At 49.2% G+C, this 72,089-nt stretch overlaps 1 protein-coding gene and 1 long non-coding RNA gene across 2 annotated transcripts in view; one reads left to right on the forward strand and one right to left on the reverse strand.

Moving 5' to 3' along the window:
* Positions 1 to 21,571: 21,571 nt before the first annotated feature.
* On the forward strand, positions 21,572 to 29,602 carry LOC146207122 (uncharacterized). The gene is made up of 4 exons (XM_084576267.1): positions 21,572 to 21,602; positions 21,710 to 21,753; positions 26,113 to 28,680; positions 29,153 to 29,602. Exons 1-4 carry the CDS (start codon positions 21,572 to 21,574, stop codon positions 29,384 to 29,386), a joined length of 2,877 nt encoding a protein of 958 aa, XP_084432393.1. The 3' UTR covers positions 29,387 to 29,602.
* A 36,919-nt stretch (positions 29,603 to 66,521) lies between these two features.
* Positions 66,522 to 72,089, reverse strand: part of LOC146207123 (uncharacterized) — a 12,212-nt gene continuing 6,644 nt past the window's right edge. Inside the window, exons 4-5 of the long non-coding RNA XR_014706664.1 lie at positions 70,667 to 70,795; positions 66,522 to 70,558 (exon numbers count right to left, since the gene is read on the reverse strand). This is a non-coding gene — a long non-coding RNA (uncharacterized LOC146207123). The remainder of the gene's footprint in view (positions 70,559 to 70,666; positions 70,796 to 72,089) is intronic.

Raw genomic sequence — 72,089 nt, forward strand, 5'->3', positions numbered from 1 at the left:
CGCGCAAGTGCCTGGGGAAACGTGCACAACGTACATTGAAGAGGTCCTGAAACTCTGCAAAGCGGTGAATCCCCGCATGTCTGAGGAAGACAGAGTTGGTCACCTCTTAAAGGGCATTGCGGACGACGTATATAACTTTGTGATCACAAAAGAAAACTTGGATTCTACCACGGTCGTCATCAAGCACCGTCGTTCGAAGCTTTAAAGCTGCGTCGCATAACCCCGAATTTCGGCAGTTTGAATGTGACCATTGCTGGAAGCGTGGATTCTCACGAGCATTGTCATGAGCCTCTAAATTTAGCCGACATGATTTGCCACATCGCCTGTGATGAACTCTCTCGCCATCAAGATGTTGTGAGCCACAGTGAAACCTCCTGTGACAGCTGCTTCCTGCAGGCAGCTCCAATCCAGCGTCTCCTTCTTGGGGTACTACCTCATAAACTCATCCTGTTCGTGAACCCCGAAACGACTCCTACGGCTCTGCTATACTCCCTCGATTCAACTACAGCGCATCACTTCCTCCGCAACGACACCAGTGGCTGGACTTTGCTGATCGCCTCGATCCTACTTCCGAGGACTATTATTTGGGCCGTGCTCGTGAACCACCAGTATGTTATCGCTGTGGTATGCTCGGCCACATGTCCCTATTCTGCCGCCGCCGGAATCAGGTCCCACGCTACCAGTGCCAGTGGTCGAAACGTCGATCTAATGTGAGTCCAGAAGTCAGTGACCCTACCTTTCCACCCTCTTCGGGCTCCTACCGCTACGCACCACCTCGAAATTCCTCTCCAGCTTCTGACCACAGCCTGCTCCCAACGTTCACCCTCTCCCTTACGCCTCTTGCCGCCACCGTGAAACTAGCGGCCGATGAAGGTGTGGTCGCCAGATCATCGATGTTGCTCATCGTCGTTACCGAAAGTGTCTCCCCGATCTCGAGTCATCTGATTGGTGGATGTGGGGATGACCTGAACCGCGTCGTCAGAAGGGGAGGAAAGTAGCAGTTAGAGTGGAAAAATAAAAAGAGGTGCTCTAGGTGAGGAGCGTGGACAAAATTCGATCACTCTGGGAATCTTTAACTTGCACTGAAAGCGCACAGCACACTTTTACGTGTGCTGGCCGGTGGCGTTTAGTGAAAGGAAGGCCTGTCACTTCTCATTGGGCACTTGTCAGATGTGCATACGTAGTCGGTTCGAATCGCATACTAGCAACCAACTTGACGAGCAGATGGATGCTAAAAGGGAATGAAATGGTTGACTGAGTAAAAAAACGGTTGCGTCCCAATTTTGATACGAAATCACGCGCGAATTTTCTCTGACACCGTTTATATCAATTTGCGCTACGGTGACTGCGACAGACTTTCGCACGCGAACACTTGCAGTAAAAGTCTATCTTTAAAAAATTACTGAGCGGCTTCCCTAAACACCTGGTATACAGAAGCAGGAGCACTCTTAGTGACATTCTGAAACACGAAAATAAAAACACTGAAGAGCTTCTGTTTTGTCGGTGGCGGATAAGGGCTGCTGTCTGCTTGCTAAACAGTGTTAGAAACATGGATGTCGCACGCAGTATGGAGGGAATTCATCACTCTTCAGACAGCGACCTCATCAGGCACTCGCGCATGAGGGGGAGGGGGTGAAGGGTGGCTGTTCCTGGCCCTACGGGGCTGGGACTGGTAGGTCAACGCCGCTTGCGGCGAGGGCTAGCCTGCCACCGAATTTTTATCTGTTGTAGACAGCGACCTCATCAGGCACTAGCGCATGAGGGGGAGGGGGGTGGAGGAAGAGGTGAAGGGTGGCCGTTCCTGGCCCTACGGGGCTGGGAATGGTAGGTCAACGCCGCTTGCGGCGGGGGCTAGCCTGCCACCGAATTTTTATCTGTTGTAGGCCGTCATTGCACCCACCACCGCTTAGGCGGTGGACGACGGCTGTTGCGGTGCGCGCCTTTCTCTCCCGGCCGCTTCTTTTTCTTTCGTCTCTATTTTCTCCTGTCCACACGAGGCAGCGGAGGTGGCTCAGCTACAGAGCCAGTAGCAGGGTGGAGCATTTTCTTTTCCTTCTTCCTACAGCCACAATAACAACGCATGAGGGAGTGTCCCGGAGTTGTTTTCATTTCAGCGTACGGTGAAGGCAGCGGATGTTTGTTCATCTGAGATGCTTGTAATGGAGAGAAGCGTTTATAAAGATGAGGCGGTTGCAGCTGGCACAGCATTGAGGGTTGCAGCGCACCAGAGGTGTCCTCGCCAGTGCCGACTGCGTTCCTATGGCGTAACTGACGGCCTGCAGACATAATTTCAAACGCGTCGCATAAAACGGCGCTTATTCCCAGTTGTGCAGCGGACAGCTGCTTTAGGCAAAAAATGCAATCACTGCTACGTCTCGTATGGCAATATCGATCTGCCTCGAAAGGGAGGCGCAACTGGCGACCTCATTGAGGGGACCAGGTACTGAATGTCGATGCACCGGGTTAGTTAGGGAGGACCCATCTCTGCCTGTGCGTATTCTCCTCGGTAATGTAAGAAATTTACGCCGCGCAAACACTTAACTACAGCGCTCGTGAAAATGGCATGTGGAAGGAAGGAATTGTCTAAAAAGTGATTTTGTGGCTTCAGTCCGGCAGCAAAAGACATTTATCGCCGAGAAAATTTCATTCAACTTCGCCCATCAAGCCCGCGTCGTTCTCAACGAGAATAATCAGCATAGCTTAATTCCGAGATATGACTGGGACGACGCTCGGGCACACACGAGTAACAGCCTCAAAAAGATTGGCGCCCTAGTGGAAGGCTTCCAACGTGCGCCGGCCTCGCAGTGTACACAGGCGCCTACCCGCGGAGCCGACCGGCAACGCGACCGCTTGGCGGCCCGCCTGACCCGCATCCGAGAGACGCCACGGCCGGAGGAGACAACCAGGAAGGCACACCGCCAAACCGCGGGCTCTGCGCGAATAGCAAACGCTGTAACGATGACAGGTTCTTGTCAGCCGCCGTCGAAAGCAGAACAGCAGCGGCGGCCCCGTTATGAACAGGTTCGACAGTCCAGGGGAAGAAGGCAGTTGTGCCACCGTCCGTCCTGGGACAATGCGGGTCTCGCGCCTAGACACAGAGAGGGAAAAATGCCGAACAATGGCACGGGTGTCTATAACAAGGACCACCAGCTTGCCGGCGCCGAAAGCAGCGCGTGAGGCAGCGAATTGCAGACGCTACTCTTTTGGGCCTCTTCTATTGCTCGCTTGTCATCGCGACTCATCTCCGCCTGTGCGCGCAGCTTGATGAACCTCCGGATCGCTCAACCACGACGCTCGGTGGGTCTTGATGTAGCCAAGGAGCAGGGCGTTAATTAACGTCAGACGCGAGGAATCATTTTCCGAGTGCCTAACGTGAAAGCAATCACGGCGTGGTTGTTGGCGTGTATTTGTTGTTGACCGTGCATCATTACATAGGCAAAGAAAGCTAGCCAGAAACGAGCACGCAAGTGCAGTGCCAAGCAAAGTAAAGAGCAAGTGCAAGCACGAAGCGGAGAAAGCCGAGAACACTGCAGAATCTGCACTGGAGAAATGCGTAAGCCTGAGTGTTGCTGATGTGTCAGCGGGATTATTCGAGTGATCGATACTGCTCCTTTCCTTTCCTGTAAACCAATTATAGAATGCCATGAACTTGGATGCGTTCAACAGTACGCTCGTTGCGTTCGACATGGGGCGCGCGATGTACCGTGTGCAGCAGTCCTACGGGGCTGGGACGGTAGGCCAACGCCGCGGGGGCTGTCATTGCACCCGCCACCACTTAGGTGATGGACGACGACTGTTTTTTTTGTTCTTCTCTACTTTCTCTCTTCTGTGCGCATGAGGCAGCGGAGGTGGCTCAGCTACAGAGCCAGTAGCAGGCTCGTGCATTTTCTTTTCCTTCTTCCTACAGCCACAACAACAACTTAGTCTTTCGCACTTCTACACTGCTGATTCTGCAGTGTTTTCAGAATTTTTGAGACTACAGTTGGTTGGTTAGAACTTTTTACAAGCTTTCTAACCTTTCCCAGCAATTTGTGCACGCAAATCACTCCTTTTCGCGCTCGTTCATGTTCAAACATTTCAAATTTCCCGCCATCGAAAGTTAGGACTATATCACCGGAATTCGAGTACCACGTGGCGCCATTTGGACGTCATCATTACCACGCCCGGCTATATTGACGCCTGATTAACTTCATTGGCTCTTATTAATGACCTAATTAACCCAATGGTCCCCAGCGAGATTTTTTTCATCCCCTAATAAAACATTGTTTTTCTTATAACTCGTTTCGTTCGAGCGCAATCGTGCGGATAAACTCGTGACCACACGAACTTGTTGGCATACCCACTTAATGTTTACGCATTAACAAAATCCTAGCGGTGCACTAAAGTCTTCTTAGGTGAAGTAATGAGAAATCATCGAGTTGTGTCACTGTTTAATGCTAGAACCCTACCTAGCGAGGCGTGCTGTTTGAGGATATGAAGTAGGATATCATAGGTCTTAGTGAGGTTAGGAGGCCAATTGAGGCATATACTGAAGGGTGGGCATGTACTGTGTTATCGAGATTTACAGAAGAGACGAGAACTAGGAGTAGGCTTCCTTGTCAATAAGAATATAGCTGGTAATATAGATGCATTCTATAGCATTAATAAGAGGGTGGCAGGCATCGCAATTAAGCTTAATAAGCAGGGTAAACTGAAGGTTGTACAAGTCATGATGGCAAGGCAGTCGAAAGCTTCTGCGAAGATGTAGAGTTAGCAATGGGGAAAATAAAAGCACAGTATAATCTCCCATGCGAGTGCGCGCGTGTATGTACTGATGGACGACTTCAATGCAAGGTAGGCAGAAAGAAAACTGAAGGCCAGGAAGTGTGGACCTATGGCACTGGGTTAAGGAACAGCCGAGGGGAAGTATTAGTTGAGCTTGCTGGACACATTAACTTACGAATCATGAATACCTTCTTCAGCAATCGGAAGAACCGGAAGTGGACAGGGAAAAGCCCTAACAGGGAGACTAAGAATGAAATTGACTTCATATTGTACTCAAACCCTGGAATTGTTCAAGATTTAGAGGTAAGCGGAAAGGTTCTATATAGTGGCCACAGGACGGTAAGGTCTCGATTTAATCTGGATTTAAAGAGGGAAATAAGCAGATTAGTGAGGAAGAAGTTCATTAACAAATTAGCGGTAATGGGGAAAGTGGAATTCAGGCTCTCACTGCAGAATATATTCAGTGCTAACCGAGGAAGCCGACAATAGCCTAGAAGCAATGAGCAATAATTTCAGTGATATCATTACGGATTGCGCGGTAGAAGTAGGCGGCAGAATTGTTTCCAGGTTGCCGGTAAACTAAGGAGACGAAACATTTGATTAAGAAACACCAAAGTATGAACGCCTCCAACACAACAGAGAGAATGGAACTGGCAGACATATCAGAGCTAATCAATAAGCTCTAATATCAACTGGTCTCTTCTGTCTGTCTCAAAAGGTGCTACAGCCGAATCCAGGCAATTCATCGAACTAGTGCTGGACCATTACCTTCAACAATTGATATCATGGCCCACTAGAGGTGACGATACACTATACCTCCTGCTCACATCAACCTCCGATAATGTATCAACTATAAATCTGCTACCAGGGATCAGTGATCATAGCCTTCTTTTCATAATCATATCATTATCAATGGAAAAAAGATCACCATCAAGGAAACTAATCACAGATTATAAAAGAGCTAACTTCGAAATTATCAATAGCAAACTTGCAAAATTTTTCGTTACTTTCGAAAAATCTTATTTATCCCGCACGGTTAATGCTAACTGGGAGTTGTATAAAAACGCATTAGTAAACTTGAAAAATCAATACATTCCTGCTATTCTTGTAAAATCTGACAATAACAATCCCTGGTTTAATAAACGCCTCTAATCCCTTCTGAACCGTAAAAAACGTCTTTATAGGACTGCAAAGGAAAGTAAAAATCTTGAAAAATGGGACCGATACCACTTATGTGTCAAACAATACCTAAATGAACTTGCAGAGGCTAAGAAGAAATTCCAAACCTCTGACTTGCTTTCCATTCTTCGTTCTAACCCAAACAAATTCTGGCGTCTTCTATCGAATAAATCCCGACCCAACCAAATTGAACTGACAAACTCCAGCGGTGACCCTATTGGACCCGAGAGTAGTGCTTCCGTATTAAATGATTATTTCACTTCTATTTTTCACTCCCACCAACATTACTTCTGTCAATCACACGCCCGTCATTGATTCACAACCGATGAAAGAAATAGAGATACATGCGGAGGGCATATCACACCTTATTAGTTCACTTCCGCTTTCAACCGACGAAATAAACAGCAAATTGCTCAAAAACACGGAATCACTCTCGAGCAGCATACTACACAAAAGTTTTTCACAATCCCTCGACACTGGTGACGTGCCGGATGACTGGAAAAAAGCGCGCATAAATACCAATTTTCAAATCAGGTGACCGCTCAAGCCCATTTAACTATCGTCCAATATCCCTTACTAGTGTCCCCTCAAAGCTGCTTGAACGTATCATAGCATCTAACCTCATGGCACACCTTCAGTCAATTAATTACTTTTATCCTCAGCAGCACGGTTTTCGAGAGCTACTTTCATGTGAGACACAACTAGCCGAATTTACTCACGACTTATTACAGTACATGGACGACCATTATCAGATTGATTCCATCTTTTTAGATTTCTCGAAGGCGTTTGACCATGTCTCCCATAATCATTTATTGCTTAAACTATCCAGCATTGGAGTATCACAAAAATTGCTATCGTGGGTAGAACACTTCTTAAAAGGGCGCGTACAATTTACATGTGCTAACAATTATAACTCTTCTCTCTCTAGCGTAACATCAGGTGTTCCTCGGGGTGCCGGCCTGTCTCCTGTATTGTTCCTAATATACATCAATGACCTGCCTTCTAACATCAAATCTAACCTGAGATTATTCGCTGACGACTGCGTCGTATACCGCATCATAATCAACCAAGATGACACATGCGCGCTCCAACATGACCTGAACGTTATCACACTTTGGTGCGACACCTGGCTCATGCCTTTAAATACCGACAAATGCAAGGTCATGAAATTTTCCCGCCTCTATACCCCGACTAATTTTACGTACTATCTGAATTCTTCCCCGGTTACCCACGCAACATCATATCTTGGTCTGCACCATCGCTATCTTGGACAAAACATATCGAAACTATCTGTTCCGAGGCTTCGCGCACCCTGGGCTACATGCGACGTAATTTAAGCTATTAATCACCAGAAGTGAAAAAACTGGCTTATTTAACTTTCATCAGACCAAAATTTGAATACGCGTCAGCTATTTGGAATCCGTCACAAGCTTACCACGCCGCTAGCATCGAAGCCATTCAAAATCGCGCTGCGCGGTTCATCACATCGACATATTCTAAACGATGCACTTCATTAAAGAAATACCTCGAGCTACCGTCCCTCGCATCTCGTTTGTGCCTTCTTCATACATTCTATCATCACCCACGGTCTAGACACGAGCTTCTAACAACGCCTCAAAGAAGATCTTCCCGTCTAAACCACAGCCAGACACGCATTCCTACCCGCACCCTAGCAATGAATAGCTCGTTCTTCCCCCACGCAATAGTCCTATGGAATTCCCTGCCTGAAAATATAGTCACCTGCACAGATAAAACACAGTTCCGCGATAAACTGAAAAATCATACAAGCTAATAAGCGATTCCAGCTGAACGAACGACACTCTGCCTTATTTTCAGCCTTTTATATTTTCTTAATGTTTTCCCCTGCTTGTTCTGTTTTTCTTGTACTTGTATTTGTTTGCTCTGTAATTTGCTTTATCTTTTTTTTTTACATCGTTCACGACATGTTCCCCTGCTTGTTCTTTTTTTCTTGTACTTGTATTTGTTTGGGTTGTATTTGCTTTATCTTTTTTGTAACGTTCATAATATGTTAAAATCTGTAGCCTGCCCCCCCTTATGTAATGCCTTCGGGCCCTTAAGGTGGAATAAATGAAAAAAAAAATGAAAAAAGTTGGCCGACAAAAGTAAGTACAACATCTTAAGAATGGTCGTAGCCTGAAAGCGGTAGAGAGGAAATGAGCGACGAGCAATGTCTACAAGATAATCAAGGGACGGACCTCTATAGTATCCAAGGTAGTCAGGATGAAACTGAGATTATCAATGAGATGTTCTGCCAGTAACGAAGGACGAGGTTAAAAAAGCTATCAAAAAGGGGGGCCGGGTAGGATCAGATAACTAAAGATTTTTTTGAAGGATGGAAGGGATATCGTGTTAGAAAAACTGGCCGCCCTGTATACACAATGCCTGATGACTTCGAAGGTACCGAAATCATAGAAGAACGCTAACATTATCTTAACTCATGAGAAAGGGGACGCAAAAGACTTGAAAAATTAGACCAATCAGCTTGCTCTCCGTTACATACATAAGGTATTTACTAAGGCAATCGCTAATAGGATCAGAACAACCTTAGGCTTTAATCAACCAGAGGATCAAGAAGGTTTCTGGAACGAGTACTCTGCCATAGATTATGCCCATAATATCAACCAGATAATAGAAGAGTACTCGGAATATAACCAGCCCTTATACACGGCATTCATTGACTACAAGAAAGCATTTGGCTCGGCCGAATATTCAGCTGTCATGCAGGCATTGCGACGTCAGAGTGTAGGTGAGCCATATGTGAAAGTACTGGAATATGTCTTAGTGGCTGCACAGCAGCCATAGTTCTGCATAAAGAAAGTCATAAAATTCCACTTAAGAAAGTTGTTAGGCAAGGAAACACGATCGCCATAGTGCTATTTAAAGCTTGCTTAGAGGGTGTATTCAAGGAGATGGAGTGGAAGCAGTTAGGCATCAGGGTCAATGAAGAATATATCTGCAATCTACGATTAGGTGATGACATTGCCTTGTTAAGTAACACGGGGCACCAAATGCAACTGCTGATTAATGATCTAGACAGGAAAAGTAGAAAGCGAGAACTACAGATTAATATGCAGGCGACTATGGTAATGTTGAACAGCCTGGAAAGGAACAGCAGTTTTTATAATAAGTAGCCAAGCACTGGAACTAGTAGGGGAATATGTCTACTTAAGATAGGCATTAACCGCAGATCCGGAACACGAAAGGGAAATAACTAGGAGAATAATGTTGTAATGGAGCGCATTTGGAAGGTACTCACACATTATGACCAGCAGCTTACCGGTATCGCTCAAGAGGAAAGTGTATAACAGTTACATCCTACCGGTACTCACCCGTGAGGCTGAAACATGGATGTTAACGAAAAGGGTTTCACTTAAGTTGAAAGCTACGCAGAGGGCTATCGAACGGAAAATGGTAGGCGTAACGTTAAGATAGGAGACGCGCAGAGTGGGCCAGAGAAATAACTCCAGCTACTCGCATTCTAGTCGAAACAAGAAACGGGCATGGGCAGGACATGTATTGCGAAGAGAGGATAATCGATGGTCTGTAAGAGTAGCCAATTGGATTCCAAAGGAAGGAAAGCGTGGCAGGGGCGGCAGAAAATTAGTTAGATGGATGAGGTTAAGAAGTTCGCAGGGGTCAAGTGGATACAGCTAGCACAGGACTGGGTTAATTGACGGAAACTGGAAGACGCCTTCACCATGCAGTGGGTACAATCCGGCTGACGATTATGATTATGATGATGATGATGCCTTGTGGATTCGCCCTACACTACTCAAGCTAACATCGCCGCACTCGGGCGGATGGCTACGTGTATGGCCTAGTTTGAATGAGGGAGCGGTGCGAAGACGACTATATTTACTGCAAAAGTGCGAGAGTGTGTTGCAGTCTTACTACAGTGGGCACTATAGTCTTACACGAGGCGTGATCGTCTGCGGCAATAGTATGGGCGGAAACAGTAACCAAAAACGGCGGTTAACGTGTCTGGTAAGACGTAAATCCTGTCAAGCCGAGCACTATAAGAACAATAAAAATAATTGAGCAACATCGATATTATTGTATTTACCTTGTCCAACGTCAACAAAGCTCTAGTCAAATGCTAAATTAGCAGCACTAAGTGATCAGTAATAGGTAAGTAAGCAGTACCTGTTCAAATAGGAAAGTTCAGTCGATCCATACGAGCCGTGGAAAATGAATAACTCTCCTCTCAGATGGATTCTTAAAACTACTTGCTTGAAAAACACAGAGCTGTGCATTGATCTCTCTGGATCTTTGTTGTTGTTTTTTTCAAAAGTAGGACTTAATTAAACAGGAGATTAGAATTTGGGTTTGGAAACTTGAGCAAGGATCGCATTCCTTAAGAGACATCACCTTCGTGAGGTAGGGCGTACTTTAATTGATCTACAAGAGCTAGACAGAAGTGTCTATGAAGGGAAATAAGTAACGCTATTCAACAGTTTGCAAGCGAGAGATATAAGTGGGCCTTAATAAGGTATCGAAAATGTTTCCCGATGAACAACCATCTCGACGAGCCCTGAGCGATGAGAGGCAGATTGCGCTTGCGAAGGAACTATTAGAAATTCAGTATGGTGATTCCATGTACAGAGATGCACCTAGAATTCTAGCTTTTTTTTTTCTTTGATTATTCTCGGAAGCTAATTGACAGCTGTGCAAGTCAAAATGGGAGATCAGATGATAGCTGCTTGCTCGATGCTTTTCTTCAATTAGACGATGAGCAGCGTGCTGTAATTTAGAGACATATCCCTTTGCAAGAGATTAAATCTGTGATTTCTGAACAGCAAAATCGGGAATTTCCTGGCCCGAATGGCATTACTAGCGAAATCTATAAGATACTGCCGCCTTGCCTTTGGTGGATGTTTTTCAGGCATCTGATTATGCTGGTTTTCTACCTTCGTATTCCTATTCTGGCACCATTATTATTATCATCGTCATCATCATAATCAGCCAGACTACACCTACTGCAGGGCAAAGGACTCCCAGTATTACTCTCATTTACCTGGTCCGGTGCTATCTACATCCACTCGAGCCTTGCAAACTCCATCCACCTAACTTTCTGCCTCCCCCAGCCCTGCCTTCGAATTCAATTTGTTACCATTAGCGTCCACCGGTTATCTTCCCTTGCATCTCCTGCCCATCTTTTCTTCTTTATTTCGACTATAATGTCCATAACTCGCTTCCTCTCTCTCAACGTTACATCTCCCATTTTGCTTTCCAACTGTCCTTAAGTAGAACCTTTTTTGTTAGCATTCACGTGTCAGCACCATAGGCGAGTAAGATGCAACTGTTATATATTTCCCCTTGAGCGAAAGCTGCTAGTCGAGATCTGCAAGTACTTGCCAAATGCGCTTTGTCATAATCTTATTCGCCTCGTTATTTCCCTTTCGTGTTCCGGATTACTACCTGTAGACATATTCGCCTTCCAACGCTCCTAGCTGATGTTCCTTTCTGAGCCTGTTGATCATTACGTCTTCCGCATACAATTTTCAGACCTGCCTTTCTGCTTTACTACCCAGGTCATTATTCATTTTTTGCTATTCGTCCCCTGAGCTACTTAGCAGGCAAAAACATCAGCGAGTCACATGCTCCCTTAATATTTATCCCTAACTTTTCCTATTCTAAGTCTCCGAATACTGTCTGTAAGCAAGCGGTGAATATTGTCACGGACAACAGGGCTAGACGTGACTAAGACGACGGGACGGAGCTGAACCAGCAGGCAAAGTTCCGCGCACAGCACGCGAGACAACTTCGGCGTCCTTTTCTTCCAGGTGCCACCTAAGAACATCAAGGACACCAGGTGGCATTACTCCCCCTCCTAAAAAAAACGAACGCACAGACTGGGTGGTGGTGGTGGTGGTGAAAAACTTTATATTTGGGAGCCTTAAGGGATTACATTCTAATGACGGGTCGGCTCTTGGCTGCGTGTTGTGGCCGAAAGCTGGTGCTTCACAGCGACACCCAAAGCCCAGTCTGTCAGCCGCTTTTGAACGGCCGGGTCAGAGCTGGACACCGCAGCCTCCCATCGCTCGAGGTCGGAGAGTTGCCAAGTGGCTGGAGGGTGGAATTCCGAGCATTTGATCATAATGTGCTCAAAATCAGCTTTAGGTGCCCCACACAGGGTGCACTGCGGCGAGAACAGTCCTGGATGGATCAAAGATAAGAAAGCGGGGGATGGGAATGTACGGGACTGAAGCTGGCGCCACGTCACCTGTTGTAGCTTAGTCATAGATTTATGAGGAGGAGGGTAGATGGTTCGTTGATCACGGTAATGGAGAGAGATTTCGTGATAGGATACCATGCGCTCGCGAGCATCTCCCCAGGCAGTGGCAGTCCCTGCTCGGCTGACGTATCCTCGAGCAAAAGAGTGAGCTGCTTCGTTGCCTGGGTGACCCGTGTGAGCGGGCACCCATATTAGTTGAATAGGGTGTTCGGGTGGGGAGAGGGAGGCGAGGAACCGGAAGGCTGGGGTAGAGATCCGACCGCGGGCGAAGTTCCGTACGGCGGATTTAGAATCGCTAAAGATGGTTGTGGCTCGGGTGGTAGCTATGGCGAGGGCAACCGCCGCCTCCTCCGCCTCCAGGGAAGTGGCGGCAAAAGTTGTACCGGCCGCGACCAGTTGCAAAGAGTTGGAAACAGCGCTGAGGGCGAACGCTGGGCGGGAGGGGTATGAGGCAGCGTCTACGTAAACGGTCTCTGGCTGGAAGCCATAGTTTTTGTGAAGAGCTTGTGCGCGTGCCTTGCGGCGATCGACATGGTGCTCTGGCGCGCGGGGTGGTGCAGTGGTAAGACGCCCGACTACTGTGCCGGAGTTCCCGGGTTCGAACCCGACCGCGGCGGCTGCGTTTCGATGGAGGCGAAACGAAGAGGCGTCGTGTGCTGTGCGATGTCAGCGCACGTTAAAGATCCCCAGGTGGTCGAAATTACTCCGTAGCCCTCCACTACGGCTCCCCTTTCTCTCTTTCCACTTTCACTCCCACCTTCCTCCCTTCCCTTACGGCGCGGTTCGGGTGTCCACAGAGCAAGTGTGACAGTTACTGCGCCTTTCCCTTCCTGTGAACCAATTTATATATTATAGCGATGGGCGATGCAAGTCAGTACAGAAAACGAATATAAAACGGAGGCGGTGCCCTACACAACTAACCGAGTGCATAGTACACTGCACATTACTGCGTGAAATACGGTTTCATGCGGACAACGTGCACCACCTCGGAGCGTGGTTGCCGACGCGAGGTCTGCACAGTACCCGCTGGAAGGACTTCGTATGTCACTTCTGTGACATGGCGCAGAACCTTGTAAGATCCAAAGTATCGCGACATCAGTTTTTCAGACAAGCCGGGCTGGCGCACCGGTGTCCACACCCAAACTTGCTCTCCTGGTTGTATGTGACGTGTCAATGACGGAGGTTGTAGCGACGCGTATCCTTTCCCTGTTGTTGCTGAATGTGGATGCGGGTAAGTTGACGTGCTTCCTCGGCGCGCTAAGCAAACTGCTCAGCATCTGGGATGAGAGGATTATCCGTGCAGCACGGAAGCATGGCATCTAACATCGTCTGAACGTCGCGTCCATAGAGCAGGCGAAATGGCGTAAAACGCGTAGTCTCTTGGATGGCAGTGTTGTAGGCATATGTGACGTACGGGAGAATCTCGTCCCAAGTCTTGTGCTGGGGAGTACATTGCAATAATGTCGGCGATCGTTTTATTGAGTCTCTCCGTGAGGCCATACGTCTGTGGGTGATAAGCAGTGGTTTTGCGATGGCTCGTGTGACTCAGCTCAAATACGTCGTGCGTAAGTTGTGCCGTAAACGGCGTGCTTCGATCGGTGATTACTTGGGACGGTGCGCCATGGCGCAACACGATTTGCTGCATAAAAAACTGGGCGATCTCAGATGACGTGCCACGCTTCACCCGCCTTGGTTTCAGCATACCGTGTGAGATAGTCGGTCGCGACTATAATCCATTTGTTACCGACCGATGTCAGCGGAAATGGGCCCAGAAGGTCGATGCCGATTTGGTCAGACGGTGTTCGGGGAGGCGCAATAGGTTGGAGCAAACCCGCTGGCTTGAGAGGTGGCGCCTTTCGACGTTGGTACTCACGACAGCCTCTGACGTAGCGATGAACGGCGTCAGCAAGTTTAGGCCAATAATAGGCTTGACGAACTCGGGCGAGTGCGCGTGCGAAGCTCAAGTGGTCAGAGGTGGGCTCATCATGGCAAGCAAAAAGGATATCGGCACGGAGGTCGGCTGGCACTACGAGGAGGAACGCTCGGTCAACAGTGCTAGAGTTCTGTTTGTATAGAACGCCATTCCGGACACAGAAAGCAGACAGGTTCCGAGCAAATTGCCGAGGGATATCAGCAGCGCGACCCTGCAGGTGGTCAACGACAGGTCGAAGGTCCGAGTCAGCTCGCTGTCGGGTCATTATGTCTGAAGCACTCACCAGTCCAAGAAAACCGCTCTCATCGTCCGTGATCTCATCGACTAAACTGACGGGTGCGCGCGACACCGCGTCAGCATCTTCGTGCTTCTGGCCAGATTTATACACAATGGTGTACTCAAATTCTTGGAGGCGAAGACTCCATCGTGCTAGGCGCCCCGATGGGTCGCGGAGGTTAGCCAGCCAGCACAAGGAATGATGATCGGTGACAACTTTAAACTGGCGGCCGTAGAGGTAAGGCCTAAATTTCATGGTTGCCCACACAACCGCAAGGCAGTAATGTAAAGTGCGCAAAAAGACGAGACAAAAAGGAGAAGTGGACAACGACAGCGTTCTGCGCTGTTGTTGTCCACTTCTCCTTTTTGTCTCGTCTTTTTGCGCACTTTACATTACTGTCCATCATGGTTCACCAACTCGCCCAATCAGCCGTTCTTCTACAACCGCAAGGCATTCATTTTCCGTAGTGGAGTAGTTTGTCTCGGCGCGGGAGAGTGTGCGGCTGGCATACGCTATTACCTTTTGACGCCAGCTTGGTGTTGAACGAGTACAGCGCCAAGGCCGATATTGCTGGCGTCGGTGGGGACTTCGGTAGCCAGCGTCTTCATGACAGTGCGCAAGAACAGGGCTTGTTTGCAGTCGGCTGCGCAGCTCCGCAAAAGCCTCTTGTTGCTCGGCGCCCCACACGAACTGTGTATCATCGCGCGTGAGGCGAGTCAGGGGGGCGGCAACTTTGGAAAAATCGGCGATGAAGCGGCGGTAGTACGTGCAGATACCCAGGAAGCGTTTCAAACTTCTCTTGTTTGCAGGAACGGGAAATTTGGCGACAGCAGAAGTCTTGTCGGAGTCTGGCCTAACGCCTGCGGCACTCACAAGGTGACCAAGAAACTTCAACTCTTTGTAGCCAAAGTGGCACTTCTCGGGCTTGAGCGTCAAGTCAGCTGACCGGAGGGCATCGCGCGCAGGCGTTCGAGGTGTTCTTCAAATGTTTCAGAGAATACGACAACGTCGTCAAGATAGACTAAGCAGATTTGCCATTTGAGGCCGGCGAGGACGGTGTCCATCATGCGCTGAAAAGTAGCCGGCGCTGAACATAGGCCAAAAGGCAGCACTTTGAACTCGTACAGTCCATCTGGGGTGACAAAAGCTGTTTTTTCGCGGTCCCGCTCATCGACCTCAATCTGTCAGTACCCGCTCTTCAAGTCAGTGGAGGAGAAGTACTGGGCGCGACGAAGCTTGTCGAGCGAATCGTCGATACGGGGCAGCGGGTAGACGTCTTTTTTAGTGATGGCATTCAACTTTCGATAATCGACACAGAAGCGAAGGGTCCCATCTTTTTTCTTTACCAGCACGACAGGGGATGACCACGGGCGGTTGGAAGGTTGTATGACCCCATCACAAAGCATCTCTTGAACTTATGTCTGAATCGCTTCACGTTCCGTCGTTGAGATACGGTACGGCTGCTGGCGGATAGGGCGGGCGTCGTCAGGAGTAATGATGCGATGCTTCACGAGAGGCGTTTGCTGTACTTTCGATGAGGACGCAAAACAAGTGCTGAACTCTAGTAGGAGGGCACGTAGCTCACGATTCTGTGTGTCCGAGAGATCCGGACTAATATCAAGACGGTCAAGTGGGGGCTGCACAGTGCTAACAGCCCCAAACGTAAAACATTCAGAAACATCCGCTAAGGAGTCAGCAAACGCGATGGCAGTAGCATGAAAAAGATTCCGGGGTTCGTTGGTGAAGTTAGTCACCAGGAGATCAGACCGGCCGTCGCGGAGGTGGATGAGGCTGCGCGCTGTACAGATGCCGTGGGTGAGCAAAAGTGACTGGTTGCCTTCCGCGACCGCATGCCCGTCACGCAGTTCGTCGCAAGTAACAGTCACAAAAACACTGGCGCGTGGCGGAATCGAAACGCTCTGGGCGGAAATTCGAAGGGCGGTGCGGCGTTGGCGATTCTTGGTGTCAGTATCAGCAGCTTTCTCGGTTGAAAATGTCACTGTGCGCTTCCGGAGATCGATAATAGCTCCATACTCTCGGAGAAAATCAACTCCAAGGATAACGTCACGGGAGCAGTCAGGTATAACGAGGCAGCTTACAATAAACGTGGAGCTGCGAATTTGAACTCGTGCCGTGCACAGGCCACTATGAGTTACGACATGTCCGCCAGCGATGCGAATCTGCGTGCCCGACCATGGTGTCATGACTTTTTTAAGAAGCGCTGCTAGATTCCCGCCTATAATCGAAAAATCCACGCCAGTGTCCACCAATGCGCTAACCTTATGGCTGTCGAGAAGCACGGGTATGTTCAGCGAGAGTCGATGTTCATGCGTAGGAACTGTCGTCGGTGCCGTAAAATCCAGATCGCTCACAGGTCTCCTTGTCAGGGGGTCTTCGTCACGTCGATTGCAAGCGGCCTCGCCCCCGGAGGTCGCTCGCTGTCTTTAGTTTTCCCGGTGGGGACTTGGCGAGCGTCGCTGCGCCGTCTAGGATGATCCGGGCTGCGGCGATGGTCGGCGTGGGGACGTGGATCGTGACTGCCGCTGAGAAGTTGGCGCCATGCGCTGCTGAGCTAAGTAGTCTTCAATCTCTCGGGGTCTTTGGCCTATTGGAGGGTGACGCATGTCGATGGGAAATCCGTGAAGTCCAAGGTGTCGATAGGGGCACTGGCGATAGAGATGACCTGGCTCCTCGCAATAGAAGCACAGGCGCTGGCGATTTGGGGCGCGCCACAGGTCCGCCTTCCGCTGGGGTGGTCGTCGGTTGTCGACGAACGGCTCAGTGTGTGCGTGGGGAAAGGTTGTGGATCAGCGGACGCTACCGAGGGCTTCAACGCTTGAAGCTCTTCGCGGACAATACTAGCTACAGCGCCGACCATCGGCTGTGAAGCACCGAAAAGCTTCTGGAGCTCTTCGCGTACAACTGAGCGGATGATGTCGCGTAGGTTCGGGGTAGCCCCGAAGGCCGAAAACGGCTCCACAACCGAAGCGGCGACCACCGGCCTGTCGTAAGTGGTAGACCGCTGCTGGAGCATCCTCTCTATTGTGACAGCTTCCGAAAGAAACTCGGCAACCGTCGGTGGTGGATTACGCACGAGGCCAGCGAACAGTTGCTCTTTAATACCGTGCACAAGGTGGCGCACCTTTTTGTCTTCGGTCATGGCCGGGTCAGAACGTCGGAAGAGCCGGGTCATGTCCTCCACATACATGGTCACAGTCTCACTTGGCATCTGTATACGAGACTGTAGAGCCCTTTCTGCGCGTTCTCGCCGATCCGCGCTGGTATAGGTCTCACGAATTCGTCGGCAGAACTCGCGCCATGATGTTAGGGCGTCTTCTCGGTTCTCGTACCAAGTAGCGCCATCTTCCAGGCTGAAGAAGACATTTCGAAGCTTGGCGGCGTCGTCCCACTGATTAAACGAGGCGACCCGTTCAAATTGGATAAGCCAGTCTTCGACGTCTTCGCTCTGATTGCCGTGGAAGGGCTGAGGCAGTCGTGGATTTTGCAGGGTGTAGTAAGTTGGAGCTCCTTGCATAGCCGGTCGAGGGGCGCCTGCGGTGTTGAACTGCAACGGCCCGTGCTCAGGGGGCAGGCCTTGATTCCTTCGGCTAGTACGGTGCACAGGGGTGTCGACTGGCACAGGAGTTGAGTCCTGAGTATGCGGTGGTGTACGAGACATGTACTGGGATCAAAACCTAGCGCCGACACCAATATTTTTGGTGGTTTTCATGTTTCTTTGCCTAAAGGCTTTATTGGTGAGACTTTTATTACTCCCTTTAGGGAGAGCTATGGTTTCTGTGCAGCCACTAAAGATATCTTTCAGTACTATTTCATATGGCTCATCTGCACTATGATTTTGCAAGGCCTGCATGACTGTTTCGACTGAGTCAAATGCTTTCTCGTAAAAGGAAATAGGCTTGGGCAGGTTAGTAAAGCATCGTTATTCGGGAAGCATAGCGCAGGAAGAACGGAGGACGGAGATAGGACAAGCATGGCACTTGTCCCGTCTCGTTTTCCTCGTCCCTTCCTGAGCTTTTTCGTAATAAATGATTGCTATGTATAGGGGCTGGTTATATTCGGAGCATTTTTCTATCACATGGTTGATGGTATAGATATGATGGATCCTTTCCGACCCCTTCCGAAAACCTGATTGATAAATTGGTTGCCCAGAATCTATTATCGATTACCTTAGTAAATATCTTGTACGTAAAGGATATCCCCTCCCCCACCTTAAACGAGGTTGTAGTTACCTGATCCTCCCCAGCTGTTTTCCCCCTTTTCATAGCTTCAAATCTTTCTTTACCTCGTTCTTCGTGCCTGATGGAACGTCTGACCGCTCTTCACAGCTGCCAATCTTGTTATTATCCTGACTACTTCGTGCTACTGCGTAGACCAGTATAGAATTCTTGGGCTACTTTGAATATCTTATCCATATTAGTGGTGGCATTGCCCGATTTAGCTCACACATCTGAATTTTAATTGTCTATGCCTAATTTCCTCTTCGCCGCTTTAAGGCTGCCACCGTTCTAAGATCATGATCGATTTTTCCATGTTACACTTCCTTATGCCGGACACTTTGCACCTATTGATTACTTTTCATAGCTATGCCAGTTCTATCCTGTCCGTTGGGTTGGAGGCTTTCATATACTTTGGCGTCTCTTATTCAAATTTTAGTCTTAGATAGCTTATCGGTATCCTGTCTAACTATCCTACAACCCAGTTCTATCACACACTCAGTAATGATATCTCTGAAATTATCATGCTTTGTTTCTACAGTAAGGTCGTCTTCCTCGATTAAATCTGAATATCTGTTCCGTAGCGATATCCGAAATTTTTCTACCTTTCCTCTCACCGCTAATTTGTTGATGGACTTCTTCCTTACGACCTCACCATCCTGTGCCCACTTTATCGAACTTTTCCGATTACCTCCACATCCTGCACAATTTCAAGGTTAGAACAGTTTTCTGGACATACTGTATCAATACCAAAAAACGCAGACACTAATCGATTGAAGACATTTCAAGGGTCTTAGACATTTGAAGGGTGCCCCGCCGGGGTGGTGCAGTGGTGAGACGCCCGACTACTGTGCCGGAGTTCCCGGGCTCGATCCCGACCGCGGCGGCTGCATTTCGATGGAGGTGCGATGTCAGCGCACGTTAAAGATCCCCAGGTGGTCGAAATTACTCCGTAGCCCTCCACTACGGCTCCCCTTTCTCTCTTTCCACTTTCACTCTCACATCCCTCCCTTCCCTTTCGGCGCGGATCAGGTGTCCACAGAGCAAGTGTGACAGATACTGCGCCTTTCCCTTCCTGTGAACCAATTATTATTATTATTATATTATTTGAAGGGTATCATCCAGTTTTCATCTGTAATGTATAGATTACAAACTTCTAGCTAAGGTTCTTTGTGTCGACGTGCAGTTAAGAGTGGAATCGCACCAGGTATGTGATATTAGACTCCGTAGTATCCAAACCCGTATCGCAGGTTCGGTATTAGAAACCGTATCAGATGGGGCTCACCAAGCAGCTCTGGTTCAGATCGACCTTGCGAAGGCGTTTCAAAAGTTGATCACGATTTCTTGTTCGCGATCTTGGAGCATGTAAACATTGGTGATATTTTGCTCAAGGGCATTACGCTGTGCTATAAGGTGTGCTATACAAGGTTAACCAAGAGGGAATCAAACATAGCTATTCCAATAAAATGACCTGTTCTTCAATGCTGTCCATTGTCGCCTTTGTTGCTTGCCCTTTGTCTTGAACGAATTTGTCTCAGGATGGATGGATGGATGGATGGATGGATGGATGGATGGATGGATGGATGGATGGATGGATGGATGGATGGATGGATGGATGGATGGATGGATGGATGGATGGATGGATGGATGGATGGATGGATGGATGGATGGATGGATGGATGGATGGATGGATGGATGGATGGATGGATGGATGGATGGATGGATGGATGGATGGATGGATGGATGGAGGACGGACGGACGCACGGATGGATGGATGGATGGATGGATGGATGGATGGACGGACGGACGGACGGACGGACGGATGGATGAATGGATGGATGGATGGACGGACGGACGGATGGATGGATGGATGGATGGACAGACGGACGGATGGATGGACGGACGGACGGACGGACGGACGGACGGACGGATGGATGGATGGATGGATGGATGGACGGACGGACGGATGGATGGATGGATGGATGGATGGATGGACGGACGGACGGACGGACGGACGGACGGACGGACGGACGGACGGACGGACGGACGGATGGACGGATGGATGGATGGATGGATGGATGGATGGATGGATGGATGGATGGATGGATGGATGGATGGATGGATGGATGGATGGATGGATGGATGGATGGATGGATGGAATATAGGAGCGTCCCCTTTGAAACGGGGTGGTAGCAGTAGCTAATTACATGCTCATTTTTCTCCCTATATCTTAATTATTGATTTCGAATGGTTAACTAAACCATCATTCTATTTATTAAATTTTTGTTCCTACATTACTAACATTACGTCACTTCTCTACTTTTAAGCCACCAATCTTCCAGTCGTTTTTTGCTAGTTTCCACCGCCGGTTTATTCACCCGGCCACTGGCATCTCTAAACCCCAGAGCTTCAGGAACAGTGACTGCGCCTGCATCAACTTCCGGATGGATACCATTACATTCGAGTATAATATGGCCAATTGTTTCACTGGAGTTTCCACATACAGCACATGCGTCATCTCCATTGTTAAATTTCTTTTTGTAGCTGCGTGTTCCGAAGGAAAATACGCGAATTTTTGATGACCAACGGCGGGTGGACTCTATGCTCATTTGCCCACGATGTAATTTGTTCGTGTTTTTCTCTTTTACCTTTCCGTTCATAGATCTGTGTTTACTTTGCTTGTAACTCTGAAGTGCAGACTAAAGAAAAAGACTATTTATTAAATCACAGAAATGTTTTGTATGATGTCTACGGGCTCCCTGGGCACTCTCAAGCTGTTTCTCGACGGCTTTTTCGCACCCCCAACGATATGTTGGAAAATAAATTAGCATGGTGATATGAAGGCCTCGATGAAATCGAAAACAATAAAATTGGCTACGATCACACATAGTTGATTATTTTTGTCAGGCCCATTAGCAATTAGCGGCATGAGAAGCGTGGGAGAAGAGGAGGCCATGAGTGAATAAAAGAGGGTGCTTGCTCTTGTGGAGCATGGCATTTGTTTATCGCTTAAGTATGCCGATTATTCGTAATGGTGACTTGATTTGCATTTTGTCTTTGTGCAGGTTTCGTGCTCCTCCTCTTGGTACTGACCGGCTCACAAGGAGAAGTACGTACTTTCTTTTCTTTGCTCAGTGCTTTCACGCGTCTGATACGAGGCCGAATATGAAATTCATGGAGAGGCTTGGTGATAATTTGCGCGCATAGTAAACGATGCTCGTTTAGAGTAAAATTCTTATTCCTTTTTATGATTTCTTGTTTTCTTGTTAGGTATCCTTACTTCGCCGAATGAACCTCCCACATTGGCCGAATTAGACTGAAAAACTGATTTAATTAGAACACTTGATTACCGCGAATAAACGACCAAAGTGAAGACAGCAGATCAGAAACACTAGGATATAGTCCTAAGCGAGGGAAAGCAGCCGTCATCTCCCGGAACACAACTCGCGGCTGTCGCAAACTGTCCCTTCCGGAAATACTTTGTTGGAGCACTGCACCGCCTGAAGCCGGGCACATATCTCCAAGCATGGGCCACGCCCTGACCGGGCAGCGCTTTCAAGGCCCGGCAGAGTCAGTCTGAGCCTTAAAAATGTACAGTTAAGGTGAAACCAGAAACGTTTAGCGCTTTTATATTCCATTATAAAAATAATGCAGTCCTGACCGACAAGCAACAGTAGTCCACATCCTGAATAGCGCGAAACAACAATTCCAAGCGCGCAGAAGAAAAAATATTTTCAAAACAGTGCATAAAGTATTCCTTCTTTTATTTTTTCTTTGTCGAAACAGAGTGAGGTTGGAATAAACAACCCAATAATATGGGAGGAGTTTTTGTCTCTGTTGAATTATAGCGCTTGTAGATAGGTTGTTAACCAAATGTTTTTTTCCTTTGATCATGACTGCATCCCATGTACTTGCGTATTTTTGATAAAACCGACTATCTTATAGTCGTGAATTGGCAGAAGACGCTCTCGACTTTGTGTCACCGCTAACTGGACATTTGAATAAGAGCCGCTAAGGTCAATCGATTGCTCGGCAGGCTAGCTGTCTGTAGTATTGCAGAATAAATGTATAATACTGCTTAACATAAGAACAAATTAAGGCAAGACAAAAACGTTGCAATATATTCTTCTCAGCAGGGAAGGGGCAGACTTGGTGAAAAAATTCTTGGCAAGACATTTTATTTAAAGCTATCGTGCACAATGTACGTACATTTAAGAATGATTGAATGCACTTTAAATATGGCTGTAGCAATTTCCCCTTGGGACAAGTTCCTTTCTTAACCACACACAAAGAGAACATGAGTTGGGGGAAGGAAAAGCAAAAACTAGATATTCTTGCGAAAGTTCCCCATTGTCGCATCTGTGTGGAGACGAAAAAGCAAAACGCCTGTCATTGCGCATGCCCGAATAATTTTAATTCAATAGCGTTTGGCCTGTCGATAGAAGGTCCAGCGACTCTTATGAGATTCAAATGTCCAGTAACACGACATAGGAGTGTGCTTACTGATAGCTGCCCAATTATATGTACAGTGCGCTGCTTTTTCGTTTTAATTTTTTTCGCTTGTGTCTGAACGCCGCTAGGCGTGCGAGTCAAAATTTACGCAGACAAATTGGCGCTGATAAAACTAGGTCCAAAGCTTTATCTCATTCCGCTTAAACAAAAGTACTAGTATAATTTATTCATAAGCCACTGGAACGATTTTAGCACTGAGATTCCTTCCCAAAGAAGCCGTAGACAATTAGCCCCAGCCTGCCTTATGTCCACCCCTTGAATTCCGGGCTCGGCTCAGGCCCGCAACGTCAAGCCTGAATCTGGCAAAACCGCAGTTTTCCGACCCGCGGCTTTCTGGGCGGCCCAAGCCTGTGCTCTATATATGGAGCACCTTTCGTCCCGGCCACTTTGACAGAGAAAAAAAGTACCGACCAAACACTTTCGCTGTCCTTCATTTTGAGGCAAAACCTTGAGCGTGTTGATGAGCAGCCTCGGTTCCTTTAGGGTGTCCATGCGAGTCCTACCTCTTATTTCTGGATATTCTGCCACGCGAGAAGTTACGCATGTCCGCATCTGCTGTAATGGCTAGAGCAATTACGGCTTCTTCCGCTTGGTCCAAATAGCGGACCGAAGCGGCTAATACGCATTTGCTGAGGTTACCGGACTGCTTAATTACACAGATGGCATATTGTAGTACGAGGCGTCGGTGTACACCACCCCTGAGGTATTTTCTGTTTAGATGAAATAGAGATGCATGTTTTTTGGTAAACGTTTGGTGCTAATTTTGTCGTGCACTCCTCTTGGTAGTGGGCGGCTGTGTTGGATTCCCATGCGGTTGAGAATTTGCCTGCTGTCTTATGTGCTGTGACAGTGTTTTGTATCCCCAGTGAGAGAAGGTGTTTCTAGGTAGACCAACCTTCTCTCAGATGAGTCCAATTTCTCCTGGTCAGATTGAATGAGGCGGAGATAGGGGACTGAGTATGTGAATATGCTTATAGTACAAAGGCATGGATAAGACGACAAATGTTAGCCCCTTTCATTCCTCTCTTTCTAACCTTTACTGTGGGTATCAGTGTAGAGATTTGTTGCACAGTCATTTCCAGCCTGTTGATAGTGACACTGCTCTTCCTATTGATCTGGGTATGGAGCCTGAGTGCTGTAACAGTGTTGACTGTAGGTATGGGTAGTCCGTGCAGGACGACTGTTATGTCTCTTATGTCTTGCATTTTCCTTCTGACTGGTAGTAATTCAGATTTATGTTGTCAGCATTTAAGCCCAACCTGGTTAGCGTATGACTGGACTGCGTTCACTGCTTCTTGAAACGTTTTGCTCTATGTGAGCGTCCGATCCTTTCGTTGCCCATAATCTGACATTATCAGCATATAGGGAGTGATTCAGATCTTTGATTTCTTTAAGTTGGGGAGGTAGACCTATGAGTGCTAAATTGAATAACAAGGGACTAATCCTTGCGGAGCTTCTCCTATCGCTATATTGTCCGATTTAAGCCCTTTCTGAGAGAAAAGAGCGAAAGTAATTAAGGTTTTGTTCCTCGCGTTGATGTTGAAGGGGTTTTGGATAATGGCTTCGTGAGAAATATTGTTGAAATCTTTTGCCAGATGCAAGGCAAGAATGGCTTTGGTTCCGCATCTATTACTTCTGCATGCAAGTGAAGCATCACTTCCTGTGTAGAGAGTTGACTTCTAAAGCCAATCATTGCCTTCTGCGTAGTTGTGAAGCCTATTTAGAATAACGTGTTCCACAAGTTTACATAGGTACGACGTAAGAGAGATGGGCATTAAGGTCTCTATGCTTAGTTTGTTCTTGTGTTTAGGAATAAAGACGACCTTGGCGTGCTTCCACATCTGCGGAAGTTCACCTCTGTTCAATATTCATTCATTAAGTTCGTAATTGCTGAGACTGATAAGTTTGTTAGCATTTTATACGTTACGCCGTCTGACCCTGGCGCCAAGGTGGCACTAAAATGGCTGATCGCAGCCAAAATTTCCGCATCCGCGATCTCTACGACTTTATTAGGAACTCCTTTGTACTCGTAGGTGACATTAGGGTTGCTATTGAGATATCGGTTTCGGAGTTCGCTTCTTCTTTTTAGACACCTCATCCCACGCTCACTAAAACAGCAAGTAGATCTCATATGAATAAATCCTAAATTTTCTTTAATAATTGGTTCACAGGAAGGGGAAGGTGCAGTATCTGTCACACTTTTTCCTGTGGACACCTGACCCGCGCCGTAAGGGAAAAGTAGAAGGTGGAAGGGAAAGCGGAAAGAAAGGAGTGCCATAGTAAAGGGCTACGGAGTAATTTCGACCGCCTGGGGATCTTTAACGTGCGCTGACATCGCACACCATACGGACGCCTCTTCGTTTCGCCTCCATCGAAACGCAGCCGCCGAGGTCGGGTTCGAACCCGGGTACTCCGGCACAGTAGTCGGGCGTCTTACCACTGCACCACCCCGGCTTTCTTTTTTCTTTATGCACCACCCCGGCGGGGCAGGTTTTAGGGAAAGGAACGTGCAGTATACTTTTGGGTGGACACCATAAAATCGTGGACACCCACACCTAATTAGGCCAAGTTCACTTGAAGGTGAAATTTCGTACCACACTAATACCGGATCTATCTAGCCTAGTGAAGCAAAAATCTCGCTAATCCCACGACTAATGCGTGGGCTGCCTCGCCGCCAGGCTTCCGCACCGGAAACAAACAAAAGAAAAACGAGAAAAGGTTTCTCACGTGTACGGGCGGCGCTCTGTCAACCCGCCTTGCAAGGCGCCCCTTCGGAACATGAGAAGAAAGGATAGCTCTGGGCAAGCGTTTATAAATGGCCACCTTACACTTGTGATTAATAAAAAATAAATAAAATACATGTCCTCGCTGAGAACATAATTGGCATTCTGAGAAAATAAATCAAATTTAAAGCAAAATGCAGCAGTTACCAGCTTCGGCTATTTCCTTTTTCCAGCCGAAGACAGGTGCTCTTGTCGAAGACCAGCCCACGACCAGTCAAGATGTCGGAAAAGATGACGAGACGCAGTCCCCTCTGGTTACTCCGCGACCCGGCAGGCGCGTCATTGTGTACATGGGAAACCGGCCGTGGTTCTCGAGCATGTACGGCACCGCCGATGCCAGCAGGACCGAATACTATGTACCTAAGCCAACGACGGCGATAGCCAGAAGGAGTGACTCTCCGTCACTTTCTTCCAAGGAAAGTAGCCAGGCAGGCGTCAGCAACCAGCCTTATAATCTGAGTAGCGTATCCCTTCTGGCCTCTGAAACTACGAGTAATGAGGCGAGCGCCGACCGGTCAGATCTTGTCGGCGAACTGGATGTCAACAAGCACCCACCGCCGCCACTGCCGCCGTTCAGGGGTCCCAAGGTCGAATTCCGCGCGAGGACAGTTCACGATCCAATGCAGCCCAGGAACAAGGACACCGAGAGCTCTCAGCAGGATCAGGCCACAGGGGATGAAAGCACGGCGGTCTTGGGGGCCAACCGAAGAGCCGCGTTGCAGGAACCCCCTGGCGACAGGTCTGCAGAACTTAGCGCGGCCAGACAGCAGGAACTCGCGGATCGCAACCAGAACTCGCGGTACTTCACCTTCGGCCAGGGCAGTTCTACGAGCAACGGCGGAGCGACAAGCAGCGACGGCGGAGAGGCGTCGCGTGACAACGATCACGTGCAGTTTGGTGGCGACGACCGCTTCAGCCAGCAACGCTCGACGTTCGGTGGAGGCCAAGACCACAAGAGACCTACTCCGCCACCCCCACCACCGCCGCCTACGCCTTCTCCGCCAACTTCCCCAACTTTCGGAACCACGCGCTTCAATTTCAACTTCCAACCAGGACAGACAATTTTTGGCAACAACAGTCTCAACAGGGGTGATTTCCAGTTCGAAACATCGCATGACCAAGACTCGTCGGCGCAGCGAGACAGTGACAGCAGATCTGGTTTCAGCAGCGCCGAGCAAAGAACACCACCTCCGGTAACAAGCCAGGCGTTGCGTCAGTTCCCACCAGCTTCGCGTCCACCTGCTCCTGTTCCTACGCTCGCGCCACGACAAGCCGTTGACGCTGACAGGTCATTCCAGACGTTCACCAACCAGAGGCAAGCACCCACTGCTGCTGACACAGCATCTGCAAACGCGCCTTCGCCAACAGGTCAAACGCTGCGCTTTAACTTCAGAGACTCCAGTCAAGCAAGGACGAACCTACCACCGAGGCAGACTCCCGTAACGAACTCTTTCGTCACTTATTTCACCAATTCTGATACAAAGCAGAAGTCAGCGCCATTGACGGATGGCACAAACAAGCAAGTAGAGCCTCGCCTAAATTTTCGCAGCAGTATCCAGACAACGCCACCGCGGCCACCGCCACAAAGGCCTACCTCGACATCTTTCTTCCAAGGACCGCAGGCTTCCCAAGCGCCGCGAGTAAATCTTAGAAATAATCAGGACGATAATAACAGCAGGTCACGCGATTTCTCTGCAGCGAATACTAGAACTACTCAGCCTTTCCGCCCGAATGTATTTCCAGTCGACCCACCTGTAAACACTTTCGCTTCGAACCAAAGACCTCAGACCGGATTCACTTCCAGTCCAAGATCAGAGGAGAACTTTTCGCCAAGCCCAAGGAGCCAGAATACGCCAGTGAACAGTCCTCCGAGAGGGAACTTCCAAAGTAGTCAGCCACCCAGAAACAATTTCCAAACGTCTAGACCACTGAGTAGCTTTCAGTCGAATCAGAGAATTAATAACGGCTTCTCATCCAACACAAGGCAGCAAGACAATTTCGACGGCAATTCTAGACGACAGAACAGCGACAAAAGCAACTCTAGGTCTCAAGATGACAGATTCCAGAGCTTCGGGAGGAGCAACTTTCAGTCAAACGAGAGGCCGCCGTCAACTTTTTTAGGCAACCAGCCGAGCTCGCAATCCTCACCTCGCTCCCAAAACGGATTTGCAGCGAACCAGAGGTCGTCCGCCTTGTTCCAAGGCAGAGACCGAAACACATTTTCAACAAACCAGCCGAGGAACAGCTTCGCGGAGGCACGCGACAGGAGTCAGGCGAGTCTCCAGGAGCCTCTTCCTCGTGGAAGGCCACAGAACAACTTCCAGAACGTTCCTCAGCAATTGCCTTCCCCTCCAGCAGTGAGAAACCCACCGCAAGGCAACTTAAACCCGCAGGACACTCTCGAACCGTTCCGCAACGATTTCCAGATCGCGCTTCGACAAAGGGCGTTTTCAGCTACTACGGCTTCACCCGTAGACGATGGCAGACAAAGGACAACGTCTGCCCAGAGCTTCCAGTCGCAGTCCGGCAACACGGCGACCAGGAGGAAGACCAACAGAGTCGTCTTCATTCCTGGAAATTTTGGCGTGACACCCACAAGAAGGCCCGACCCTTACCGCTCTAAGCTACCGGGATTGGCGGGCTCCGACTACCCGACCTACAGCGAGGTTCCTTTCACCAACTTCAAGTGCTCGGAGCAAAGTACCTCCGGAATGTTCGCTGACGTCGAGGCTGGCTGTCAGGTGGGTGAGGCCAGAACTTCCTTCCATTGTGGGACGGAAGACGATGCCAATACGTCGTAATAATTTTCCATGCCGCTGAACAATGTACGTAATGGTATGCACCGAGAGCTACTGCACATTTGTTTTTTGTCTAACTACGTCAGCATGAGCGAGCACTTTTAGTTCCTAAGCGTGCATTCGTTAGCTTTACATGTACAAAGAATAAAAATAAGATAAAAGCTAATTCGTCGCGACTACTTGCGAAGACACTCAATGCCATGTCAAGCTGTCTCAGTGTGAGGGCTCAAAGGAACACGTGCCGTGTGTTGTATAAGGAAGGTCGCGTGAGCGCACATAACTTAAATTCTATTTCTGCGCATTGGGGATGCCGCAGTTTGAAAGAATGCGCACGTTTACGGGTAAAAAGAACGGCAATGTTGTATGCTGCCAGATTTGGCACACTTTTCAGTGAACTTTTCCTAATAACTTGCAGGTGTTCCACTCGTGCGACAATAGCGACCGACAGAAGAGTTTCCTCTGCCCCAACGGAACCATATTCAAGCAGGAGCTCTTCACGTGCGACTGGTGGTACAACGTGGACTGTGATTCATCTTCTAAGTACTTTCATCTCAATGCGGAGATGTACACCACCACGCCGAGGCCCAAACCGCGAGGGAGCCAGCTAGACACAGACCACCGTACCGTCGACTCCGGCCGGTCTTTCTAGAATTGGCGCTTGCCGTTTCTATTCACCCCCATCCCGAAAAAGAAAACGTTGCGAAAACGCAAACGCGTAGGTCGCCATTGCATGCAGAGAAGGACGGTGAGTTTTTTTTTTTAGGTGCAAGGTGCGCTGCCTCATCAAAAGCGAGTATGATGCAGCAAACGAGTCACCGTGAAAAAACAAAAAGAAGAAACGGAATACGTCGCACACTTTCATCCATACAAGTCCCCCGCAGATGGAATCTGTGCCTATCTCCAGACAACTCGGTTCCGTAGAACTGTGGCCTATCTCTACACACGCAAGAGTTTATTCGCGCGAGAGTACTCGAGATTATCTGTCCATTACGCACGAAGATAATTTGCTTGAAGATGATAATTTGCTTGAAGATAGAGCAAGGAAACCTATTATTGTTTACTGAAGGCATATGGCTGGGCGCATTCAAGGTGTGTTCTAACAGGCTACAATGCAGTATTCAGATAATTCATGAACATTCCATTTCAGCGTCATCCTAAGGGCTCCGTGACTGCTCAAGCCGGTACGAAGCGCCAGGGGAACTCCCATGGACTCCCCCCAGCAATTCCTCCCAAATATATAAAGGAAGAAAAATATATGTTCGTTGCATACACCTTAAAAGCAGATATTTGTTTGGCAGAAACAGTTGCTTGGAACTTGAATAAAGGTTTGTCGTTTTGTTTGCTGGGTGATGCATGAAGTGCTTCATGAATAGATCGACAGGTGTCGGTGAATACACAATGTTCAGTGGCAAGTTTCCCAAGGACGGAAGCGACATAAGGAGAGGAATCAATTAGAAAATTGTATGCTGCGGCATATTGGGTGTGGTGTGTAGTGGTATGGTGTGGTATGGTATGGTATGGTATGGTATGGTATGGTATGGTATGGTATGGGGTATGATATGGTACGGTACGGTACGGTATGGTATGGTATGGTATGGTATGGTATGGTATGGTATGGTATGGTATGGTATGGTATGGTATGGTATGGTATGGTATGGTATGGTATGGTATATGCGACTTAATGTCCCAAAGCAATCTCCCTACATGCGGCGGCCGGGATCAAACCGGAATTCTCGAACTCAGCTGTTGAGCGCCCTAAGCACTCTACCACCGCAGCGAGGAACTCAAATAGTGAAACAAAACACGCTGATCAAGCACATGGCTGGTATATATTTTATCATCCTTTTTTTTGGCGGGGGGGGGGGGGGAGGGGGTCGACCAATGACCTTATTCACAGTACTGGGAATCGAAGCCCACTGCATGCGTGGGGATGCTCATTCCACCGCGACTGTCAGAGAAGGTTTGCGACCATCCGACGTACCTCATTATATAGGGGTATTTTCTGAACGTTTGCAGCTTTTTATTTTAAACAACTTTCAGAGCGGCTTCGGTGCGACCTGTGCAAGTGGCGTGTCCTGCAAGGCGTACATATGTACGGGACAGAGATAGATAATTGTAGAAGAATAAAAAAAATCATGGATTTACTATTCTGAAAATACATAGTTTCAAACTCTTTAATCACCAATATGGTTGGAAACATTCAACGCCAGAAACGCGCATCTTAAAACACGCTGATTGTAACTTTCCTAATAGCATATGTATAAAAATGTCGTCGTGGTAGTAGTCGTAGAAGGTGTCCTTTCCTTTAAAGTCGACTTTCCACCCGGGGTAGTTGCTATAGGTATCACGAGATGGCGCCAGCGTAGGTAACGTTAACATTAATTATAGAGAGATGGCACCTGCGGCGCGACAGCACTTAGGCAGCAAAGATCTAAGGCTTATCACTACAAGTACACCCTCTATTGGAATTACTATGTAGGCTATATAGTAACTCTAGCCTCTATATACTACAAGCGCCACCCCTAGCAACGCTGTACCCTAGCCTTGTCACTGTGCACGCGGGAAAGTCGGGAGTCTTGGGCCTCGGGAAGCCAACGCGAGCGAACGCATCCTCGCCAGCGAGGCGGAGCCTCGCGTGACTTTTCCCGCTTGCCCGTTCCTGTCCGACCTCGGAGTTTATCCCCTGCCCTAGCGTGGGCAAACATTCGCCCGTAACCTTGCTGGTGAATCGGACGACTTAGATTCGCTGTCATTGCAGCAATAAATGCCTGTTTGTTGTCAGCACGTGTTGTTCCTTTGTTCCCAAGAGCACGGCCGGCGACGGCGTGCGCTCGGTAGCGCACGCGATCACTGGGTGGGGCCGCGGTTTGAAGGCCGCTGTACGTTCGCTTTTCGACCTGTCTCCGCAAGCCAGTGGTCCGCACGTTTTCTGTCCGGACGTGGTACGGAAGGGGTGTTGTACCATCGTTTTGCCGACTGCCAGTCAGTCGGATAGTTGCAGCGCCCGGACGCTTACTACCAAACCATATCCCGTAGGAGCACTCGAGCAGACGACGCTTTGGCGCGTAATTGTTTTGAGCAATGCCATCTGGCGACAATTTGTGGATATAGGGGGTATTCACTGAAGCGCTTTGCGCTGTGCATTGTGGGTAATTGAGGCGCAGTCGGCCATTTTTGTGTCCACGGAACGAACAGGGCGAACGTACGTATCAAGTGCTGTCGTGCGGTTCTGCAAGCAGTGGCATCCGCAGCTATATGTTATTTATTGAGCTATCGTAGACTGTAATAGACGCGTGGACAGTGTAAACAACGGAAGCTGAAGAGCTGCGCAAAAGACCTCGGCATTTCAAGGTTCCGGAAGTACACACGAACAACTCCACCCGAACGAGACACTTCCCCGAGATGCGATGCCACGTATGGCTGGCACGGCACAACCGCACAATTATAATGGAATGTAAGAAATGTATGTCAAAATGGGCTGGACTGGAATCTTCCGGATGCGCCCTAGCAGCCAGCTCTTGTCATTATGTGTGCACGACTGTTCTTCACGCACTCGGAAGACACATTCCCGGTAAAAAAGCAGCGCGGCAATGTATCGCTTGCAGTCATGCGCATGCATTCAGCGCGCCGCCAACACCTCCTCGTCGTGTTTAGTTGCAACAAAATCCTTCAAAGAGGACTCGCTAAACTTTGTGTTGCCGTACTTGCCTCATTCGATCAGAAGTAGTCGGATGTTCGCATCGTCTGTGTCGGCTGCTAACCAAAGCAGACCGCATGCAGATTTGGCGAAGGAACGTAGGCGGGCAGAGTTGTTTTGCAGAAGGTTTGAAGAACTTTATAAACAAATTTATCTCTAATAACAAATCAAGTTTAGCTTGCCCAAAACTGCGCTTTATTTCAAGAGTTTTGTTGCAAAAAGTTATTTCGAGCCCGCAAGGCAACGAGGTGGCGCTACCGGTGTCATCGCTGTGGCCTGTGGCAGCAGTTTCTTTTGCTTCCTTACCGCGACAGACAATGCAAACATCCGACTTCTTCTGATCGATTGAGGCAAGTACACCAAACAAGTTTTGTATAAAAGATACTGGCTACTAAACGCCATTTATATGCAGAATATCAGCTACAAAAACTCAGCGGTTTAGTTGATATAAACGTCGGACGGCACGCACAAAATTGCACAAAGAGCGAGTTCGTCTGCTTCAACCGCGGCTCTCAACCCAGCCGCTTGTAACGTAGTTGCGTTCTTCGAGTGGTCAGTAGGCTTGCGGTTGGTTTCTTGCGATGAAGCTCGCCTGTAGGACAAGGAATTCATGAATGTCGCACACATTTATGCGTGAGTAGAGGCCGACGCTTACCGTGCAGTTGCGCATATCGACTGCACACGCGGGTTGGTACCAAAGTTTTGTTTCGTACAGGTCTCTGTCCGCATCGCGCCCACTTTGCAGATAAATCGAACTGTCACTCATTATACCGATTGAGTTTTCATAACAACGGGGCTGGCATGAGGCAGAGTGACAGAGCAAACAGACGCGCACGAACAGTTAACCTAACCGCCGCCCCGTACTAGTACTAGTCAAAACAGGACGCAAAGATGGCGTCGGCTGCATACTGACGTCAGCTGTGACGTCATGTGAACACCCCCTATATTGTCTAAACGAATAATAACGCATTTAAAAGTGGCTGTTCCAGTCGCAATATATTAACACCACCCACCTCTGCACTGATGCCACTAAAACATCTGTTCGCCTCCTGTGTTGTAATTATTTTCTCTGAATTTTTTTTCAGTTCCCTTCACCGTAATTATTTCCGGCCTTCAGTGAGTGTACGGTACCTTTAGGTTGCGTTCGCTGACAAACTTTCAGTAACAGTCGGTATCACAATGGTTACACTAAGCAAATTACCTTCACCGTAATTATTTCCTGCCTTCAGTGAATGCATCCTACCTTTAGGTTGCGTTCAGAGACATCTTTCAGCAACAAACGCCATTTACAGCGAGTGTATGTTACCTTTAGGTTGCGTTAAGAGAGACCTTTCAGCAACAATTGCCGATAGCTCGCTGAGAGCGTCGTCTGCTGCAGTGCGCCTACGGGATATGGTGATAGGGTTTGGCAATACGCGCCGCCCGGACATCGCCGTCTGCCCATTAGCATGCTCCCTCGGACGGCATTCAAATCTGGCGCGCCACCAGTTCTACGAGGTGCTGCCGATTCCGTCATCTCGGCGCAGTTCGCTTTCTTCGGGATCACCATGGCGTGGTTTTTGATGTGCTCATGGGCTCTCGTCAGCTGCCACATGAGTAGCGGCCACCAAAGTAAATTTGAATTCGCCTTTGCTCGCACGTTTCGTAGCTGCCGACGCAATCGTTCGGTCTGTCCACTTTTTCTGACTTTTGCAGCATGCCTTCGCTGATTTAAATTGAGCACTGCCGAATGCAACGTGCATTCATAGTTGGACGAGCACGATTGCTGCTATTGACGAAGCCGTTTTGCTTTATTGTTTTGTGGGCGCAAGTCTGCCCCGTAAAGAGTTGCAAAAGTAGCACGCACCGGTCCTGTTGATGCAAAGGTATATGTGTGCAGTGAGAATAAAAGACAATTAGTCTGCAATGGCCACATAAACAAGGCGTCAAAATCACGAACATTGAAAGTGGTTTGGGCATGTATAAATAAGATGGCTACAAAAAACAACAACAACAAATGTATTGCTACGAGTCGACTGACGAAGTGCTCGGGGCCCGAATCCCTGGTCTCTGCGTTTTGACGTTCGATACATGTTTACGCTGCCTGAAAACGCTTTTTTATATCCTGAAAGTCAACCCCACAAAATGTGCACAGCCTGGAATGCAGAAAATGCTCTTTTTACTCACCTACACACTTTAGTAATGCGCAAGCGGTTGTTTTTTTTTTTTCGCTGTTGGTATATTAGTCACATAAAAGATGGCATATGGCCAGAAAACTCTGATGTTAAAAATTGAATAGAGTGCATATGCTACCTTTGTCTTTTATAAGTCTTTCGCAAACTGAAGTGGTGAACCATAATAATTTATTCTTCATTGCATCATGTCATCGCGCAATTTAAAAAGTATCCACATGGATATATTCATCATCATCATCAGCCTGATTATATCCACTGCAGAGTGAAGGCCTCTCTCATATTTCTCCACTTAACCCGGTTCTGTGCTAGCTGCATCCACTTGACCCCTGCGAACTGGATAAATACATAATAATATTCAGAAATGATAAATAATTGTCTTTAACTCTGAGGGAAAGGGAGCACATTTATAACTGTATATATGTTTGTAAGTATAAGGTAGCCAAATAAATGTGCGGAATTTCTGGACTGCAAGCCATTAATGTAACGAGTGCAAACATTTCCTCAAGGCAATGAAAGTTTTCAATGTTTTTATGGCTGGGGAAGGCTAACGAGCGGATGCTCCTGCGCCTGCTCACCAATACAGTGTTGTGCCCGGCTACTCTAAAACATTTTGATCTACAATTTGACGGGCTGTGCTCGCACTGTGGCGAAGTGTCTGACACCTACCACATGGTGTGGGCCTGCCAGAAGAACCCATCTTTGCCCCCTATCCCCAACCCCACCCGAGAGAACTGGGAGACGACCCTGTCCGGCTGCTGCACCCTAGAGGCCCACTTAACGCAGCGCGCCCGGGCTGCGGTAAACGCCAATGGAGTGCCTGTCTAGGCATCCCACCTAGTGTATATACCTCTATGCAATATAATAAATGTTTTCACCACCACCACAACTGCGTTTGCGTGTTTTGCCTCTAAATAGTTAACTAATTAACTTATTGACATGATTATTTTTTCGGACACAACATTACGTCACCCTCTATCGATTGACACCACTCATTAACCTCTACCACTTCTCGATTACAACTGCTGCGGACACGATTTTGCTGACGCGGCCTGCGGACACGGCCAGCGGACGCGATCTGCGGACACTACCTGCGGACGCGGTTTCCGGACAGAAATCTGTGAACATAGCGAAGTAATGCTTTCGCATTAATAAGTGGAAGGATTAGGGGAAGTCAGCTAGCGTGCCGCAGGCCGTGGAGACCTTTGGCGACGCCGGCCTATTCGAGGGACGGCCCTGACAGAGCTGAACCTATGTACCCATCTGCCAGGGCTGGGCAAGATATTTCGAAAAAGTATCTTCGATACCAATACCCTGAAAAATTGTGTTTCCGATACAAGATACAGGATCGAAATCGAGTTTCGATACAGATACCCAGCACTGTATCGTCGATACTTCGATACATCACTGAAATCCCAACATAATAAAGGTGTTAATACAATTAGCGGCATTAGGAAATTTTACCGTGCTTTCTGGAATCTTTAGAGCATTCAAATAGCGTAGTTTTTCCGATGCCAGCACGGATTTGTTGTTTGGGCAGCCCTCCTTGTCAGAACTTCACATTGAATCGAAGCCACAGTTAAGCTTCCACAAGCAGCGAACCGACATGTGAGCACTTGGCTGTACATAAGTTACATTGCCATTAGTGCGATAACAAACTTTTGCATATTGCTACAAGAGCATTATTTAGTTCGGAAAGAGCGCGATGTGGGCGTGCTAGAAGTGACGCAAATGAGAAAAGCCTCTCTACATACGCACACGAGCGCACCGCAGCGTTGTATTAGATGAAGATGATTTTTATCAGCGTGCAAGATTGAACCATAGCCGCGTTTACTCAAGCATCATGGAGGTAGTTAGGAAACTAGAGGTTGACCAGCGTCGCCGGAGAAGTACGGCTGGTTGTAGATAAAGGATAGAAGTATTTTTTTTTTTAACAGAAAGTGGCTAATATGGTGTCAATCAATTCACATATTTAAAAAAAAAACTCATGTTTTTGTTTTTTTAGGGTAGATATATCTTAACAAGTGTTATTCAAGGTTTGCTCAAATGTTTTTCGCAAAAAAGACAACGCATAATTTGTTATTCGAACTCTGCTGGATGAATAGCTTTCATGTCGTGCATTTCATAAAATTTTAGACGTAATATTTTTTTCCCAGAAATAAAGTCTAGTGGAAGCCCTATGCTGTTACAAAGAATGTATTTGTTTTCCGTTAAACGCCGTGACCACAAGAACGGGATTAGCCGACTGCATCGTGGCGGACTAAGTCTTGGGTTCTTGCCGCCAAGCAGAGCCGGCACGCGAAAACCAGGGGTTCTGGTTGTGCATAAGTTACTGCGTCCGACAGCACATTTGCTTGACGAGAATCAAACGCCGCATCGAGGGGGGCGGATGACAAAGGGTGGGAAGAGCAGTGTGCGTGATGCCGTGCTCGCTTTGCGTTTCCGCTTTGTTCATATCTCTCTGTGTCTGTTAAAGGCTTAGCAGCTTCGTGGTACGCACTCGGTGCTCAAAAGTAAAGCACCTCGTGATCACCTACTTACCATTGCCTCCTTCAGTTTTAAAGAAAGGGATTCTGGAAATATGGTTGACGCTGCGGGGCCGGGGCATTTGTAGGGAACTCATGCGGTACTATAAGCCGAGCTGTCTCAGGACCTGTACTATACCGTCTGAGCTAGCGCCGTCAACCCAAAGTCTCACAGCGATTTCAATATTTGAAGTTTTCTTCGGTATCGAGTACCTTCAAAATACACGATACTTTAAAAATATATTTTCGATACCAATACTACGATACTTTCCCTTTCAGCACGCGATACCTAATACCGATACACAAAATGTATATAAAGATAGTATCAAAGATACATGTATCTTCGATACTGCCCATGACTGCCATCAGCAGTCATGGGGAAAGTGGACAGAGCCTCGCGAATGGATGGATGGACTAAACTTTAATGTCCAACAGATAAGGTGATATACCCACCCCCCGACACGCAGGTCAAGGGGCGGGTGCCGCCGCCTCAGAGGCAGGCCGGGAGGTCTTGGGTCCCAGCAGCCTCTTCAGCCAGTTGGACGAGTAGGAGCTAGAGCTCAGGGTCCGAGCTGCGCAGCAGGGTCTCCCAGGTGTCTCTACAGCCTATATTGTTCGTCCTCCTGGGAGAATACGGGCATTCCCATATTATGTGGTCTCGCCCCACAAAGATTGCACTTGTCACTCCTAGCCTCAGGGAACATGTGGTTCGCCATAACCGGGTGCGGATATGTATAAGTTTGCAGTCGCCTCCACGCCACTGCTTGTCTGCTGTTTAATTTCGGGTCTGGTGGGGGTACCAGTCTACGATCCAATCTGTAGTGCTGCGTGATCTCCCCATATTTTAGCAAGCGCTCTCCGCTTCCTCGGTCATCAAGTGGCCCTGTAGCGGCTCGGCGGTAGAGATCTCGAGCCAGCTTGTGGGCCGCCTCGTTGCCGGGGACGGTTTCGTGCGCAGGAGTCCAAATTATTTGAATTTTCCTATCCAACTTTTTCTGGCCTAGTATTCTGGCTGCTAAAGGCGAGATCCTGCCCTTGCTAAAATTTTGTATGGCAGTTTTGCTGTCACTGATGACAAACTTCGCTTCCGTTCCGACGCAAGCTAACGCGATCGCAGTTTCCTCGGCTATTTCTATGCTCCGCCCGCGCAAAGTGGCAGCTGTCACGGGATTGCTCCGGCCGCTGACGACCGTTGCTACCGTGAAACTGCCACCGCCTCCCGCCGCGTCTACATAGGCCACTTCATGTTCCGAAATTTCGCCGAATCTAATTTCTAATGCTTCGGCTCGTTTTTTCCTCCTGTCTTTGTTATATTCCGGGTGCATGTTTTTTGGCAGCGGGGGAATCACCAAATTTTGTCTGACTTCTCTAGCTACCTCCACCTTGACCGTGGGACCCCTATCCGGATTTATTCCAACTTTCGTCAAAATGACTCTTCCTGTCTTCGTGGTGCCAAGTCTCTCAATTTGAGAGGTTCGCACCGCTTCCGCAAGTTCTGCCCATGTGTTGTGTACCCCTAGAGCCATCACTCTCTCTGTGGATGTGCATATGGGCAGTCCCAGCGCTCTTTTTACGCAATTTCTCATTAGTGACTCAATTTCTTCTTTTTCCACCGCTTTCAAATCTAGATACGGCGTTGCGTAGCTCACTCGGCTGAAGATGTAGGCCTGTATCAGTTTCATCAAATTTTTTTCCTTTAACCATCGGCCTCTGTTGGCCACCCGCCTAATTAGGCTCAGGGTCTGCATCGCGTGATTCTCCAGCCTCTTGATGGTCTCGCCATTATGTCCGTGTGACTGGAGAATCAAGCCCAAGATTCTGATTTGCTCGACTATTGGTACCTCGTTACCCGCCACTTTAATTTTGATCTCCGACGGTGCCTTGCATCTTAAGTGCTTCGGATTGTATATAAACAATTCTGATTTCTGCGGCGAGCACGCTAGGCCTCTCTCTGCCGCGTAATCGACTATAATGTCGTTGGCGGCTTGGAGCAGGTTTTCGACGCACGAATCACTTCCCCGGTTTACCCAAAGGGTGATATCATCCGCATATATACTAAATTTTAATCCTTCGAGCTTTGCCAATTGCTCGGGGAGTCCCCTCATAGCCACGTTGAAGAGTAGGGGAGACAGCACTGATCCCTGGGGCGTACCCTTACTCCCTAGCTCTATTGCAGGGGATTCCAGCGTCTGGAACTTCATGCAGGCCGTTCTACCCGTCAGAAAGTCCCTGATGTACCGATATGTCCTGGTACCTACATTAATCTTATTCAGCCCTTCCAGGACCGCCTCATGTTTTACGTTGTCGAAAGCCTTCGTGAGGTCGAGCCCCAAAATTGCTTTCGCATCTTTAGACTTTGAGTCTATTATGTCATGTTTGATTTGGAGCATGACGTCCAGCGTACACAAGTGAGGACTGAACCCGACCATCTCATGTGGCCACAGATCACCCTGCCCCATGAAACTCATCAGTCTGGTGTGAACGACGTGCTCCATCAATTTCCCCACGCATGAGGTTAAGGAAATTGGTCGTAAATTTGCTAGTTGAGGAGGCTTCCCTGGTTTCGGTATTAAAATAATGCTTGCCGTCTTCCACTGTTGTGGGAGCTCGCCTTTTTCCCAACATTCCTGCATATACTCCGTTAGATACCTAATGGGGTCATAATCTAGGTTCCTGAGCATTTTGTTCGTTACTCCGTCAGGGCCTGGAGCCGACTTCGTTTTAAGTCTTACAATCTCCGCCCTCACTTCCGCTTCTGTGATGGGGGCGTCCAGCCCCTCATTAGGCGCTCCACCATAGTCAGGAAGTGGGGTTCGTGAAGTTTCCCCCACATACGTCTCAATTAATTTGTTCATGAAATCATCATCGTTTCCTTCGAAAGCGTGCCTCACTTTTGCCAATCTTATACCAGATTGCGTCTTCGAGTTGTCTGGGTCCACCAAGTGCCGGAGAAAGCTCCACGTCTTGGAGAGGTTCATGCTCCCCTCCATTTCGTCACACTTGTTGTCCCAATTTTGTTCGCATAATTTGAAAGTATAGTCTTCGATTTCCTTATTATGTCGCGCAATCCTTCTTCTGAGGTTGCGGTTCCATTTCTGCTTTTTGAGACGACGCTCCATGCTCTGCTTAGCTTCCCACATATGCAGAAGACGGCTGTCCGCAATCTCCGGGGCGCTATCACCTTCGAGCAATTTTGCTGCCTCTCTAACGTCCGATTTGAGCGCCGTCGCCCATTCCTCGATGCTTCTGATGGGCTCTAGTTCCTGAGCCCTCCTGATATCTCTAAATTCATCCCACTCAACGACGGCCGGCGCGCGAGCCCGGCGTGTTTTAACGCCTTTCCTCAGTGTGGAGACAATTATGTAGTGGTCGCTGCCAAAATTTTGATCCGAATTATGCCATTCTAGACCTTTTACGTTTTTCGAGAATGTTAGGTCTGGGGATGTATTCTTACTGACGCTATTGCCCACCCTCGTTGGGCTCTCGGGGTCCGTGTGCAAAGTGAGCCATAGGTCATGCGTATCCTCCCACAGCAGTCTACCTTTTGGGCACTGGTGCGGGTACCCCCATTCCTGGTGATGTGCATTAAAGTCCCCTACTATCAACAGTGGCTGGTTGTTTGAAATTTTGAGGGCCTTGCGAAGAAGAGCTCTGAACCTCACCTTCCTTTGCCTGGGTGAGCTGTATAAATTTAGAATGAATAGACTAGGGTCTTTCTGTTTTCCTGTTAAAACTTCTACAAACACGTTCTCGATCTCTCTCGACTCTAGATCGTGTCCAATGGCTGCAATGTTTCTTTTCACGAGTGTTGTGACCGAGGATTTCTCTCCCCTGCCACTGGTTCAAATGGCTGCCGGCTGGCGAGGCGCGAGGCTAAAATTTAAGTACGGTTTTGGTGTGGACACCGCGGAAACGGCAGCCACGTCAACATATAACACATGTACGCCTCGAGCCGCGAAGAAGTTTCAGAACCAGCTTGTCACGCCGCACGAATTGCCAGGGAAAATATAGTTTAATTGATCTTCTGTTTAGATCTGTTTGAGGCCTTTCGGCAACAAAAACATTACAAGGGTTCAACGCTGCTGAACCAAATATTCAGCGACAGCATTAGCTGCGGGTGACCGAGCGTTCTTCTCTTTTTCTTCTTCCTCAGCCCACATATGAAGCCCCGCTTTAGTCAACCCATATGAGCGTGCCTTAGTGGCCGATAGGGGTAATGTGAATGCAGGGTCCTAGCAGGCTGATTCTGACATAACCGTCCCATGTGAAACGAGAGACCCAAGTTGGCAGCTCCTGCTAGCCCCTGTGTCACGTGAGGTGTGAGGTCACAGTGTCACGTGGGTAAAACGCAACTGCGGCCGGGTCACGCGAAGGCTTGAAAGTGCGAGTAATATTGCTTTCGCAATCAAAATCGAGGTTCGTCAACGCGGTTTGTGCCCCGCGGGGTGGTGCAGTGGTATGACGCCCGACTACTGTGCCGGACGGAGTACCCGGGCTCGATCCCAACCGCGACGGCTGCGTTTCGATGGAGGTGAAACGAAGAGGCGTCCCTGTGCTGTGCGATGTCAGCGCTGTTGTTGTGGCTGTAGGAAGAAGGAAAAGAAAATGCGCGGGCCTGCTACTGGCTCTGTAGCTGAGCCACCTCTGCTGCCTCGTGAGGACAGAAGAGAAATTAAAGCACAAAAAAGAAGAGGGAGAGAAATACGCGCACCGCAACAGCCTTCGTCCACCACCGAAGCGGTGGCAGGTGCAATGACGGCCTACAACAGATAAAAATTCAGTGGTAGGCTAACCCCCGCCGGAAGCGGCAGTGACCTACCTGTCCCGTTGCCCGCGCGCCGCCGTTCAGGGTGATGACAGCGCCGCCATTTTGGTTCTAAGGAGCGCTTCGCGCATCACCGCGCTAATCTAAAAACGTTGGTGCTAACCGGCTGCAGGGACAAGAGTGGCAGGGTGACAGCGCCGCAATTTTGGTTCTAAGGAGCGCTTCGCGCATCACCGCGCTAATCTAAAAACGTTGGCGCTAACCGGCTGCAGGGACAAGAGTGGCAGGGTGATAGCGCCGCCATTTTGGTTCTAAGAAGCGCTTCACTCATCGGCATGACCGCTCATCACCGCGCTAACCGGCTGCAGGGACGAGCGTGGCAGGGACGACCACACGGACAGCCGCTTAAAACCAAAATGACGCCGCGGCGGCGCGATGCGGTACAAAGCGTGCCATCACCCTAAACGGCTGCGCTCGGGCAACATCGAGTCACCCTATGTCCCAGCCCCATCAGGGCCAGGATCAGCCACCGTCGTCCCCCTGCCTCGTGCGGACAGAAGAAAGTAGAGAAGAAAGAAAAAGGAGAGTGAGAAAAAGACGCGCGCCACAACAACCGTCGTCCACCACCATCCACCACCGAAGCGGATGCGATGACGGCCTACAACAGACAAAAATTCAGTGGCAGGCTAGCCCCCGCCGCAAGCGGCGGCGACCCACCCGGCCCAGCCCCATCTGATTGATTTATAGGATTGATTTTATAGGAAGGGAAAGGCGCGGTAACTGTCTCACTTGTTTAACGTGGACACCTCAACCGCGCCGCAAGGGAAGGGAGGAAGGCGGGAGTGAAAGTGGAAAGAGAGAAAGAGGAGCCGTAGTGGAGGACTAAGTTGTAATTTCGACCACCTGGGGATCTTTAACGTGCGCTGCCATCGCACAGCACACGGACGCCACTTCGTTTCACCTCCATCAAAACGCAGCAGCCGAGATAGGGTTCGAACTCGAGTACTCCGGCACAGTAGGCGGGCGTCTTACCTCTGCACCACCATGTTGTGGCTGTAGGAAGTAGGAGAAAATGCACGGGCCTGCTACTGTCTCTGTAGCTGAGCCACCTCCGCTGCCTCGTGCAGATAGAAGAGAAAATAGAGAAGAAAGAAAAGGAAGAGGGAGAGAAAGACGCGCGCCGCAACAACAGCCATCGTCCACCACCGAAGCGCAGTGACGGCCTACAACTGATAAAAATTCGGTGGCAGGCAAGCCCCCGCCTCAAGCGGCGGTGACCTACCTGCCCCAGCACCGTTCGACCTCAGGCTCTCCATTTGCCTTGTAGGATGGAACCGTAACAGCGAAGAGCAACTATAATAGTAGCCCTTAAATGCATTCTCACAGCCTGTTGTTGTTGTTGTGGCTGTAGGAAGTAGGAAAAGAAAACGTACGGGCCTGCTACTGGCTCTGTAGCTGAGCCACCTCCGCTGCCTCGTGCAGACAGAAGCTTCGTGCGGACAGAAGTGAGAAAGAGAAAGTAGAGAAGAAAACGAAGAGGAAGAGAAAGACGCGCGCCGCAACAGTCGTCGTCCACCACCTAAGCGGAGGCAGGTGCAATGACGGCCTACAACAGATAAAAATTCGGTGGCAGGATAGCCCCCACCGCAAGCACCGTTGACCCAGTACCTTCCCCGTAGGGCCAAAAACAGCCACCTCTCGGAAACCCACGTCAGCACACGTTAAAGATCCCCAGGTGGTCGAAATTACTCCGCAGCCTTTCACTACGGGTCCTCTTTCTCTCTTTCACTCCCATCTTCTTCCCTTCCCTTGCGGCTTGGTTCAGACGTCCACAGAACGTGACAGATACTGCGCCTTTCCCTTCCTGTGAACTAATTATTATTATCAACGCGGTTTGAACCGTCAGCCGACTGAGTGAATTTTCTAGCGACAACTGTTCTCCATGCAGCTGAAATTTGTGATGATTAAGCGCGCTTCTGTGCATTTCGTATTAACAATTATATTCTTTGCAAAACGTTTCCTTGCAAAATAGGTTTATCGGTGCGACACCTTGCAGGCGCGCGGGCTCTCGGCGACGGTGGCCCACCCCGTTGCCGCGCGTCCCGATATAATTATGTCTTTTTAAAATAGTTCATTATAAATTGGTTTAACCAGAAGCGCGCGCGGTGACCGCTCTAATTGGCTAAAACGGCGTAATTTCCTTCTCCAAAGTAACGCCGACGAATGCATATACGATGCCGGCCGGCAACACCGCGACGCCGGCACTTCGTGGCGATTATAAGCGCGTCCTAGCTGCAGTAGTCGATCTCTGTAGTAGGGGGTTAAAAAAGAAGCATCAAAGTGAATAGTGATTCGAGCTGAAAAAGAGTGTGCTAGCTTGCAATGACATGTATTCAATACTGCAAATTTTAGATCAGAATTGTGATGCTGTGGTGATGCAAATGATCAGAGAGAAAAAAATAAACAAGTAGTATTAAACGATGAACTCTCACTGCTTTGGTTACCCTGTTGCCAATAACAAATGCATGATGCATACCCTATTGTCATTTGGGCTATGATTATTATATAGTATGCGTCATTTCTCGTTGATCAGGGCTTGTTTTAGATTAAGCTTAATAAAGCAAATCCCCATCTTACGCTTAGAGCATATATAATGCCTTCACACCTCAAAGAAAGTTGGTGGAGCATCATAAAGTGATAATACAACAAGGTTTCAGGACATTCAGCCTCAGGATTTCAGCCTAACAAGGAGATTAATGTTGTACTTGTGACTAAGGGTGTCAGGTTATATTTGGGTAACTAGTGACTTTACTGTATGTACTTTCTAAGTATAGTACAGAACTGTATTTAGCCTTTAGAAAACACGCAAAATTTAGTAGTGTAAATCACATGAGTAATGGTGTTGTATATCTTGTGCTACGTTTGCTGTCAAATTGAGATCTATATGGTGCATGCATCTTCAAATAACATAGTTCTGAATGATTGGTTGATTGATTGAAAACATCTTTATTTACAGTCTTGTAGACCATGTGGGTGAACCGCCTAGTCTGGTAGTCCACTGGATATTGCTGCCGCGTTGGCCCTCCCCACCAGCCAATGCTGATGGTCAGGATCATCGCTGAGCAGATAGCCTCCCACTCCTCTTCTGATGAGTTTGGAATGAGGTCTACAATGGGGTTGACTTAGTTGAATTGGCATGCCCACACCATCTGGTAAAAGTTGGCTACCTCTCCACAGTGTGGGCACTGCGGAGGGTATAGTGTAGGGCGTACCACTAGTGTAACAGCTAGCTAGCGTTGGATATGTGTTTGTAGTCTCCTAAGGGCGTTTTCTTCTAACTTGTTAAGAGATTTATGTGGTGTTGGGTATACTTGCCTGGCTGTTCTGTACCCTCCATGGTCATCAGGGGGAAACACCCGGTATGGAAGAGCATGCCTGTGGGCGGCTTCGTTTCCTCCTGATGTTTCCAGGTGACCAGGAAACCATATGACTGAGGCTTGGCTGGCTGGATGCTTATTCAGCAATGACATCCCTAGCCTGTGAATCAACCCGTTGTTGAAGTTGCGACAGGCGTTCTGGGAATCCGTGAGCACAACGGCATTGAGGTTAGGCTACAGCCTCCTCTGCGTGAGTGAGGTTGGACGTTTTTATCGAGGCACAGTTCACCAGCGATCCTGAAGGCTTTGAAACTACAATAGTCATCAATCACTCCATAATTTGATCCTGCTGCGTTCACGCAAAAGGGGCTGGTTTGGTCTTCCCATTTCTTCTGCAGGGCTTCCTCTCTTGTTTTTTTCATCTCGATGTTATATGTGGGATGCATATTCCGCGGAATCGGGTATACGTTGATGCGTCTCCTCACATGAAACGCACGGCCCACTTCAGCTTGTCATGCTTTCGCATGTCCAGTATCTCCTACATTTCTTTCATAGCAAGTTTTGCATTCATCTTACATGTCGTGATTTTTAACTGAACTTGTAGCCTGAAACTTCAACAAACAGTATTATTTTCTTTTTCCACGGGGTGGGAAAAATTTGGTGCGTGGATCTGTAATATTCACATATTTCTTTAAATTTGTACGATGGGCTGAAATCCCAATCCTGGTCCGCGTCGGGTCCCGTGGGAAATGCCCGGAGAGAGAGCGCGCGCCGCGCGGACGGCGGCGTCGGCTGCCTCATTCCCTTGGAGACCTTAGTGACCTGGAGCCCAAACGAGAGATCGGTACGTGGGATCCGAATCTCGACTACAATTTTGGTAGATGCGGTAAGCTAGGGGAACAGTCCGCCCTTGCTCGACGTCCTGACAAGCCCCTCGCGAGTCGGTTATTATGTATTTGGAGTAATTGAGAAGTGGTAGAGGTCAATGAGTGGTGTCAATCAATAGAGGGTGACAATTTTATGTCCGAGAAAATAATTAGGCCTAAAAGGTAATTACGTAATTAATTAGAGGCAAAAAATGTTATAATAAAGGCGAAAATGGTATCATTAGTCAATGGCTTGGCGCCACATTTGAATGTAATAATAATAATTGGTTCACAGGAAGGGAAAGCCGCAGTATCTGTCACACTTGTTTCTGTGGACACCTGAACCGCGCCGTAAGGTAAGGGAGGAAGGTGAGATTAAAGTGGAAAGAAAGAAAGAGGAGCCGTGGTGGAGAGCTACGCAGTAATTTCGACCACCTAGGGATCTTTAACGTGCGCTGACATCGCACAGCACACGGACGCCTCTTCGTTTCGCTACAACTTAATCGGGACGTTCTTGACCCTGTCGAATGCTCTCACAACGACAAGGTCATACTCGCCTTAGACTTGAAAGGAGCATTTGACAACGTTACTCATGAGGTAATACTCACTCATCTTTCACAAACCGGTTGCGGACGCAACGCGTTCAGATACATTCGGCAATTTTTGACAGATCGCCAATCCTACATTAAAATCCAGGACACCGAACATGGCCCGTTCCAACTTGGAACCAGAGGAACACCACAGGGTGCAGTGCTGTCTCCTCTCTTATTCAATCTGGCTATGATGCACCTGCCGGCCCAGTTGGGTACTGTCGCTGGTGTGCAGCATGCGCTGTATGCCGATGACATCACCCTGTGGGCAACGCACGGTTCTCTTGGAGATATTGAGGCCAACCTGCAGCAAGCGGCAACCATAGTGGACCGTTTTGCTCGCCGCTGCGGCCTTCAATGCTCCCCTCAAAAATCTGAATTTGTACACATACGCCCCTCACCAAAGTGTACGGCCAAAATTGAGCTTTTTTTAGAGACAGGATCAATTCCTGAACGAACAGAAGTCCGGGTACTGGGGCTCTTCATTCATCAACATAGACGGTCGGACACTACCTTGGCGAAACTCCGTAAGGTGGGGGACCAGGTGGGCCGCATGCTCCGCCGGGTTTCTAACAAACGTGGGGGGTTGCGGTGCAAAGACGCCTTACGGCTGGCGCATGCATTCGTGACCAGTCGAATCTTGTATTCGACTCCTTACCTCCATCTTCGGAAACAAGACGAGGATGCACTCGAAGTCGTCCTGCGCAAAATTTTTAAGAGAGCCCTCGATCTCCCCGTGAACACCTCCAACCAGCGTCTACTGGGCCTGGGCATGGTGAATACGTTCCGGGAGATCCGAGAGGCTCACTTAACCAACCAATACACACGTCTTTCTAAAACACTGTCGGGTCGCCGCCTCCTTGCCCGGCTACACATCCAACATACCACCCTTATGGAAGATCGTGTACGCCTCCCCTTCGAGTGGAGATGCGCCCTCCACGTACGCCCTCTTCCTAAAAACATGACACGTGAAGACCACAATGGCCGGCGCCTGGCGCGGGCGGAAGCCCTGGGCCGCCATTATGGGTCGAAACCCGGCATTGACTATACGTGGACGCCTCCGGCCACCACCATGGGGGATGGTACACGGCCGCAGTGGTCCACCAGTCCAAAACTGTTAACGGGCTTACATTTCGCGCCCGTGACATAACCCACGCGGAGGAGGTCGCCATTGCGCTGGCAGCTACTGACACTGATTCTAAAACAATTATCTCCGACTCGCGAGGGGCCTGTCGGAACGTCGAGCAAGGCTGGGCACCATACTTAGCCTACCGACTACTTCAAAATTGCACCTATACCGGGGACCCCGCTTACCGGAAAATAGTATGGGCTCCTGCTCATATGGGTCTCGAAGGGAATGAGGCAGCCGACGCCGCCGCCCGCGCGCTCTTTTTCCGGGCTTCCCATCTCGACCCCCTAGATCAGGATCTCGAATTAGAACCCGCGTATTATTTTAAAGACATTGTTCTTTACTATCAATCTTGTCATAGCCTTTACCCTCGCCCGAGTAAAGGTCTACCTAAGACGGAGGAGCGGCTTCTACTCCGTCTTTATACCAACACTCTGCTGTGCCCGGCAGCACTAAAACATTTTAATCCCTCCTTCACGATCAGTTGTCCGCACTGTGCGGAGAAGTCTTCGGACATCTACCACATGGTGTGCGCTTGCCCATCCAATCCAGCTATTCCTCCTCACCCCAACCCCACTCGGGAGGACTGGGAGGCGACCCTGCTCGGCTGATATGACCTGCAGGCCCAAAAGGCCTTGGTCGAGCGCGCCCGGGCAGCGGCCGACGCCACTGGGGTCCCGTACTAGGGACCCCACCCAGTATCTGTAAGGGCCCCCCCCTACATCCACCCCTTTGAAATGAATAAACGTTTGTCACCACCACCACCTTCGTTTCGCCTCCACCGAAACGCAGCCGCCGCGGTCGGGATCGAACCCGGGTAAATGTATAAAATACTAAAGTAGTTAATTTGCCAATTAAGGTGACGTCAAGGATGTGACGTCACGCAACCGAAAGTAGAGCCGTAGAGCCGAAAAAGGGCGTATAGGAAGGGATTGGCGCGCTATTTGAAAGTACCAAAGAATGAAATGGGTAAACAAGAAATTAAGAAACGTGGTACGTGCCAAGGACGTGACGTCACGCAACCGGAAGTAGAGACGAAAAAAGGCATAGGAAGGGATTGACGCGCTATTTTAAACTACGAAAGACTGAAATTGGTAAGCACAAAGTGAATAAAGCAACTAGAAGTAACCAACAGCAGCATCTGTGCTTTCTCATTACTCCCATGCAGATTCTGCAGTACTTTTTAATTTTTGTGAATAAGCTAATGCGAACTTTTCAGTACATATATTTTTAGCTACGAATAAATTTCACAAACGTTTTCGTACGGACACCATGCAGAAGTAACTCACGACGCGACCCGCGCGCTCCTTGCGGCGGGAAAGAGATTTTTGTAGTGGCCTGTGCGCTCGGCCCTGTAGCCGAGACGCGGCGGATCTGCTGTGCGTGGGGCGCATTCGCCGTTTGTTCTTTCGATTCGCGGCATTCTATGGTCACAAATGAATTGCCATGTTGCAGTCCCTGGGTTGCTGCTGTTGCACACATTTTCACTGGCCTGATAAAATATTTTTTACGTCCCCGAATAAGCTTTACGAAGCGAAGCGACGCTAAGTTTGGTTTTGGTTTTTGGTTTTTGTGAGGTTTAACGTCCCAAAGCGACTCAGGCTATGAGAGACGCCGTAGTGGAGGACTCCGGAAATTTCGACCACCTGGGGTTCTTTAACGTGCACTGACATCGCACAGCACACGGGCGCCTTGCTTTTTGCCTCCATCGAAAAGCGACCGCCGAGGCCGGGAGTCGATCCCGCGTCCTTGGGAACAGTAGTCGAGCGCCGTAACCACTGCGCCACCCCGGCGGGGTGCTAAGTTTGGATCGCTGCCGTCCAACGAACAGTGAGCTGGCAATCATGCCCGGGTTTGCCGCGTCCAGAGTTTCTGCGAAGCATTTTTTCCGAAATAGGACACACTACGTTCACCTGCATTAGCATCCTTTCTCAACCCGCAAAAAAACAAAACTATTTAAAGAAATGCGCTATCTGCATGGTGCCAATTGGCATGCCTGACAAATGGAATGCACGTCTACTGGGACCGCCGTGCGCGCCCAGTGTGCCGGGATCGTGGATGCAGTTGTTCATTGCATAATTTTTATTTAAGCTGTCCCTGTCCTGTGGTCTATATTCCCTGTCTACGATAGCTTGCATGAGCACCAAACAATGCAGAGAGTAATCAACGAGAATAGAGCGTTTTAATTGCACATTTACTATGTCTGCGCTTACTTTCGCGAATTTGGCCTGGCAACTTTTTTTTTATTGCTTGCTTTCATTAGAGGAACTAGAGGGCATGAAATGGGATGTCATAGGGCTTAGTGAGGTTAGGAGGCCGAATGAGGCATATACTGTACTGAAGGATGGGCATGTACTGTGTTATCGAGGTTTACCAGAGAGGCGACAACTCGGAGTAAGTTTCCTTGTTAATAAGTATATATCAGGTAATATAGATGAATTCTATAGTATTAATGAGAGGGTTGCAGGAATCGTAATTAGGCTTAATAAGCGGTATAAACTGAAGGTTGTACAGGCCTACGCACCTACATGTAGTTATGATGACCAGGCAGTTGAAAGCTTCTATGAAGATGTAGAATCGGCAATGCTAAAAGTAAAGACGCAGTATACTGTACTAATGGGCGACTTCAATGCCAAGGTAGGGAAAAAGCAGGCAGGAGACAAGGCAGTAGGTGACTATGGCATTGGTTCTAGGAATGGCAGGGGTGATTTACTATAGTTGAGTTTGCAGAGCGCAACAACTTACGAATCATGAATACCTTCATCAGCAAACGGAAGAACCGGAAATGGACATGGAAACGTCCTAACGGAGAGAGTAAAAATGAAATCGACTTCATAATGTGTTCTACCCCCGCCATTATGCAAGATGTAGAGGTAATCGGGAAAGTGCGATGCAGTGACCACAGGATGGTGAGGTCCCGAATTAGCCTAAATCTGAACAAGGAACGCAACAGATTAGTAAGGATAGTAAGAAAGAAACCCATCAACGAATTAGCGGTGAGAGGGAGAGCAGAAGAGTTCAAAATCTCGCTACAGAATAGGTATTCAACTCTAAATGAGGATGGCGACATTACCCTAGAGGCAAGGAACAATAATTTCAGAGATACCATTACTGAGTGCGCGGTAGAAGTAGGCGGTAGGATAGTTAGAGAGGAGACCGGTAAGCTGTCTAAGGAGACGAAAGTTTGATTAAGAAACGCCAGAGTATGAAAGCTTCCAATCCAACAGACCAGATCGAATTGGTCGAGATATCAAAGCTAATCAATAAGCGCAAGGTGGCCGATATAAGGAAGCATAACATGGAGAAAATTGAGCATGCTGTAAAGAACGGGGGAAGCCTTAAAGCGGTATAAAAAAATTGGGCATAGGCAAAAACCAGATGTATGCGATAAGGGACAAGGCGGGCAACGTCATCACTAATATGGACAAGACAGTCAAAGTAGCCGAGGAGTTCTCTACAGTAGCCAAAGTAGTCAGGACCGTAATGAGATTGGCGGTAGGGAAAAACAGTCAGACGTTCCACCAGTGACGAAGGACGAGGTCAAGAAAGCACTAGAAACTATGAAAATGGGGAAATCAGCTGGAGAGGATCAGATAACTACAGATTTGCTGAAGCACGGGGGGGATATCGTGCTAGAAAAACTGGCCACCCTGTATACGCAGTGCCTGGTGTCATCGACGGTACCGGAACCATGGAAGAATGCAAACATTATCCTCATTCACAAGAAAGGGGACTCTAAGGACCTTAAAAATTACAGACCAATCAGCTTACTGTCTGTTACGTATAAGGTATTTACTAAGGTAATCGCTAATAGAATCAGGACAACCTTAGACTGCAATCAAGCAAAGGATCAAGCAGGGTTTCGGAAACGGTACTCTACTATCGATCATATCCATACCATCAATCAGGTGATAGAAAAATGCTCGGAATATAACCAGCCCATATTCATAGCATTCATTGATTACGAAAAAGCATTTGACTCAGTTGAAATCTCGGCGGTGATGCAGGCATTGCAAAATCAGGGGGTAGACGAGCCGTACGTGAAAGTCCTGGAAGATATATATAGTGGCTGCACAGCAACCATAGTTCTGTATAAAGAAGGTAACAAATTTTCCATAAAGAAAGGTGTTAGGCAAGGAGACACAATCTCCCCAGTACTATTCACAGCTTGTTTAGAGGACGTATTCAGAGACTTGGAATGGGAGCAGTTAGGGATAAGGGTAGATGGAGAATACCTCAGTAATCTGCGATTTGCTGATGACGTTGCCTTGCTAAGCAACTCGGGGGATGAACTGCAAATAATGATTGATGACCTAGACAGGAAAAGTAGAAAGGTAGGCTTGAAAATCAATATGCAGAATACTAAGGTAATGTTCAACAGCCTCGGGAAGGAACAGCAGTTTACATTAGGTAGCGAAATACTGGAAGTAGTAGGCGAATATGTTTACTTAGGACCGCAGATCTGGACCATGAAAAGTGTGGGGCGCTACGCCACATATCCTTAACGCCCGTGGCGCGCCGCGCTTTCAACGGCCGCGCCACTATCCCAAGGCTCCTTGCGCGCTGCCGGTTTCCCTCTCCCCGCTCGTTCGGGGATAACCGGTCCCGCGCGAGGGGTCTATAAAGGAAGGCTCGTGCCGTCGTCTCGCTTCTTCTTGGTCCCTGGCTCGTCGCTCCTGCTTCGCTCCCGGCTCTCTCCACGGAAACGACCCGCAGCCACCCGGACGACGACCCCGGACAGCCTCGACGACGCCCGCGCTTAACGTGAGATAAAGGATGTTTGCTATACGGCCCACTGTGTTTGTCGTGCGCATGCCTCGGGCAGAGGAATCGCCCACAACTGGCACCCAACTGGGGCTGAATTAGCACCCATGTGGACGATTTTTCTGCCAACGTGGCAGCGCACGGCAACACGACGGGCCGGTCCTTTGTATGTTAGGCGCGACGCCATTTTGAGTTTAGGGCTATCGTGTGTGCAGATGACACGGAGTGTAGTATAGCAGTGTTTTTACAGTGTTTTATTTTGTTTTGGGTTATGTGTGTGTTTGTTAGTGTCGGGCGGTTTGTGTTTTAATTTCTTTTGTGCATATGTTAGTTTTATGAAGTGTTTAGCCTTTGTGACTAGCCTTTTGATGCGGGCTAGGTGGTAGTCGTGCGCGTTTAGGCTCCCGGCCGGCCTTAGTTGTTGAGTGCAATGCCTCCGAGAAAAGACGTGCCAGATAGGGCCGCCGCTTCGGACGCCAGTGCGTCCGGAAGTGAGGTAAAGGACGCGGTAGAGTCTGCGCAGGTTACCGTTGCGGCCGCCCTGATGAGGCAGATGAACGAAGTGCTGTCGGTGTTCACCCTTCAGCTCGGTTCGGTGGCTAGCGCCAACCAAGCCACAGCTGCGGCGGACGTGAAGTCAGTCCACGAGTTCTTGCAAGAACTCGAGAATTATCAGACGGCACTGGGTTCCCCAGACGACGTGGTGCTAGCGCAGGTAATCCTCGTGGCACTTGTTGAGAGCGCGGCGCGGTGGAGACGCTGCCAGCCGGCCTTCCAGTCGATGGCAGACTTCACAGATCGCTTCCGCGCCGAGTTCTTGCCGCCCGATTACGAACGCCGGATGCTTGAGGAGCTAGCGTTGCGCACACAGCACCCAGAGGAGAGCCTCCTCGAGTATGTACGCGCAATGCAGGAGCTCTACAAGAGGGCAGATCCCACGGCAACCGATCTAGAACAGGTCACGCGCTTGATGAGGCAATGCCATCCGCGCTTCAAGCCGTATTTGCGGGGACGTGGTTTTGCAAACCTCGAAGCCCTAGCACAGGAAGCGAAGGTAGTACAGGCGGATTTGCTCGCTGAATTGCGCTACCAGCCACCCCCCAGGCCAGCCGAATCGCTAGAGCCACGATGCGCATGGGCCGGAGGCCAAGACTCCGTGCCGCGCGCCAGAGGCGCAGACGTAATGACGGTAGGGCAGGAATGGCCAGCGGAAGGCTCCGCGATTCCTCGCGCTCTTGACCCGTATGCGTTCGAGCAGCGGCGTCGAGCTGGGCTCGCCAGCGACATCCGCACAGGCGCGGAGAGAGGGGAAAGACGTCCCCAGCCGCTTCGTGGAACGCGGCATCCCCCGACCGCGCGGCAGGTGAACGATCGGCTTTGCTGGAATTGCAACCAGCCGGGCCACGTGGCACGAGAGTGTCAAGCAAGGCGTATGCAGGGAAACGCGGACCGCCGGCGGCCATAATTGGTAACACCAGCCTGTCGCCGTCGGCGGGAGAATTTCGTGGTAGCCACGGCGGAAAATGGGAAATGTACTCCCACGCCGCGTCACCGGGCGCAGTGGCTTTTGTCCCCTCGCGTGTAGAGCGCAAGGAATGTTGTCGCGCTCGAGCCCTTTTATGCTAGTGCGGTTAGTTGGTCAAAGCTACTCGGCAATCGTTGACACGGGCTCAACTCTGTCACTGGTCGGTGATGATGTTTTCGAGGCCTGCCATAGATGTAACATCCGTGTCAGGCCAGCCGAAACCCCTTTGAGCTTAGCAGCAGGGAAGACAAAAGCGGCGGGAGCGGTACGTCTGGTCCTACGTTTTGACGGCAGGAAGCGGAGGCATCGCTTCGTCTATCTGCCCGGCTTAACCATACCAGTTATTCTGGGAAGAGATTTTCTTCTGTCATGGGGAGTAGCGGTCAGTAGGGAAGAGCTAATTGAGGCCCAGAAAGCAGACGGTCTATGCCAGCGGGTGCTGACAGAGCTTGCGAGTAGTGCAGCTTGCACCGGGAACGCTGAGGGCAAGTGCGACGCGTATCTGCTGGGCGATGACGGCTTACTGCTCCGCTACATCCCCCAACTTGATGAGGAAGAGGCGATTGCATCCCCCTTCCGAGTCGTGGTCCCGAGGAAGTTGCGGTAACGATTCCTCCAGTATTTCCATGACTCAGCGCTGGCAGGCCATGGCAGCGGCAGTAAGACTTACGACAAGTTATGCCGTGTCGCGACCTGGCCAGGTATGAGAAAGGATGTGCTGGGTTACGCCCATACATGTCCTGTTTGCCAGGTAGCCAAGCCTCGGGCGGGGAAACCCGCTGGCATGATGAAGCCGGTAGTTAGCAACTATCCATGGCAAGTGGTCGCGTGCGATATCATGGGACCCCTCCCTCGCTCCGCGCGCGGACACCAATATATCCTGGTAATAACGGACCACTATTCCAAGTGGGTTGAGGTTTTCCCCCTTAGGAAGCTTGTGTCAGAACGGATTTGGGAGAATCTGTTGGAGACATTCACTCGTTTCGGTTTCCCTTCCGACCTCATTACAGACAATGCTTCGTATTTCACAAGCAAAGTCTTTGTTGATTCCTGTCGGGCGCTTCAAATCCGCCACAGGAAAACGAGTCCCTACCACGCTCAGAGCAACATAACCGAGAAAGTGAATCGGAATGTTAAGAGTATGCTGGTTGCGACGACCGAGCAGCACAGAGATTGGGACGCACGGCTGTCCGAACTGGCTTTCGCCACTAGAACAACCGTGAACAGGTCGGTGGGTATGACACCTGCTTACTTGAATTTTGGGAAAGAGATCGCTTTTCCGCTAGAGAACGCCCTACTTGACGCGGCGGGGCCCGCGCCCCCTCCGCTTACGCAGTACGCGGCAAAGCTCCGCGAGCGCCTTGAGGCAGCGCAGCGCGCGGCTCGTGAAAACCTCGATGTCGCGCGCATGGAGCAAGCGGATCAGTACAACAAAGGTCGTCGTCACGTTGTTTTCAACACGGGCGACTTGGTACTGAAAAGAACGCACCCGCTTAGTAACGCAGCGCGTGGTTTCGCCGCGTCGCTAGCGCACAAGTGGGTTGGACCGTTCGAAGTTACGGCACGGACTACGCCACTCACCTACCAGCTGCGGTTGTTGGCGAGCGGTGAAACAGCTGGTCCGGTGCACGTCGCAGACTTGAAAGCTTACCACCTTCGCAAGGACGATAACTGCGAAACGGTGGAAGCTCAAGGCGATTCAGCGATCTCTCCCCCGGGAAGGCGAGCACGTAGTGGCACGGTTTGCAACCGACGCTACAACCTGAGGACCAGGTAAAACCCGTGCTTCTCGTCTAACCCCTCTCTGCCCCTCACAGCATGCCACCCAGGCGGTATCCCGGCGCCCGGGTCGAGGGCGCCCACCAGGTGCACGAGCAACAGAGGCTGCGCCAGCGGCCTGGAACGAGTGGGCGCGGTGCCCATCGCCACCGGCCTACCGGCCCAGGGAAGCACTGGAGAAGTCCCCCCAGTGATGTGGGACACGGAAAGCGTTCGGGGGGCCCACCCCCAGGCCTGGAGCCGCAGTCCAAGCGACAGAGGACTGTGCGGCACACCGCCACCTGGACCACGGTCGCCGACGGGGCGGCGGTCTCCTATTGCGCGGGGTCCAGGTGGCGAGACCAGGCCAGGCCTCTCCGCGGAGAGGCCGCGCAGTCGGTGCCCCTGCCGTTCCGGGGCCTTACCTTAGAGGACCGGGACAACGAGCCCCCGGCCCACTATACAGAAGAGGAGCGCGCAGGCCTGTGCGGTCTCTGCGGCACCCTGCTTGTGTGCCGTGCCGTCCACGAGGCCGGGGCGCTGCATAGGAGCCGTGCAGAGGCGGCGGAGCGGCTGCACCGGGCAGTGGTCGCAGCGACCGCTTTGGCAGCCGGACGGCCCGTCCAGAGGGGCAGCCCGGAGGAGGCAGCCTTACGCCTCCTTCAATCGAGCCGGCCCGAGCTGCTGTCTCCGGCGGCGGAGGCCATCATCGCCCAGGCGCGGGCAGGGTCCCCAGCGCCCCCTTCGGTCTCCACGGACGTCAGCCCGGACCCGGATGAATTGGATCGCCTGCTGGCGGACTCCGGGTCGGACGCTGATGGGGGGGGGGGGGAGATGTGGGGCGCTACGCCACATATCTTTAGCGCCCGTGGCGCGCCGCGCTTTCAACGGCCGCGCCACTATCCCAAGGCTCCTTGCGCGCTGCCGGTTTCCCTCTCCCCGCTCGTTCGGGGATAACCGGTCCCGCGCGAGGGGTCTATAAAGGAAGGCTCGTGCCGTCGTCTCGCTTCTTCTTGGTCCCTGGCTCGTCGCTCCTGCTTCGCTCCCGGCTCTCTCCACGGAAACGACCCGCAGCCACCCGGACGACGACCCCGGACAGCCTCGACGACGCCCGCGCTTAACGTGAGATAAAGGATGTTTGCTATACGGCCCACTGTGTTTGTCATGCGCATGCCTCGGGCAGAGGAATCGCCCACAACTGGCACCCAACTGGGGCTGAATTAGCACCCATGTGGACGATTTTTCTGCCAACGTGGCAGCGCACGGCAACACGACGGGCCGGTCCTTTGTATGTTAGGCGCGACGCCATTTTGAGTTTAGGGCTATCGTGTGTGCAGATGACACGGAGTGTAGTATAGCAGTGTTTTTACAGTGTTTTATTTTGTTTTGGGTTATGTGTGTGTTTGTTAGTGTCGGGCGGTTTGTGTTTTAATTTCTTTTGTGCATATGTTAGTTTTATGAAGTGTTTAGCCTTTGTGACTAGCCTTTTGATGCGGGCTAGGTGGTAGTCGTGCGCGTTTAGGCTCCCGGCCGGCCTTAGTTGTTGAGTGCAATGCCTCCGAGAAAAGACGTGCCAGATAGGGCCGCCGCTTCGGACGCCAGTGCGTCCGGAAGTGAGGTAAAGGACGCGGTAGAGTCTGCGCAGGTTACCGTTGCGGCCGCCCTGATGAGGCAGATGAACGAAGTGTTGTCGGTGTTCACCCTTCAGCTCGGTTCGGTGGCTAGCGCCAACCAAGCCACAGCTGCGGCGGACGTGAAGTCAGTCCACGAGTTCTTGCAAGAACTCGAGAATTATCAGACGGCACTGGGTTCCCCAGACGACGTGGTGCTAGCGCAGGTAATCCTCGTGGCACTTGTTGAGAGCGCGGCGCGGTGGAGACGCTGCCAGCCGGCCTTCCAGTCGATGGCAGACTTCACAGATCGCTTCCGCGCCGAGTTCTTGCCGCCCGATTACGAACGCCGGATGCTTGAGGAGCTAGCGTTGCGCACACAGCACCCAGAGGAGAGCCTCCTCGAGTATGTACGCGCAATGCAGGAGCTCTACAAGAGGGCAGATCCCACGGCAACCGATCTAGAACAGGTCACGCGCTTGATGAGGCAATGCCATCCGCGCTTCAAGCCGTATTTGCGGGGACGTGGTTTTGCAAACCTCGAAGCCCTAGCACAGGAAGCGAAGGTAGTACAGGCGGATTTGCTCGCTGAATTGCGCTACCAGCCACCCCCCAGGCCAGCCGAATCGCTAGAGCCACGATGCGCATGGGCCGGAGGCCAAGACTCCGTGCCGCGCGCCAGAGGCGCAGACGTAATGACGGTAGGGCAGGAATGGCCAGCGGAAGGCTCCGCGATTCCTCGCGCTCTTGACCCGTATGCGTTCGAGCAGCGGCGTCGAGCTGGGCTCGCCAGCGACATCCGCACAGGCGCGGAGAGAGGGGAAAGACGTCCCCAGCCGCTTCGTGGAACGCGGCATCCCCCGACCGCGCGGCAGGTGAACGATCGGCTTTGCTGGAATTGCAACCAGCCGGGCCACGTGGCACGAGAGTGTCAAGCAAGGCGTATGCAGGGAAACGCGGACCGCCGGCGGCCATAATTGGTAACACCAGCCTGTCGCCGTCGGCGGGAGAATTTCGTGGTAGCCACGGCGGAAAATGGGAAATGTACTCCCACGCCGCGTCACCGGGCGCAGTGGCTTTTGTCCCCTCGCGTGTAGAGCGCAAGGAATGTTGTCGCGCTCGAGCCCTTTTATGCTAGTGCGGTTAGTTGGTCAAAGCTACTCGGCAATCGTTGACACGGGCTCAACTCTGTCACTGGTCGGTGATGATGTTTTCGAGGCCTGCCATAGATGTAACATCCGTGTCAGGCCAGCCGAAACCCCTTTGAGCTTAGCAGCAGGGAAGACAAAAGCGGCGGGAGCGGTACGTCTGGTCCTACGTTTTGACGGCAGGAAGCGGAGGCATCGCTTCGTCTATCTGCCCGGCTTAACCATACCAGTTATTCTGGGAAGAGATTTTCTTCTGTCATGGGGAGTAGCGGTCAGTAGGGAAGAGCTAATTGAGGCCCAGAAAGCAGACGGTCTATGCCAGCGGGTGCTGACAGAGCTTGCGAGTAGTGCAGCTTGCACCGGGAACGCTGAGGGCAAGTGCGACGCGTATCTGCTGGGCGATGACGGCTTACTGCTCCGCTACATCCCCCAACTTGATGAGGAAGAGGCGATTGCATCCCCCTTCCGAGTCGTGGTCCCGAGGAAGTTGCGGTAACGATTCCTCCAGTATTTCCATGACTCAGCGCTGGCAGGCCATGGCAGCGGCAGTAAGACTTACGACAAGTTATGCCGTGTCGCGACCTGGCCAGGTATGAGAAAGGATGTGCTGGGTTACGCCCGTACATGTCCTGTTTGCCAGGTAGCCAAGCCTCGGGCGGGGAAACCCGCTGGCATGATGAAGCCGGTAGTTAGCAACTATCCATGGCAAGTGGTCGCGTGCGATATCATGGGACCCCTCCCTCGCTCCGCGCGCGGACACCAATATATCCTGGTAATAACGGACCACTATTCCAAGTGGGTTGAGGTTTTCCCCCTTAGGAAGCTTGTGTCAGAACGGATTTGGGAGAATCTGTTGGAGACATTCACTCGTTTCGGTTTCCCTTCCGACCTCATTACAGACAATGCTTCGTATTTCACAAGCAAAGTCTTTGTTGATTCCTGTCGGGCGCTTCAAATCCGCCACAGGAAAACGAGTCCCTACCACGCTCAGAGCAACATAACCGAGAAAGTGAATCGGAATGTTAAGAGTATGCTGGTTGCGACGACCGAGCAGCACAGAGATTGGGACGCACGGCTGTCCGAACTGGCTTTCGCCACTAGAACAACCGTGAACAGGTCGGTGGGTATGACACCTGCTTACTTGAATTTTGGGAAAGAGATCGCTTTTCCGCTAGAGAACGCCCTACTTGACGCGGCGGGGCCCGCGCCCCCTCCGCTTACGCAGTACGCGGCAAAGCTCCGCGAGCGCCTTGAGGCAGCGCAGCGCGCGGCTCGTGAAAACCTCGATGTCGCGCGCATGGAGCAAGCGGATCAGTACAACAAAGGTCGTCGTCACGTTGTTTTCAACACGGGCGACTTGGTACTGAAAAGAACGCACCCGCTTAGTAACGCAGCGCGTGGTTTCGCCGCGTCGCTAGCGCACAAGTGGGTTGGACCGTTCGAAGTTACGGCACGGACTACGCCACTCACCTACCAGCTGCGGTTGTTGGCGAGCGGTGAAACCGCTGGTCCGGTGCACGTCGCAGACTTGAAAGCTTACCACCTTCGCAAGGACGATAACTGCGAAACGGTGGAAGCTCAAGGCGATTCAGCGATCTCTCCCCCGGGAAGGCGAGCACGTAGTGGCACGGTTTGCAACCGACGCTACAACCTGAGGACCAGGTAAAACCCGTGCTTCTCGTCTAACCCCTCTCTGCCCCTCACAGCATGCCACCCAGGCGGTATCCCGGCGCCCGGGTCGAGGGCGCCCACCAGGTGCACGAGCAACAGAGGCTGCGCCAGCGGCCTGGAACGAGTGGGCGCGGTGCCCATCGCCACCGGCCTACCGGCCCAGGGAAGCACTGGAGAAGTCCCCCCAGTGATGTGGGACACGGAAAGCGTTCGGGGGGCCCACCCCCAGGCCTGGAGCCGCAGTCCAAGCGACAGAGGACTGTGCGGCACACCGCCACCTGGACCACGGTCGCCGACGGGGCGGCGGTCTCCTATTGCGCGGGGTCCAGGTGGCGAGACCAGGCCAGGCCTCTCCGCGGAGAGGCCGCGCGGTCGGTGCCCCTGCCGTTCCGGGGCCTTACCTTAGAGGACCGGGACAACGAGCCCCCGGCCCACTATACAGAAGAGGAGCGCGCAGGCCTGTGCGGTCTCTGCGGCACCCTGCTTGTGTGCCGTGCCGTCCACGAGGCCGGGGCGCTGCATAGGAGCCGTGCAGAGGCGGCGGAGCGGCTGCACCGGGCAGTGGTCGCAGCGACCGCTTTGGCAGCCGGACGGCCCGTCCAGAGGGGCAGCCCGGAGGAGGCAGCCTTACGCCTCCTTCAATCGAGCCGGCCCGAGCTGCTGTCTCCGGCGGCGGAGGCCATCATCGCCCAGGCGCGGGCAGGGTCCCCAGCGCCCCCTTCGGTCTCCACGGACGTCAGCCCGGACCCGGATGAATTGGATCGCCTGCTGACGGACTCCGGGTCGGACGCTGATGGGGGGGGGGAGATGTGGGGCGCTACGCCACATATCTTTAGCGCCCGTGGCGCGCCGCGCTTTCAACGGCCGCGCCACTATCCCAAGGCTCCTTGCGCGCTGCCGGTTTCCCTCTCCCCGCTCGTTCGGGGATAACCGGTCCCGCGCGAGGGGTCTATAAAGGAAGGCTCGTGCCGTCGTCTCGCTTCTTCTTGGTCCCTGGCTCGTCGCTCCTGCTTCGCTCCCGGCTCTCTCCACGGAAACGACCCGCAGCCACCCGGACGACGACCCCGGACAGCCTCGACGACGCCCGCGCTTAACGTGAGATAAAGGATGTTTGCTATACGGCCCACTGTGTGTTTGTCGTGCGCATGCCTCGGGCAGAGGAATCGCCCACAAAAGGAAATAACAAGAAGAATAAGATTGGGATGGAGCGCATTTGGCAAGCACTCGCAGATTATGACTAGCAGCGTACCGGTATCGCTCAAGAGGAAAGTATACAACAGTTGCATCTTGCCTGTACTCACCTATGGGGCTGAAATGTGAAGGCTAACCAAGTGAGTTCTACTTAAGTTGAGAACAACCCAGAGGGCTATGGAACTAAAAATGGTAGGGGTAACATTAAGAGATAGAAAGCGTGCAGAGTGGGTCAGAGAAATAACTCAAGTTACCGACATTCTAGTGGAAATTAAGAAGAAGAAATGAACATGGGCAGGACATGTAGTGCGAATAGAGGATAACCGATGGTCGCTGAGGGTAACAAACTGGATTCCAAGGGAGGGAAAGCGTAGCAGGGGGCGGCAGAAAGTTAGGTGGGCGGATGAGATTAAGAAGTTCGTAGGGGTCAAGTGGATGCAGCTAGCACACAACCGGGTTAAGTGGAGAAATATAGGAGAGGCCTTCGCCCTGCAGTGGGTATAATCATGCTGATGATGATTATTATTTTTTCTCCCTCTCAGCTCATTCCATTTTTTCCTTTCACACACTTTCCTCCACGTTTATGCCGATATACTTTCCTTCTCCTCCTGTGCGGTTTCCTTTGTCCGTCCCCCAGCCTGAAGTTTTTTTTTTCCTCGCCATCCTTCGCTTTTCCGCACACCCCCACCCCCCTCTAATAAAGTCCGCACTTTTAACACTAAACTTTTCTCTTTGCCTGCCCTGCATCCTGCAAGTATAAAAAAAAACTTTCCTATCTGACGTCGAAGTACCAGCTGTCCGCTTCGCCCGCCTCTGTAGATGCGATTCATTAAAGCCCCTGTCTGGCATTCCATACGCTTTATTAATTTAGTTGTGTTAATGACATTTCGATGTCTACTGAGCTGTTGAACCTCGAATGATGAGCTATTTCTTGTTCCATAGACTGCTCAATCGAGACTATAGTAAAATATAAGTAAACAAATAAATGTTTTTTTTATTTATTCGCTCTGAACAGATCTTACATTCATTACTACGCCATCCTGCTCCAAACAAGTGGTCGAGCGGCTGGCTGCCACCTGTTACTTTCCCGTGCCAAACTTAATTTTGTGGCAGATGACTTGAAAATGCGGTTAAAGTGGCAATAAGGATCGTTAAAAAAAGAAAAACGAACGAAAATAGCATTCAAATCAAGATTTGAGGCAGGACGTTCTTTCAACGAAAGAGAAAATTAGGCATGCTACAATTCTGACGTGACAGAGAGGAAGACATGCACGTGTATTAGAAACCGTAGATTGCTTGTTGTGCCGTGCTGTAAGGGAGTTTTCCATTCTCATAGCTGTGTCATCAGCGACCACGTACCATCCTTTCCTTTATCATCGAGAAAAGTGGCCTAACCAGAAAAACAGCTAAAGCTCAAAAGCCGTCTGCGGCATTTTCAAGCCCCGGTATTCGTGCATGCTCGAGTTTTCAGGCTTGTCACGTTTTTTTTTTATAGTCTTCTTTCTCCTCTTCGACTCCAGCTTCTATTCTTCTTCTACACTCGTTCCATCCTTCTCGGTCGCTCGATTAATTTCCCGCAGCTTTCTTTTATTTTTTTTTATTTTTTTTTTTCTCAGCTAGCCCAGCTTGGGGCGTTCGAGGCTGGCCTTTTGAAGGTGTACCACATTGGAGAGAAGGGGTGTGCGCCACAAATGTTTTTTTATGCATTTTTACTGCGTTTTTTACACCCGCAACCTTTTCGTTTTTTTTTTTTTTTGCTCGGCCTTTTCCAACTGCGCGCGCTTCTGTCCCTTTCCGTTTCTCGTGTCTCCAGCCTAGAAATAAACGCCCAGCGGGCGGCCAGGGCTCATCCCTGTCTCTCCGTCTTGCGCCGTCTGGCTCCCGCATTATTTGTGCATCGCTACGTCGCTCCAGCTGGCCTAAACTGCCACCATATCGCTGCGCAGGCCGCCTTTTTCAAGCGCGCGCCCTACCCAGGCGACCGCGCAGGACACAACAAAAATCATCCGGCGCTCACTCGTGGCGCTGCCTGTTCGCTGCGAGTTGAAAACTCTAGTTAAGTATTGCGGAGACGAAGGGGACGCTCTGGCCTTCAGTTTTAGCGCAGTTAAGTCGGGTCTGATGATTTTCAACGGCTCAACTGATCAGGGTCTAAAAATACAAGGCCATAAAATACCTAGAGTAGCAGAATATAAATATCTGAGGGTATGGGTAATCGAAGGATTGGCATACATTGGAAAGCATGAGCAATCACTTAAGGCCAAAGGGCGAAGGAATGCCGGGATAATGAAGCATAAGGCATTGTGGGGATACAATAGGTATGAGATTTTGAGGGGTATTTGGAAAGGAATTATGGTGCCCGGACTTACTTTCGGAAATGCAGTTTTGTGCCTAAAATCAGAGGTACAGTCGGCATTAGAAATAAATCAGAGATCCGTTGGACGATTAGCACTAGGTGCCCACGGCAAAACTACAAATGAGGCGGTACAGGGAGATATGGGCTGGGCATCTTTCGAAGTACGGGAAGCTAAGAGTAAAATATTATATGAGGAACGCCTGAGGAAATTGGACAGTAACAGATGGGCAGCTAACCCAGACGGCCATAGACGTCCGACGGACGTCCGTTTTCGGACCTTCGGACATCCGACGGAAGTCCGGTTATGTTCGATATACGTACAGCGGACGTCCATCGGACTACCGTTCGTGGATCCGGATCGCGTCCCACGGACGTCCGACGGACAGCCGGAGGCGAACATTCGGACTTTCCCGGAACTTGCTTGCAGGGCCCGCTATTGATGTAAAAACTTGCCAATAACATTTGTGTAAAGCTCAGCAAGCATGTGCCATGGAAATTTCAGTCACATACTAGTGCTCAATGCCTTTGTCGTGAGAGTAAAGCAAACAGAATATGCAACAGGTTCAAGTTTCTTGTTGTCTGCTTTACTTTCACACACAAAGCACTGAACAGCAGTGGGCAATTAAAACTTCCATCAAAGAAGCACATATGCTACCTGAGCTTTACATAAATGCACCATTCCTGAAAACATGCGAAGTTCATAGGCATACCAGCATGCGAGGTTGTAAAAACAGCATTTTGTTTTTTTTAGGCTTTATTGCAAAAACTACATGCATAATTGTACTGTGAAAAATTGCGCCGAAATAAACACACCACAAGAAAGAAGACGGGACAAAGGCGCTAATATTACTGCATGCATAAATAGTCTACCCTAAAAAAATATTCATGTTAAAGCTACATGCAAACATAAACGGAATGGCATGGTAAAATGCAGGCCAACTGGAGTATTAAGAATCTACTTGTAGTCGAGGGTTCGACGGCATACCGTCTGGTCAGGAATCATGGTTTGTTGATCGATTCACTGGTCACTGACCATGGTCAATTTTAAAACAAATGACGTTTCGGGAGCGCTACGGCTCCCTTGTTCACAATGAACAACCGGCCGGACGTCCCGGGCTTTTTGTAGCAGTTAGTACTGTTCTTAGAGATTTCGCGCAGATAGGATGCAGTGTGCCATCATTCTTGTTTGTGTTAGATGTTGTCTGGATGATTAGTGACTCGAGATTTCGGCGGGCTGATACATTCTTTTCCGTTGTTCTTTTCCGTTTTCCGCGGATGCCAGCGACACACCCAGCGTCAAGTCTAATCCCAGCGTTTTTCTCCCATCGCACCAGTGCAGCCAGTGTCTTCCCGTTACTGCTCCAGTGAATATCGCAGACCTCCAGCGTGCCCAGCAGATCCAGTGCAAAACCAGCGCGAAAATCTTACTGGTTTCGCACTGGAGACGCTGGTTTTCTGTATAAGCATTTCAGTATTTCATTTCAAGGACTATTCCGGCCCGACTTCATAGCTTGACTCGCAATCACGCAGTACTAGTAGAAGCTCAGCTTTTGACAAATTTGTGGATCACTGTAGTGATGCACGTGAGCTCCAACCTATTCAGGCCACAACTTAGTTGTCCCGTAATTTTGATCCAGTGGTCCTTCCGACACCAGCACTGTCATCACTACTATTGCTTTAGCTGCAATGCAGTCACTGATGGCCAACCTCTCACTTGCATAATGGCACCCTCACCACCAAGTGTTATGACCTGGCTCCTTTCGTCTGGAGGGAGGGTGGCTGGTCCTGGCCCTGATGGGGTTGGGATAGGTAGGTCACCACCGCTTGCGGTGGGAGCTAGCCTGCCACCGGATTTTTATCTGTTGTGGGCCGTCATTGCACCCGCCACCGCTTCGGTGATGGACGACGCTGTTGCGGCGAGTCTTTCTCGCCCTCTTTTTTTCTTCCTTCTCTATTTTTCTCTTCTGTCCGCACGAGACAGCGGAGGTGGCTCAGCTACAGAGCCAGTAGCAGGCCCGTGTATTTTCTTTTCCTTCTTCCTACAGCCACAACAACATTGAGTGAAAAACTAGGTGTACTTTAAGCTTACATCTATGTGAATACAAAACAGTGCGTTCTCCATGTCAGCCTTGTGCACCCTGCTTTCCTGGTAAAGTCAGGGCTTGCTTCTGTACTGAGGCACATCTTGTAACTGTTTGAAAAAGTGGCCATGATTAGATTAATTGGCTCGTAATGATCTTAATTTGTAGCCAGCATGACATTCTGCCAAAGGTAGCAACACATTTGAAAGAAAGAAACAGTTTATGCAGCTATAATGAGCTGCTAATGTTGAGCCAGAGGTGACTATAGCCTGTTTTGTAAGCTTTTCTTGTTACTCACATGTTGCCAGCATTGCAACGTTAAGAACAGCTCCAATTAAGCTACGACCATCATCACAGCAATACCCACTCTCAATCCTATTATTATGTCACATATTGTAATGTCCTCCCACATATTCACCTACATCCTTTACCTGCCACTCCCTGCAATCTTGCCAGGCTGTGACTGTGATAACAAAGTAAAAAAAATACCATTTGCACTGCGAAAAACATCTCTTTATTTATATGCACCTTACAGGCCTTCAAGGATGTTGATTGAGGCAGTTGTAGGTATACAAAAATATGAATTGTATTGGGAGATTCACACTGAACACTGCATTATTTGAAATAATAGCGCGAAAACAGACGGATATGATGATGATGAAAACATTTATTGACATTGGCTCAGATTAAGGGAAGGCTGGTCGGATCCCTAGTCCAGGACACCGTTGGTAAAAGCCGCTGCCCGTGCTCTTTCGACGAGGGCTCGTTGTTCCTCGAGGTCCAAGCTGGACAGGGCTGCCTCCCAGCCTTCCCACGTTGGCTGACTTATTATATCAATACTGGTATTTTCTTGACAAGCCCATACCACATGGTATAAGTTTGCCTTCTGGCCACAAAATTTGCACTGCGCCGAAAAGGATTCGGGCTCAATGGCGTGAAGTGTTGCTGGGTTATTAAATGACATAATTTGTAACCTTCGAAGGTGACACTCTTCTGATTTACTAAGACCCTTAGCGGGCTTCGGGAATGTGTGCCTTTCAAGGCGCAAATGCTGTAATATCTCTGAATATGTTGTTAACGGAGAGGGGGAGCCTAAATCAGCAAGGGAGGACATAGAAGGATTCCGGGGAAGAAAAGCTCAGGCCGAAGCGTGTGCGCGCGCGCTTCCTTCAACTCCCTGGTGACCTGGTACCCATATTAGCTCCTTCTGTGCAGCTGAAGTCCTACATTGACTCATAATTTTGCATGCCTGCGGCGTGAATCTGCCACGCATATAGTTTCTATAAGCTGCCTGAGAATCTGTAACAATGTATTTCGATGCGGAGTGCGTTGTGGCTAGGGCTATCGCCACTTCCTGACAAGAAAAGAAACACTGACAACTGTAGTAAGCTTATCATGCATAGAATGTTTGTCAGGATGGCACGAGTGATCAGATTTTGAATTCATTGAACATAACCTTTACAAGTTGCGAATTGCTAGAAATTCATATTCACACAATCTTCTGCCATTACTTTGCTTACTACCTTTGGACCTCCAAATCGGAGTATCAGAAAGACTGTAGATGACTTGCATCTGCTTGCCTTCCCATCTGGTCCCATATGCGATAGGCGACTGATGTGCTGGAGAAAGAACAGCACATTGCAGCTGAATACTTGAATGTGTTTGCTGACATTCGAATAGAAACTATTATCAATGTTCTACCCCATGTCGACATTTAGGGCCTATAATTTGTGCCTGCATGCCTAGATCACGTCAATATTTGTACCAAGAACGACCAGATATTTCTGCTTATTTATTATGGTGCAGTGATAAGGTAGCGGATAAATATTTATCTGAGAAACTGTTGATGATCTTGTAGCCATATGTTCACGTATTTACCTGTTTGAACAATGTAATTTCTCCCACCTGTGAAAGGTATAACTTTTGTCAAAAGTTTACAGACCAGAGGGTTTGCTTTTGAGCCGTATATTATGAGTTCTTTAACAATCGTGGAAGTCCTAGCCATTGAAGAGGGTAGGAAGAAAAATCTTCTTGCCTTCAGCAAGTTTGAAAACCTGGGAATGCATTGCAAGCCACACAGTATGGCTCAGAAGTAGATCCCATGGGCTCTAAACTTTTGACAAAGGGTGTGCATTATGTGCAACACTTATACATGAAAGGAAAGGTACCGCATGCTTAACCTGGCATTTCCTGCTGCTTACGCTTGTTAAATCTTGATCTTTAAATTTTTGTCGACCTTTTCAGAAATGCTACCCAACTTGATGGGGGCGGAGAGCACCACTTCCACATCATACCCATGTCCTACATATTTTAGGCGATGTGACAGCTCATCAGTGTGTGTCGCTACGGCAACGAGATCCTTAAAAAAGTAAAGTCGAGCGAAAAACCAGAGATACTGGGAGCTTCCCAAAAACAGAAAAAGAAATTTCCGTTCAATCCCGAGAAAATGCTGTCTGATCACCTTATTGTTCGGTGTAGCTTTTTGTTGCCACAGTATGCTGCTATCAACAAGCCAGGAAGTAGATGTTGAGTTGCTGCTGAAAGAAAGCTCGACTTGTTACAGCATTACAATTGGCTACCTTTCTTGAAAGCGATGGAAATCACGCTCACAGACGATATGTAGCGAGCCTCTGGGACAAACAACGCCTCTTCAAACTCGTCAGGAAGCGGTACTTTGTCACTGAGGGCATAGCCACCCAGTAAACACCAACCCATCTAGGATACGGCTATAAACTGTCTTGCCAAGACAAACAAGATGCCCGATAGATGTCTCAGTAGACCTCTGAGGTGGCTACTAAACGTATATAATATGTCTCGACAAGATATGCAAGACATTGCCAGATGTCTTGATATTTCTTGTAGCAATCTTGTAGCTCACCTAATGCACCCAGTTTTTTAGGCTACAAGACGTCTTGCAAGATATCTCCTAGAAATCTGGAAGACAAATAACATACTAAACAAAGTCAGTCTACCAGATAGCTATAAGGCATCTTGCCCAAGATAAACAAGTCACCTTATAGACATCTGAAGTGGCACCCAAGACAGCTGATAGACATTTACAAGATGCCTTGACAAGATATGAGACACTTTCATACATGTCTTGGTACATCTTGTAGCTGTCTTCTAGCTCAGCTAATGCACCCACTTTTTTAAACTACAAGACGTCTTGCAAGACATCCTCTAGAAATCATAAAATAGATTCTGAATGTCTAAAATGAGCTCTAGAATCTCCTGCAGTGCTCTAAATTATTTATTCACTGCTATTTCCAGCAAAACTGTCTGAAATGCTTATGTATTTGTAGAGGTTTTCAACACCACTGCCAGATATAAAATAGTCTCATCAGATACTACTACAACTAAAGCTGCATTGTCATCACACACCCACAGTGCTCTTTCACAGATTCAGTTATGATGCAAGCTCAACTGACGTACAATTGTAGATCATTCTCACAAACTACAACTGTTGTCTAGCCAATGAGAACTGTATGCTTTTATTACAAAGCATGCCACATTTCACAGTTAACGGCCATCCGTTAGGTGCTCTTTGGAAAGTTTGGTAGTAACTGCACCCAATGCTGGAAAATGACATGAGCAGACTACAGAACTTTTTCATTTCCCCACCATTATACATTGCAAATAGGCAACTTAAACAATCTCACATATGTTAAAAGCAATGAAAGCCACAAGCAGCAGTATGCAAATGACAAAATGCCATTCTCCAAAGCCTAATATTGTACCAAGGAAGAAAACGCCACAAAGAGCCAACTCATTCATTCTCAAAGACATTGAAACTGCGAATAGTCGGTGAGATGTGTACATATTTTTTGTTACAAAGCATGCCACGCTGCACGGTGGACAGCCATCGTTATGTGCTTTTTGAGAGATTCGACAATAACTGCAAAAGATGCTAGGAAACAAAATGTGTAAATCATATATTTGATTTTTTCAACAATGCACTACGAAGTGAAAAGCACAGAAACTATACACTACAAGTGGTATAAAAATGACAAGATAATAATGCAGTTCTCTCCAAGCTTAAAATGATCTCTTTACAAAAACAATGAAAACATCCGTACTCCAAACAAGAACAGGAAATGACTAGAAATAAACAGGGATAGGTATGCGAAAGTGTACAAAACTGGTTGAGTGGTTAAACGAACTGTCTGCATAATGTTTGTACAAAATAAAACAAAGCAACAAATTTGAATGAAAAAGCTTTAGTAAACAGAAAAGGTGCTTTCACAAAGGACCATCATTACCAGTGTTGCATTTCATAATACTATATGTGCATGCATGTCAACAACTGAATGCTGGTCATACATACATCTTGTGGAAACTCTATAAACACTTAAGCATTAGGCACGACATCAAATCCGTTAAAAAATCTACAGTGCAAAAAAAAAGCCGACTGCTTCACTGCTGCTGTTCCTGTTAGCAGGACTAGAATGCACTGAAAAAAAAATGGAATTGAAGCATGCCTGTCATAGTTACATTCTACTGTCGTAACTAGAAAGCACTAAGGAAAAGGAAGCAGGTAAGGGTCGCACATCACTCTACAACTAAGTTTCATTGGTGTTGAAGGCTTTTCATGTCACACCTGTCAGGATTAAAATCAAAAGCACTATTTAGATATATGAGCTCCCAAACAGAAGGAAAAAGTCCCACTGTTGGTAACTCTTAAGTTTTTGGCACAGTCAAACCATACCTGTGTATTCAGTCAGTAGTCCACGATTGCCCAGTGAGATGTCAGTCCCGTGGCCCTCATCGCTAAGTTGTGTTTGCAGCACAGACAGGAAAAGGATAGTTGCTGGGCAGCTATGGAGGTGATGGCAACCTGCAAGGCATTCCAGGGCTTTAATGATTTCTTGTGAAGTTTAATAAAGCAAACCACTGACAACAAAACAGTGGCGCAGATTCCCCTATAGGATCGGAATTTAACCTCAAAATACGTCACATAAGGTTGAGAGTACTGAGTACACAATAGAAATTTGTTTAACCAAGACATGCACTAGCAGCACAAAATAGTGCTGAGTATAATACATGTACATTAACATCTCCTTGATGACCTCGAAGGCTAAAACATTTCCTCGTCTTCACCAAGAGACACACCTGAAGAGAACCACCTTTTTCAAGATTTATACATTCCTTTTTTTTATTGAGAGTCACTTTCTATGCTGGGTAAAGTTTCTGCCTCTGAGTTTGCCAAGGATTTCACTCGACATATGTAGAGAGGAAATAAATATATGTATCATGTATCTATGTATGAATGCATCATCTATGTATGTATCTATGCATGTATCTATGTATGTAGGTACGTATGTATGTTTGCATCACCAGATTTTTCTTGAACATATGAAAGCAATATTTTAAACAGTGAGCATGCACCCAGAGAGCAAAAAAAGGAATGCATAGCTCACTTGCCTGAGCTATTGGGTAAGTGTTTTGTTTACATGAAAATTCGCACAGACACAAAAAAAAAACAAGAGCACCAGACACAGACACAACATAACAATATAAAAAAGGGCATTAAAATAAATGAAGACATTTCACCATTGCTGCCAAACACCTTCACTTCGGGAGGAGTACATATGCTATCAAAAGGTTTGTGTGGAGTCACAACTTTGTTGTTGAGGACGGCCAGAAGGCATACACTGAACTCATATTATAACATGGCTACTTATATCCCAAAAGTCAGTTAAGATTCAGTACTCTATTTTCTTTGCCCAGTTCTGGACAGGAAGAGTCTATTGGCCCTGAAGCAGGAAAGCAAATGAAATTGATATGTGTTTGTGTATTTATACTAGGCTTTTTGTTATACAAGGTACCTCCGAAAGATTTGCTTCCGACCACCTTCTGTACCAATTGAATTGAAGCTTATAATTTCTTTAAAAAAAAAAAACAGTTTCGCCAATAAAAAAAAAACTGAGGACCAAAGCAAATGGAGCACCAGCACATCACACAGCATGCAGTTGACGAACTTAAAGAACTAAATTGTGCTTTTTGACTATATGAAAATGTAAAATCACTTAATCACTGCATATCTACGGACTAGGTATTGTTGTGGCAATGTAATGCCTGACTGTAAACATTTTATGAACCATTAAAATTAAATCACTGCAGCATGTTTG

The sequence above is a fragment of the Amblyomma maculatum genome, chromosome 1 (assembly GCF_055883805.1).
Source record: "Amblyomma maculatum isolate TAMU_Amacu chromosome 1, ASM5588380v1, whole genome shotgun sequence".
NCBI lineage: Eukaryota > Metazoa > Arthropoda > Arachnida > Ixodida > Ixodidae > Amblyomma > Amblyomma maculatum.

What these genes read in the sequence shown, in the direction of transcription:
- LOC146207122 (XM_084576267.1), top strand. Translation starts at nt 21,572, where the DNA reads ATGAGAAGCGTGGGAGAAGAGGAGGCCATGA. An exon ending in GGGAGAAGAGGAGGCCATGA is followed by an intron (nt 21,603 to 21,709) that starts GTGAATAAAAGA and finishes GTCTTTGTGCAG; the next exon opens with GTTTCGTGCTCCTCCTCTTG. An exon ending in ACGTCGAGGCTGGCTGTCAG is followed by an intron (nt 28,681 to 29,152) that starts GTGGGTGAGGCC and finishes AATAACTTGCAG; the next exon opens with GTGTTCCACTCGTGCGACAA.